Source organism: Durio zibethinus, chromosome 6, assembly GCF_047325235.1.
Source record: "Durio zibethinus cultivar Kanyao isolate XHJ-2024 chromosome 6, ASM4732523v1, whole genome shotgun sequence".
Taxonomy (NCBI): domain Eukaryota; kingdom Viridiplantae; phylum Streptophyta; class Magnoliopsida; order Malvales; family Malvaceae; genus Durio; species Durio zibethinus.
Window position 1 is genome coordinate 8,179,536 of NC_143167.1, and position 72,089 is coordinate 8,251,624.

Sequence of the window (72,089 nt, forward strand, 5' to 3'; positions counted from 1 at the left end):
ACATTTAATGGCTGACAATGGGTATTAATGGGCTTTAAAAAAATCTTTTATCAGATATTTTTATTAGACCATTTTGAGTTTTAACTCGAGCTAATACAACGGGTTTCACCATGGGTCCACATTGAACCTCATCTTTAAGTAGTTAAAAATAGATCGTTATTGAACCTGAAAAATTGATAATCAATATCCAATTACAGAAATAAGATCGAATTAAAAAAATATATCTCAAACAAAATTAGGTATTTACAAATTGATATGAATTAAATAAAGGCATGGCGTTATCTTTTTTTTTTTAAACAAAGATTTGAACTTTAAGTTGGCTCTTCTCCGAGCAAATCTGAACTTTCATGATATCTCTAATGTAAGATGCAACTTGATGGATGAATGAATCATTTGAGACATTACAAATCTGACTAAGAAGTTTGTTGGTGCCGAGCTCCAACCTAAAGGTATTCTTGTAAATGCAAAAAAAAAGAATGATTAAAGGTAAAAGCAAGGGGTGTTATCTGCGTTTGCACTCTGATGCATAAGTTAGTAAGAATCAGATTAAAAAAAAGTAAAAAAATAGAAAGGAGAAAAAGATATGAGTGGGATGACTTGGTTTCATGGTGCCTGAGTCTCCATATTTATAGGTAAATTAAGAAAGACAAAAAGGAGACAATTAGAATAAGGCCGAGCTAATGTGGCATTGGAGATGTCAGACTGACCTGACATATCAAGTTAGCACAAATAATCAAAATACCCCTGGTTGTTTACTAAAGACTAAAATAGAGAAAAAAACTATTATGCGCTTTTGACTATTATATGCCCCTAACACTATGCTCCTCTATCAAGTGATCTGAGTATCAAATCGTTAAATTTATTACCGATGTCTTCGATGTAGGGCAAGTGGCTATGTATTTCGTCAAACGCTGATATCGCAAAAGAAGGTCGTTCTGGACTACGACAAGCTTTAAGTTATGGTCTGACCTAATAATTATCCAATCTCATACGTATGTTTCAAGATGAGGGCATTATCTATTTAAAAGTTACCGATGTGATAATTGTTCAAGATTATTCAAGATTATTGTTAAAGTTCGCATGTCCGTAGTGAGACTTTTGTTTTCTTTCAAAAATTTAGACTTGAGCTTTTGTTTTAAACCCTGAAAATGAATCGAGCTCTTGGTTTACCCCTAAAATTATCTAGTTTGACTGATTCGATCTGAAGTTCATCCAATTAAGCTAGTTTTACAACATTAAATGAATGAAGAGATAGTTTGAGCGAGGAGATTTAAAACAAATAGGAGAAAAGACGTCTACCCACCCGTGGTTCAACATGTGACATAGATTGTGCCATTTCTCTGGGCTGAAGCGCATCTATATAAAAAGGCTGATAGGGCTTCAACTTTCTATCTTTCATTTTCTTTGCTCTTAATCCAACTTAAAATTTTTGGCCTCCATAACTTTTTTACCTTCAAAGTTTTTGTTTACCTTACTTTGGTATATATTTTTAACTATGTCTTATAGTATAAGTTTTGTAGATGTTAAAAGCTATAGGGTAGAACCAAGGGAAGGTCAGTAAAAGTAGCAAGATGACAACTTGATTCCTTTATTATTAGAGGCTATAACTATATAAAGATGGCTTATTAGTTCAATATAATGTTTGAAGAAGGGTAACAACGTAATGTAAAGAATGCTTGGGCAAAAAGCGAACGAGTTTTGAGCACTAAAGAGTTGTGTGCTCATATCGATTTTGAACTTTAAAATCCACCTACTTTCTTTATCTCTGAGGTTAATCCATTTTTTATGATTGATCTTTCTTCCTCTTCAGGTGTTTTTTCTTTTAGGGTTCAATCTCTTCCACTTTCTATCACTCTACTCTTCTTCCTCAATCTATTTTTTTTGACATCTCGTTTTCTCCTGAAAGGTTTTCACCTCATCATTTTTTTCTTTGGGATCGAGCTACTTTTATCCATTATTCTTCTTCAGGATCCATTTTTTACTCTAAAGTTAGATTCTTTTAACGAAGAAGGTTTTGAGGAAGAATAAGAAAAAATAATACTTCAGTCAAAAAAAGTGACGACAAGAGAAGAGTCTTACAGGGTAGGATAAACTCACCAAAGTCCTTGTATATATTCCGTATGACCTCAACGTGATCATTAAGGATGTGATAAGTGAGCTAAAGGGCAGAACGAATCTCGAAGACTGTCTCAACATATGCTCAACTGGTGCGTCAAATGTTAGTGCTAAGCTCTGACTTGAGGGTATTCCTATAAATACAAAAGGCAAAGATGGTTAGAGACAAATACAGGGGATTTTCCTTATGTTTGCACTCCGATACGCAAGTCAGTAAAGATCAAATTGAAAAAAAATGAGAAAGTAAGAAAGAGAGAAATATATGAGTGCAATGAACTTGGCTCTATGGTGCATGAGTTTTTATATTTATAGGTACTGAAGGGGATAAAAAAAAGATAATTTGGATAAGATCGAGCTGAAGTGATACTGAAGATGTCAAATCGATACTCTTTTGACCATTATATGCTCTTAACAAAGTTGTTAAAATCAAATTTTAATGAGAAGAAAAGATGAAAATTATCTAGACAGAAAGCATACAATGACAGACCATTATAACAAGTTATAGAACATCATGAAATTCTCCAAGTTAGTTGCAATTGTTTCCTATAGATTTGTTGCACTATTAGAGACATGTAAACCTTTCATCTTTTCTTTTTCAACTCAACTTTTTTTTTTTATTTTTTTGAAATAAGCTATGACCAATGACTAGATTATCTTCATACTTGTGCAAACAACAAATAGCTTACACAATAATGCCAAACAAAAAATTACAGATTAATAAGTGGTATAAAAATAATAATAAGCTTTAAATATTTGCCAACTAGCTTTTTTAAAATTCATAAATATACAAGTACCTAAAATATTAAATAGTATCTTTTAATACCATTAGAGACAAACCAAAATGGTTGTAATGCATGTATGGTACTTGAATTATATTTCATATAATTTGGTACTTGAACACAAGATTTATTTATGTGGCAACTAAACTACATTCATTTTGGTTTAGTGTGCATATTTAACTAATATGATTTCTATAGGTGCTAAGTGCTGCGTGCATACATCCTTTTTTATGCTAAATAAAATATAGTTATACATACCTCTTCTGCCTTTTCATATTGCCCACAAGTTGTATATGCATTTATAAGTGCCATAAAAATAATTACTAAACGATTACACATATTCTACGAAGTTATGAATAAAATAATTTTATCTTGAGAAAAGAATTTTACCCATGAATAACAAAGTTATTCTATACATTATTTAGTAATAATTAAGCATATTTAGAGCAACCCATAAAGTACTCCTAATCCAATATATATATTCTTTGAGGAATAACTTTAAACACTTGTAAGCATATGCAAACTATCAAAGCTATTTACCTTAAGGAGGCGTTTGATTCAGAGGAATTTATATATTTTTTCTTGGAATCTTACTATTGAATATTTGATTTCAACATTTGGTTCAAGATAATCTGATTATGAAAAAATTTGACATATTTTTAATAGTACCCAAGAAAAATATGACGTATTTTTAACAGTACCCAAAGTCTCTAAATAAAAAATTCACCTTTTCTTGTAGTATTCTAGGATTTCGAAAGAAAAAGTAGTATTATTTTTAAATTTGACCTGATTAAAAAATCATCAAATAGCCGTTACCATTTTGAAAAACATATCTGAAAATGAATACAAGTTAGTTGTAAGTTTATATTGGTAAAAAATTTGGCTTATATATGGCATTTGGCATGAAAAACGCCTTTAATAATCCCTTACAAAAAAATTGAATTGAGTTATTTAAGGTATTTTTGGTTAAAAACTCCTTAAATAATCTTTAAAAATTTTTATGAGGGGATCATTAAAGACATTTTACCTAAAAAAATGTCTTGAGTGATTTTTGATATTATAAAAAAAATGCCTCCAATAATCACTAGAGGCGCTTTACCTAAAAAAAACACCTTGAATGATTCCTGATATTATAAAAAATGTTATTTTAAGGCATTTTTTTGTCAGAAATGCCGTGAGTAATCCCATTAAATTTTTTGTAAAGGATTGTTCAAGGTATTTTTTGGGCAAAAACGCCTTGAATAATAATAAAAAAAAGAGTAGGATTATTTAAGGCATTTTTTTGAAAAAAAAAAGGCCTCGAATAATCTCAAAAAAATTAAAAGAAATTATTCAAGGTGTTTTTAGTAAAAAAAATCTTGAATAATCCTCAGAAAAAAAATTGAAGGAGATTATTAAAGGTATTTATGGCCAAAACCACTTTGAATAACCCTATTTAATTTTTTATAATGAAATATTCAAAGCATTTTCTGGTCAAAAACCCCTTGAATAATCTTTAAAAAAATAAGAGGGGATTATTCAAGGAGTTTTTTTTGCTAAAAACGCCTTGAATAATCCACTCATAAAAATTATTAAAGATTATTCAATACGTTTTCTATGAAAAAATGTCTTAAATAATCACATTATAAAATTTGGAGGGGATTATTAAATGTATTTTTTTGCTAAAAATGCCTTAAATAATTTTCTCATAAAATTTTTTGAAGATTATTCAAAGCATTTTTTACTAAAAATGTCTTGGCTAACTCTATTCAATGCGTTTTCCAAAATAATCTCTTTCAATTAAAATAAGAAGATTATTAAAGGTATTTTTACCCCAAAAACGCCTTGAATAATCTCCTTAAAAAAAATTGGAGGAGATTATTCAAGGGGTTTTTGGGGCAAAAATACCTTTAATAATCCTCTTATTTTAATTGAAAGAGATTATTTAATGCGTTTTTAGCCAGAAACGTCTTGAGTAACCCTATTTAATTTTTTTAATGGATTATTCAAAGCATTTTTTAGCAAAAAATGCCTTAAATAATCCTAAAAAAAAATGAAAAATGATTATTGAATGTGTTCTTTTTGACAAAAATGCCTTCAATAAACTCTTCATTTTAATTGAAAGGGATTATTTAAAATATTTTTAACCACAAATATCTTGAATAACCTCATTTAATATAATTATTTAGGATTTAATATATATGAATGTTCTCTAATCAAACAAGTGGATCTGAAAACGGGATGCTTTGAAAATGAAAAAAATCTCTCGTATTTTTTAAGAGATCACATTTTTTCTTTAAATCTATGAGTTCGTGAATCAAATGCTGCATAAAATTTTAGAGTAATGGATGGCATATAAAACCTACCTCAATCATGCATTAATCACTAATTTTTTATTATATATCTATTATTAATAAAAACACAAAAAAGTTTAATTTTAAGTAATAATGAATCAAAAAAAAAATTAAACATATAGATGAAGAGCCAAGAGTTTAAATTCAAAGTAATAATAAAACAAAAAAAAAAGAAAAAAAATTAAGCAGTTAGATGGAGAACCCACCTAAATCATTCTGATAGTTACTTTGATTGTGCTTTTCAGCGTAATCTTTGAATTTAAGGAGAATTAAGCTTGTGTCTTAAAAAAGAGAGAGAAAGATAATTAAACTTGTGAGCAAAAAGCCAAAACAAAGTTTCTTTTGTTTTACTTACTATTGCCGTTTTTTAAGAAAAGTATATACGTTTAAAAAAATAATAAAAAATATGACATGACATATGATGCGACTTAAAGTATTTTAATTAAGGGAAATAAGTTTAAAACAACTCTTATTAAGGAACAAAAATTTTAAATTATTCTGCTTTCGGAAAAGAAATCTATATATGGTTTGTACTTTTATATTTTATTTGTTTAAAGTGAAAAATAAAAAATAATTATAAAAAGTCAAAGAGTAATAAATTAAAAAAAAAAAACACCAATAAATGGAAACTTAAAAAGTTCGAAAAAATAAAATGATGTGTAACAAAGCCACCTGTCTTTTTTCTGAAATGCCACGACACCCGAATATGTTAGATTGCCCAAGTTTTGCTTCCAGCTCCATCGACCATGTAATCATATATAATAATTATATATATGAATAGGTAAGAAAACTTCACAAATCAAATATTGTTCAAATTTATTTTGGTTCATACACGTGGCATTATTTAGCGGATCCTTTTTTTTTAATTAAAAATACTATTATCGCTCTCTTCATGAATTCTAAGTTGCAAAAAATTAAAATCAGACGGTTAAAACTAGCAATCTGCTAATCTCAACCTAAATTGATCAATTGAAGATCCTCATATATATATTTTTTAATTTACACCAAGTCCATGCTCGACAAGGAGAGGAAGAGATTTTTTTTTTGTTAATTTGGTTTTATAGAAAATATAATGATATTTAGCTAAAATTATCCTGTTTATTTTTTATACTAATTATTTTATATGATAGTAATGAAGTTTTCAATCTCAATAAATGCACTTAGATGATTAATACATATATTATAGAAAAATGTTTTGAAAGGAAAATAAAAAGAAAGTGATGGGTAGATTTGACATTTGATTCACTTATATGTTTAAGAATTAGAAAACAATCAAACATTGATATATCACATCTCATAGAATATATTTAATTGAACTAAATTTAAAATATTGTCTAAAGAAAATGATGATGTAAGTAGGCTATTAAAGAAAATAACTAAAAAAATAAATATAGGATTAAGAAAATGACCTAACTTCCAACTGAAAACTACCTACCACCTTTCCCCGCCCTTCCCTCCCTTCTACTCCATTTTTTGCTTATTTCTAGGGCTTCACCGGTATTCTATTTAATTAAATTTAAGCAATAAAAACATTTTTTTGCCAACAAATATACATTGACAAATTGTCATACTTTTAATTTTAACAATTATGATTCGATGTTTACTAATTTTAAGTATAAAAAAATTTCTTTAAACACAACAAAATAAAAAATAAAAAATAATTAAATAATAATTAAATTAAAATATTTAAAAAATCTTTAAATTAAAATTAAATAATAAAAAATTTTCAAACATTTATTTTTATTTTTATTAAATTGAAAATTAATTAATCGTCATATTATGTCATGTCATTATTAATTTTAATTTAATTTGATAAAAATAAATATTTAAAGATTTAATTAAATAAAAATAAATATTTAAAAATTTAATTAATTAAAATAAAATTATAAATATTTGAATAATTATTTAATTTAAGTCACAAATTTTACATGTTTAAGTCAAATAATTAATTTAAGTTTCTCCCACCAAACTCAAACAAGAAAAACATTGTGAACAACTCCCTCCTTCACGTTGGGTTACCTTCTCTTCTTCTGTTCGTCTTTGGTCCAACTTCCTCTCTTTTTGGGGAAAAAAAAAGTTCTAGATTCTTTTAAACTCCCAAATTCTAGGGTTTGTGTCTCGTTTCTTTTTTCAGAAATCCCACTTCCGTATGTCTTTCTCCCTCTTTTTTTTTATTCATTCCATTTCTGTTTATTTTCTCTTTGTTTTTCTTTGGTTTCTTCTTGAATTTGTTTATTTCTGTTTGGTTGCCGAGAAACTCTTATCAAAACGAATAGGGAAAAAGAATGAGAATTTGAATGTTATGTCTGATGTTTTGATCGGAAAATTTGATGGATGGGTTCCTTTGTTTTAGTTGATGGTTTCTTTTGTTTTTTAATTCATTGAAAAGAAAAAAAAGATAGTAAATAGGAAAACGTCAGAGTTTAGAGAAAAGTTTCCTTTTGTTTTTTGTTTTTTTTTCTTAGAAGTTGAAACAGAGGTTTTGGGAATTTGAGAGGTTAGAATTCTGGTGGAAGATTTGATGTCTGGTTGTTGTGCTTGTGCCGTTTGGTTGCCTAGAAAATTTAAAGGAATGTGAACTTGTTGAAAGGCTTAATTCAACTATGATAGATATTATCTTAAATGACTAGAAGAGAACAATGTGAAAGTTCAAAGTTCAATTAAAATCCATAGTTAGATTTTATGTCGCACCCGATACTAATAGTCATAGCCTCATAGGCTCATAGCATATAATAGCTTACCTTTGTTGGGTGGGAATTTGAAATATTTTAATTTTGAAAATTTTCTTGCTTCTGAGGGTAATATTTACTCGCCAGCAATTTTTTACTCTTAGAATTAGGTAAGTCATTTCGAATTTTCTGGCTGGATCCTGGAAGACTCCAAGAGGATAATGAATTTGAACCAGAGTAGAGCTTTTTCCTTTTGGTGCAGTGCAGTTGCACTAGCCCAGGGCATTTATGAAGATGTGTGTTCAGGAAAAATGAAAAACCTTTTCTTGCAGCCTTTTGGATGTCTTCTATCTTTTTTGCTTGGAGAAGGTAGAGAAATGGAGATGCTTGCTGTTGAATGAGAAGATGAGGTCTATTAGATAGGAACTTTACATTAGCCTGTTATCAGATAAAGTATTTGATACACAATTTGGTCATAGTTCTGTGCTATAAACTATGACCTGACTTGCCTTTATATCTGAATAGACCAAATGCAATTTGTTACAACTGTGAGTTATCAGTATGTTTTCCTTTGCTGCTTGATGGACAAGAAAAAAAGCCTCACAGATTGCAACTTCAGTTAAGGAAAGAAGTTCTTTGGTTCACATTTGGGGTCATTACCTGTCAACTTGAAAGAGCTTAGCTTACCCTTGAGTGAGTCAGTTTGAAGATTCGGATCAACTTGGATTGGATGAATAGGAAATGAGAAGAGATGTGATTCAGAATGAATATATTTATCTGGTAGAATAGATAGTAGGAGTTGTAGTGCAATAATTTGGTTTTTCTGCAACAAACACGAGCTGCTGTGACAATAGCAGCAAATTCAATAGAAGTAGAAGATAATAAAACAAGATGATGTGCTGGAGAAAAAGCTGAACGCCTATGTTTTTGCAGAAGCTATACACTAGATTGAATAACATGGAGAATCCAAGTAAAGCATGGTAGCTTGGTCAAAGCTGGTTTTATTGATTTCTTTATTCTAATGCATTAAGTGCAAGACTCTCTCTTCTCATTTAAATTTTTCCAAAGAGTCAGATTGTTGTCTAAGTATTCAATTTCACTCCCCCTTTTTCTTTTCTTTTATTTAAGGAAAACTACCACTTTCTATCTTTTCTTATGCTACAAGATTTATAAAAAATTCTGTTTAAAGCTCTTGGATAATACCAAAAGAAATGGTCCAATCAAGTAGTATAAATTTTTCTACCTTTTAGTTTGTAATGTTCTGAATAAGTGAATATGTGGGATATTCCACAAAGGCTAGTTTAACTTATGGGATTTTGAAACTCTCTGTTTTGTTGCTACTCCTGTTTTGTGGTTGTTTATATCATTATTTTATTTAATTAATTCTTCCACTTGTTTGAAATTATCTGTATCCTAAACCATTGCAAAGGGATAAGTTATCTGTCCTACCCCTAACACTAAGTTTGACAGAATTTTTTTCTTACCTCTGGCTGGTTGGATAATTTCCTCTTCTTTCCAGATTATGTGACGTAAGTTTAGTGAGATGTGGGAGTTACTTTTTATTTTCATGTTTAATTTTGCTTTGACTCACAATATGGTAAGTGCAATTTGCAAGTATTTTCATATGCACTCACATTGGGTGATATGCTGAAATATTTTGAAGAATGTCATGCATCTTTTTCCCCTAAATACTGGAAATATGGAATTAAGAGCTTAGATCCTGAAATGAATCAAATGGTCCTTAATTGCTAGTAAGACCTTATTTAACTGTTGTGGCTGAGCTCTCATTTGTATTATGCTTACTTTCCAGTAATTACTTTCGGCTTTTGTTCACCATGTCGAGTTTGGAGGAGCCACTGGGTTTTGACAAGCTGCCAAGCATGAGTACTATTGATAGGATTCAGAGGTTCTCAGCTGGTGCTTGTCGGCCTAGAGGGGATGATATGGGCTTGGGAAACTGCTGGATTGATGGGAGGAGTTGCAGCACCTCTAATAGTTGCGAGTAAGTGAGATACTGTTATCTGTAGAAATGTTCCTCTAAGAGCACTCATCTAGTCTTTTTTGTTCCCCAGAAGTTAAAATTAAAATTTTGAAGTGATGGAATCAATTTTGAAACAATTTTCACTTTTCTTGATATTTAACAATTTCACACAGGAGTGAATAGTAGTTTATTGTAGTAATATGTTGTTTAACATCTGTGTTTATAACTCATAAGCAAATATGGTACTTTATTTTGCAAGTCTTGGTTGACTAAAGCTGTCCTCCCCGTTGAAGGCTAATGATGGGTCAACTTAGTTGTAGAATTTGAAAATTAACTAAATGGCCTGGCCGTTCTTTCATTGATAAAATAAGACCGAGCTTTAGATTTTTTTTTTCTTGAGCATGGCTCTAAAACATAATTGAGCTACTCAAGCTCAACTTTACTTTGGTTCGATCATCTTCAACTCAAATAAGGAGCATGAAAATTGACTCAGTCACACACTCAAGCTTGAATTCAAAACTCAAATAAAATTTCTAAATATGTGAATAAATGTTATGTTTGATTTATTTATTATCTTATATTTAAAAATATTAAAAAATTCAAAAGTTTGGTTAGGACCACTCAAGTTAAGCATTAAAATACTCAAATTTCCCTTGTGTTGTTGCTTGAACCACTTGCGTTCATACTTGGTTCAATAGTTACTGATTCATATTAATGAGCCAAGGTTGAATAGCTCATGGGTAACTTGATTCGTTTACTCCTGTGGACGTGCATGCACCTATACTGTGGATCAATCTTAACTCAATGATAATGTTTTTCTTGCCCATATTGGGTTTCTGTTGATTATATACTTAGAAAGTACTCAGAACTTTTTGGTGAAACCATCAATGGGCATCATCCAATCATTTGAAGGGCATTAGCACCTTTTTCTGTAAAAGTCAATTTTAGGATGTCGAAAGGCAAAGTTGCATGCTTTTAGTTTAGCCTTGAAATTTAGTGTATAATCTATGTGGTCAATTGTTGATGTTCCAGCTTTTGTCTCTTGCTTTTGTACCATAATCTGTGAAGGGTTAGTGTTCTCCATGTATCAGCCATCAGTTTATTGACATTACTGAAACATCTGTTTTCCAGTGAGGATTATGAAGAATATACGGGGGAGGCATTCCCATGGAGAAGACATGTGAAGGATGTGTCAGAAGGTGGAACCTTCAACCGAAGGGCTTCAAGTCTAAGCAAGAACCGCATGAAATTCGAATATGTTTGTGACTCAAGGTACTTGCCAGATCATCAGTATAGCTGCAAGTGCAATGACAGAGGCATACATGGCATAACAAATAAGGTAATTAAATAACCTGAAGAGAACTCTAATTTTTCATTTCTAGGAATTTTTGTAATATTCATTTCCCAGATTATTAAAATACCTTGAGCTTTCCTTTCTTGCGTGGTCAGAATGTTATGTCTGTATGTGTGGAATGTGGTTTGTCCAGTGGTTCATTATCTAATATTTCTTAGCGTAGATACTGTTTCTTTTTCTTGTTAATATCAATGTGTTTGATACCAAATTAACACTTGAGCTGCTTTATCTAAAAACTTTTACTCATGTGAAGCAGTTTTTAAAAGGTATACCAAAGTTTGTGAAGATAGTAGAAGTTGGTCCAAGGGATGGATTACAAAATGAGAAGAATATTGTACCTACATCTATAAAGGTTGAATTGATTCGGAGATTGGTGTCTTCAGGGTTGCCTGTTGTTGAAGCTACAAGTTTTGTGTCTCCTAAATGGGTTCCTCAGGTATCATGACTTGCTTGTTTTAGATTGAGATGGTACCTTCAGTTTTTTTTTTTTTCTATGGTTTCAATTTCATTTAAATGAAAAAAATATTATATTTATAGCCTCTAGAGGATGCGTATGATGTTCGCTAGTTAACCCTTAAATTGCCTGTGTCTCAATTTGGAATTTTGGATGCACTTTTTGTGTTGGTTTTCAGACCAAGTCCATCAAAAATTAAAGTGGACTTTATAACCATGAGCAATGTTGGCAGTGATTTTGGGTTTAATTCCAGATTTTCCCTTGGCTTGCAAGGGAATGACTACTGATTTTGCTTCTTTAGCAGAATGCAGTTCATGATTTCTGGTCCTCAGTTTGAGTAGTTATTTTCACTAACATCTATTTGTGTCTGCATTTATTTGTCTCACTTGTTTTCATATATCTGATGTTACTTCCATTGACTATGGCCGTCAACAGCCTAGTTATCTTTACTGTTTACTCCACCAAATACTTCCTTTAAAAGTTCTACTAAAACCTATCATCCTGCCCCTTTTTTTACAGTATGGGAACATACCATGCTAAGGCCAAATTGCCTTCCTTTTAGCCTTCTTTGGCCTGTTTGAAATTTTTAATTATTTTGTAAAACAATTAGTACTGATTTAGTATACATGCAAATAAAGAATAAAATTATGCACAAATAAGAAATCTTTAGTAAAGTTCATACCTCAATAATAATCTTTGTATGAAGGTCCTCTTTTACTCTCTTGTGCTATAATTTTTCTGTCTCTAGCAAATTAAGGATTATGGCTGAAACATTGGATGAGTTTGACAACATTTAACGTGTTTGTTAGCCAGTCAAAATTCTTGTAGATGGTGGTTATTGATTCCTCAAATCTTTTTGAAGATACTCTAATAATGAATATTTCAAGTCGATAACTAATTATTCTTTTATTAGTCTTGTGCAACCTTGTTAATTTTTCTTGAGGGCTCCTCTTGCATACAAGTGTTAATCCAATCTAGAATTGAACTGAATTTGTTACCTTTGTTTGTTGTTTAACAGCGACCTTGATTAACCTTTTTTTCCAATCCATTCAGGCTATAGTTGTTTGCCCCTTAAAGTCTGGTTGACTGGTATGATTTGATGGATATTGATGAGCAAGCATAAAATGCTGTAAGGTGATGATGATATGGGCTATGTCCAGGAGAAAATCTTGAGTCAAGGTTCTTAAATGCTAAAATCTGCTTGGAAATGTGTGAATCACCACTGTGGAAACAGAAACATCAAGCTGTATTTTTCTGATAAAAGTTTTTCTAATTGATTCGTATTTTCTGTTCAGACCTAAGGATGAAACTGAGGGAAAATATTAATAAAAGTATCTATCATCAAAGTTGAATGGTATGATGCAGCGTTTTCTTTGCATAGCAGCTTTATGTAGTCTTGCTGCCATAGGTTCTATTTTGGATTATCATCAAAGTTAAATTGTTTTTTCTCTCTTTTGTGCTATGTCTTTGTTGCAATGTGCACATGCAGTACCTACTAAATATAAGTTTATATCTTGTTTTGTGTATTTTAATTAACAACCTTGCATTCTTACAAACTTATTCCATGGGAAACGATTATTGTTGGATGCAAGTGAGATACTCGTTTATCTCTTGCTGATATTTGAAATAACTTGCTTTTGATTCATTCTTTACCTTTTTATATAGTTAGCAGATGCAACAGATGTAATGAAAGCAGTTTGTGACTTGGAGAATGCCAGATTGCCAGTTCTCACTCCTAATATAAAGGTTGGTAATTTTCTCTTGAAAAGAAAATGAGGTATCAAACCATGGCCTGGTGGTGTCATAGAAATTTCCTAATCTGTCTTAGCAAATTCTTCTAGGGCTTTGAAGCAGCTGTTGCAGCAGGTGCAAAAGAAATAGCAGTCTTTGCATCTGCTTCCGAGTGCTTTTCAAAGTCAAACATTAATTGTAGCATCGAAGAAAGCCTTGTCCGCTACCATGCTGTTTGTCATGCTGCTAAGGAGCTTTCAGTTCCCATACGTGGGTATGTCTTCTACAACCTTATTGTCACTATATTCATGGCCGATAGCTACTACTGCTGTTTTCTTCTCTGTATTTAGGTAAAGAAACAGAATTTTGTTCCCTGAGCAATATCTCCAAGGTTTAATTCTCCTGTTTTTAGTTTAGTTGAATGATATACTTGCTTATTGGTATTAAATGACTGGAATACAGTACCAAATGTTTGCAGATTTTCAGATGTGCACAGTTTGTACATTGGAAAATTCTGCTTGAGTTGTGCATGTAGTTATTCCCTTTGTCTTAGTATTGATGTCTGCCGTACAGAATCATTGGAAATGTGAAATTTGCAAAATTTCAGCCATCTTAAGACTTTTTGAGCTTTATCCCTCTGTCTATCTTTTCTTATCTATTTCAAATTATTTCCAGGAGAAGGCTTGATAATGAGCTAAGCATGCTTTGCTGGTATAAAAGTTATTTTTATAATTTGTTAACTGACGTTTGGTGTTTGGTTTGTAGTTAAATATATTTTAACTATCATTTCTGCTGTTCTAATTCTGATATTTGGTTCTATAACAAGTCAAATGCAATATAATTTTAGTTTTAGTATTTATTTGTACTTTATTCATTTGGACTGGTATGCGGGTTCTAACTGCGTGGTGCTAAAATTTTACAGGTATGTATCATGTGTAGTTGGATGTCCAGTGGAAGGAGCAATTCCTCCGTCCAAAGTGGCCTACGTGGCAAAGGAACTTTACAGAATGGGTTGTTTTGAAATTTCCCTTGGTGATACAATTGGAGTTGGCACTCCTGGTAATGCTGTAGAGTCTAGACTGTCGCTTTTTAGAAACAAAAGTTTGTGGGTTCTTTGTAATTCCACTGCAAGAAGCATGTAGGAATTATCTGAAATCCTGTTCTTCTCTTGGATTTATATATGGGGTTCAAACATTGTTCCTCTGAATTCTTTGCCGTTTCTCTTTGGTACAGGTACTGTAGTTGCCATGCTTGAAGCAGTAATGGCCGTTGTTCCTGCTGAAAAGCTTGCTGTCCACTTCCATGACACTTATGGACAATCTCTTCCAAATATTTTAGTATCTCTCCAAGTAAGCCTTAGAACAAACACAGCCAAGCCATATATAAAATCATAGTTCCTTTACTGCAGTATGAATTACACAGTTCAAAACCCATGACGGATGTGCCTAATACAAGCTTTACTTGAAAGTTGAATAATGAGACAGGGTTCCTCTAAATACTTACTGTTTCACAGCAAAACATGCCACTGGTTCGGGACCCCTCTACCACTAACTAAACAGCCTAAGCTGTCAATGCATAATTGCCCTGAAGGAAAAAATATTGATTGCAGAGCATTGCCAGCTAGTATTCTTTTTCATCTGTCTTATCGACAGTTAGAACTGTTGTAACGTGATAGTGATTTTAGAATCTTCTTATGTTCTCTCAACAGATGGGGATTAGCACAGTGGATTCATCGGTAGCTGGCTTGGGTGGTTGTCCATATGCCAAGGGAGCTTCAGGGAATGTTGCTACTGAAGATGTGGTCTATATGCTTAATGGCCTTGGTGTCAAAACAAACGTAGATCTACCAAAGCTCATGTCTGCTGGGGATTTCATCAGCGAGCATCTGGGTCGCCAATCTGGTTCGAAGACTGCTGTTGCATTGAGCCGGGTAACAGCTGATGCCTCTAAGATATAAAGAGATAAAATACCTATAATTATAATTCTATCCACTTGAATTCTAGCACAATGGGGAACATTCATACCACGTTTTGTTCCTCTAATTGTATAATGTATTGCTATAGAAAATATACTCTGCTGTAATTGTTGTTTTGGCAATGGGAGATATTTATTATGTTAATTATTGAAGAAAATATCTGCTGCTTTTCTGTTTTGTACAAAGAAAATATCATCTTTTGCCTTGACCGTTCATGGTAAAGTTGTAGTCCAGAACAAAGGTTTGTTAACTTAATTAGGTCGGCTAATGATAATGCAACCAGTCTGCAAAATGATTAGACTAAAAAGCATTAACATTACATTTTATAACAATTAAGTGCTTTTTGATTCTGATTAGATTTGTTAATTTTAAATATGTTAGGAAAACGATATTAAAAATATACAAAAGTAACACGATTTAAAATTTTAACAAAAATCATAAATAGATTTGATAAAAATAAATAAATATATTTCTTGTTTGATGTATTAATATGAATTATGATATAATAATTTTCGTATTTTATATATATATTTGATATAAAATAGATACATCATAAATATATAAATTGTCATTTTTAATCATGATATTTATAAACTCTCATAAGATGATTAAGGAAATACAATCATGCTTGGAGGTGTTCATGTTGGGGGCATAAGAATGGCAGAATAATTAAACCATGTTCTACGCGGATTACCCTATCAGTTCTAAGCATTCTTTTGCGTTTTGGGATAATTTTCTCCTACCTTAACTTTATAGACTCCATTTAAATGTCTCAACTTTTAATGTTGAGGTGTTTTCCGGAAGACCCGAGGAAAAAAAATCAAGGTTTGTTAGGTGTCGTAGCTAATGATAGTTATGGAGATATGGAAATGATGGTAGAGCACCATGGGTTTTGACCAGTAAAAGAGAACACAACAAAAGAGAGAACAAAAAGGTGAAAAATAATTAAAGAGATGAGACCCTGTTTCTCATTGCTTGCCCAGCAATTTATATATTTCTAAGCCTTAATGATGGCTAATGAAGTAATAACCAGATTGTCTGATATCTTTTCTTTCTCCTGCAGGTGCAAACTCAAAAATGTCAGTCAGCATTCATTCTCAGCTCTTTCCAATACCCTCAAATTAAGCACTATCAAGAGTGGTGGGTGTGGCATTATTAAAATTAAAAATATGGCTCTGATTATCTCAGCCAATATTTTTACATTAATTTGTTCCAATGCATGGTCTGCAAGAAGAGAGAAAGCATGACCAATTGAAACATCGAGGAGAGATGAATGGTAGGAACCGAAAGTTTCCAAAACAACTCTTCTGCTCTTCTCCAAACCAAAAACAAAAAATAAAGTTCTTATAACAACCAGTCTAAACACATAGCTGCAAAAGCTGAGGATTTGTATTGCCCTCTGTAGTTCAGCATACTTTTCAGCAGTGCCCCAAGAACCAATTAACAGTTGTTTATATGAAAGAGCTAGCAATGATGATTTGCTTTCTCTAACCCCAAACATGCATAATATATGTGATAATTCTCCCAAAATATTAGTGTTGACTTTGCCACAGTACATGAAACGGAATTGTTTTAAGCGTGTTAATCCCTTACATTAAATCTTTAGTAATTTCAATTATGCGCCTTGACCTTATCATGACTTTTTGAAAACTTGAAATTCTTTAAATTTCAAATATTCATTTACTTAATCTTTCTTATTCATTTTTTGCCTTAATTTTCTTGTCCAACTTGTTTATTACAAGCCTTCTACCCTTAAGACAAGAGTAATGTCTTTCCCTCTCAGTTTTTTGGGTTGTTATATGTTAAAGGTTAATTTTTTTCACCCGTAATTGTCTTACATGTGAATGTGAAAAGGGGTTATTAAAAAGAAAATACTTTTTATTAAAAAACTATCAACTCGAATCTCCTTGACAATAAATGTTAATACAAAGAATTTTACCATTGGACTGAACTCACTTTTATAATATTATGGGATGTATAATTATATAAATTTGTGAAAAATAAAATAATACTCACACAGAATCCAATTGTTTTGCCTCTATTTGCTATACAACTTAACTAGCATTACTCCTTTTGATTTATTCAAGAAATATATAACATGCAAAGAAAATTATTATTGTTATTATTGTTATACAATATATTTTTTTAAATTACTATTATAATAAAATATTACATACATATAATTAACTAAATAATCAATTATTATATTATAATCATATTACGATCACTGAACAGTCAATTAACAAACTAAAACCTAATTATATAGTAACACTTAAATATAATACCTAAGAGTGTTAAATAGATAGAAATAAGAATCGCTATTAACATATAAACATACAACGTTGAATTTAAGAATTAAAATATTAACAAAATTAACAAAAAAATTGAAAAACACAAAATATTAAATATAAATATAATCCGTTGTAGCAGTTCTAATAATAATTACAATTAAATCATAAATAAAATTAAGTAGTTAAAACTATGAAGTACAATTTTGTTTCAAATTATTATTAATATTAATATATAAATTAGATTAGAATTTAGCTAGTTAAAACTAGCAACCAGTAAAATTATTAGTTAATTATAATTCTAATTTTTTTATAAATATTAAATTAAAAGTAATTTAAAATGACAAATACCAATTGCTCATTTTTGTAATTTCAAAAAAAAAAAAATGTTACACCCATATTTTAAAAAATATAGAGAGAAAGGATTAAGTTAGACAATGTAAAAGTAATTACATCCTTTTATAATTTCATGTATAATTAATATTTTAATAAATTAAATCTAGAATTTAATAATATTATGTAAAATTTTAAATCAATTCGAAAATATACATGTATAATGTCTCTGGAAGCTGTTAAATAATGGCAAAAACCATGTTGGAGGTTGAAAAGAAATGGGGTAGATAAAAGGGGGCAATCTTTAAAGAAGATTTTCAATACATTATACCTAGTTTTTCAGGTCATCGGGCCCTCCTGAGTGACAATCGATTAACCATGATTGACTTTCATGTTTTTGGCTTTATTTTCTTCTCTGAATTATATATTTGAAAAGTGAATGAAGACAGCATCATGTTTTCCCTGGAAAAAAGTTCCACTCTTTGGCCCATCTGTCAATTCCTACCTGTTTGACTCCTCGGAAATGATTTCTTCTTCGTTAAACCTGTGGTTAAAATAAAAAACACATACAATAAACAATAGATGCAGATGAATATATGTTCATACTCCCATACTTTTTTTCTTGATCTTAGGCGATTTGGTTGGTTGGGTTATTTCATTTTTCTTTCCTTTTGTTTCATTTTTCAATAGGTGAAAGATAAATTATTACATCATTCTGATGCAAAGCTGTTATATATTCTCAATATAATTACTTGGGTTTAACATATATAGTTATGTTGTTCTACAATTCGTAAAATTAATAATAGTATATTTGATTCAAGTTTGATTTATCAATAGGTACATGTACATTCGACCTGAGAGAACAAAAAATGAAAACTAAATTTTGGTGGTCTTGAAGGTTTATGGTATTAGAAAATGATCATGGAAGTTAAATTTAATCGGTTTTGAGAATGGAAAGACCAGATTTTAGAGATAGTGATTGATTTGAAGGATTAAAAACCATTGATATATATACAGATAAAGACAAAATAAAAAAAAAAAAAAACACAAAATTTAGATTAAGAAAAAGAAAATACATGTATATTACCGATAATAATCAAGCTTAATTTAGAGCGTGATCATAGTTGTTAAAAATTAACTTGAAATCTTGGAGATAGATCTCATGTTCTCACTTTCAGAGTACTTCTTTAAAGACATTTTCCTCTTTTTTTTTTTTTTTTAAAAAAAAGAAAGTCATTTGCCCTTTTCTCCTTTGCTCATTTTAGATTTTTTTTTTCTTTCCTAGTTCCAACCAACCATAAAACATACAAAGTACTCAAATAATACTAAAACTTTTAACCATATGCCTAGATGGTAGAAAAAGTGAGATGCATGCAGTAGATATAATATATCCAACAAAATCACAAAGAAAAATCACCGAATGCTCCAACACCAAAGAGCAACACATCTTTTCTCTCTGCAGGTAGATACAGATTTCCCATGTAAAACTATGGCCTCAGCCTCTCATGATCATATCAGACTTCAAATTCCAATCCCAAACTCCTCCTTCACCCATTTTATTGCAGTATCAGGCACCAAAACCTATGTATTTTGACTCTATCCTCCTAATATAGTTAGCTGTTTCATATTCAGAGCTCAAACTCCAAGGTTTTCTCATCAGGAAAAAACCAAAAACCTTCAACAAGTTCAGAAAACCACATCCTAAAAAACAAAAGAAATAAAGCCACTAAGAGGCTGTCGTTTCGACCAGTTTCAATCAGGGAGCCTTTGGGTATTAGATTTGAAAGAGAAAGTTTATTTGTTTGGTTTGGTTTTGCTATCTAGGTTTTTGGGCTAAAAAGGATTAACCCCATGCATGTTTTGTATAATTCTGAAGAAATATGAAGCAGCAGATGGGTTTAAGCAAAAAGTTTACTTGCTTTTATCTCCTCCTCCTCCTACTTTTGTTGTTGCTGTTTCAGTTAGAATCTTCATCTTCAACTTCAACTTCAACCCATGATCATGGATCTGCTAGGCGTGGAAGCTTCAAACCTGTTCCAGCTTCTTCTCAACAGGTTAGGCCCGTTCAATCCTATGGTGGCTTTGAAGCTGGAAATCATGATCATAAAGTTAAACATGGTGATGATGATGAAGTTTTTGGTGATGAAAAGAGAAAAGTTCATACAGGTCCAAATCCTTTACATAATCGATGATTTAGAAATAAAATACAATAAATCTTGAATATTTTAATTCCACTTCTTTCCTTAAAGCTGTGAATTTTTTTCTCTTTTATTCTTTTTTTTTTTTTTTACTAATGATATTGGATGGATATGAGATTTTGCTGTTTTGTTCATAGGAATTTTAATTAATGTAATATGAAGACAAGCAACTTTAAAGTTGCATAAGAAGAGCTTTTTTTTTTTTGTGAATTTTTTACAATTGAGATTTTGGTATAAAGGAAAAATTATAAGAATATAAACAAAGGCATGAGAATAAAAGGATAATCAATGTTTGTTGCTATTGATGGAGTTGTTGGTGTAATGACTATGACTATGAGAGGAAATGTTTGTTATGTTAGGTGGATGTTTTATCATTTATTTTTTTGGTTGTAAATTTTTTGTATTAGAAATTATTGAGAACCCTAATTATTAAAATTAAGAATTAAATCTTCTATTAACAGATTATGTGATTTGTTGGTTTAGTTGTAAATTAACTAGTTATTAATTATGACAATTAAGATGTCATTTTTCTTCTTCAATAATGATGGATTTGTTCATCAATAATTCCTAATTATAGCAAGTTTGTCCAATATAAATTAATTAAAAAAAATAATGCGGTCAAATTATTTGATATTACTGTAATTTTTCCTATGATATAATATTACAAGCTCTTTATCTAATTAAGTACTATGTTGTATTTTTGTCCCTTTTGATATGAAAGAAAAGAAATAGTACTACTATTATTTCTCCTACTTGGAATTGGATTGCCATTTTTTCTTTTTTTTTTTTTTTTTAAATAAGATGAAGCATAAATTAATTAAGTTGAATATTGGAATGGAGGAAAGATCAACTTCCTCCAGTGTAAAACTAAAATATTTTATTTCATTTTAATCATTAATTTTAATATATTCAAGAAATGAGAGAGATAAATGTAAAAAAAAAAAAAGTGCTTCAACTCATCCATTAAATTTATTGAAATCAATTGTTAGAAAAAGACATAAAAACTTTTTTTTTTATATATAAGTTAACCCCTCCCTTATTGGAATATATATTTTAGAATAAATAAATTAAGAAGTTCTCCTTGTCATATTTTAGAATAAATAAATAAATTAAGTTGAACATTGGAATACTTAAAAATGTGAAAAAAAAAAAGTAAAAATTTGCCATTATACTACATTTTTATTGAATTTTGTCATTGTATTTTCATTTTTGTTATTTTCAAAAAAGAAGTCTAATGGAATTGAAATATTTCATGAAATATTCCATTAATGCAAATGATAAAATTTGTTACTGTATTTTTTATTTTTGAAAAAAAGTAATTAATTAATTGAAATATTTTACAAGCTATTCTATATATTCATGCAAATAATAAATTTAATTGATAATGATAACTTTTGTATTTTCATGCATATATTAGTAAAAATTCAAGCCTTAATGCCTCTTTCCTTCAATTATCTGAAGCAAGTTCTACCTATAGAAAATTTTTTTGACACATATTAAAAAGCTCAAAGAGAGAACTCAAACCCTTAAATTTGTATTTTTTTTCTCAAAATTTTACTTTTTCTCTTGACTAAACAAGTAACATTAAAAAATTAAAAATATATAAAATGGTGTATTTCAGATCGATGTCTTCCTACAATTGCTGTAATATGAACAATTTAGAACTTGCTTTAAAAGTATAATATATAGTTTTTTTTTTCCTTTTACGAAATATATTTTTTATTGTTAGATTTTGATATTTTTTTCAATTAAGTTAAAAATATTGTGTTAAATTACATTCAATCAAATATAGATGGCATAAATTTGATGGGTTAGGCTTCTGTCTATTAGTATTTTTTGTCCATTACTTTGTAATATATTCATCACTATTAATATTTACATCCACTCATGAATTTGTGATTAAAGTTGTATTGGAATTGATGAAAATGTAATGGAAGAGAGTATGACCCAAATTTGATTCATTATTTTAGATGGAATGATAATTTAAACATTATTCTTTTTTCTAATTATGTAACTTATTGCAACTCTTTTTATTTTATTTTTACAAAAGTAGATGAAGACCAAGGTTTAGAGGGAATTAGGGAGGAAAATTTTGCGCGAAAATTCATTTTTTTAAAAAAATAAGTGAATCATTTTAATTAAATTTTTTGCATCTTTTTAATTTTTAGTTTTGAAAATTTTTTATTTAAAGTATAAATGCTAAAATTGGACCAATTGAAAGACAATTAGTAAAATTGCTATTTTCATTTTCATTAAATTATTTTGAATTTAATTAAAAATTATAAGTAGAATATTCATTTTTAAATTATTTAAATTTGTATTTATTCTTTTTGAATCCAAAATATATTTCAAATATAATTCTAAATGGGTAAATTACATCAAATCACTTTATGATTTAAAGTTGATTTAAAACAGTTTTTAGAATTTAAAATGTAACACTTAAATATCTTATGATTTGTTTTATTATTATTTTTTGTTCAAAATCATTATTATTTCGTTATTTCCAAATATTTTTTTCTTTTTTTTCCCTAACTTTCTCTCTCAACATCAAACTCTCTCACTTCTTTTTAGTTTTCCTGCTTCACTGTTCAATTTGACTGAAATTTAATATGTTGCTCCTCTCTCCATGCTCTTCCTCCTCGTGGTTTCAAATCTCCCAAAAGGTCATCGACCATCATTTACCACCGTCGCTCTGCCACTAACACAATGGATGTTGCTATCGGTTCCAATCTTAACTCCTTTTCAATTAGTTTTCTCAAAGAATTCCTAAATCTTTTTAAATTTAAATCCAAAGCCACGATTCAAACCAAACAGCTCGTCTCCTCTGCCATCCAAACACCCGGAATCACTTAAAAATAAAAGGTTTTCTCAAAGAATTCCTGTTAACTACTGCTGGTTTGAATGGTTGTATTGAGGGTGTTAAGTTCTGAGTAAGCGATGGTAATGTGATGAACGTATGTTTTTTCTTTACTGGTTGTTTCTTTGTTGTTGTGATTGTTGTATATTTGATGATTGCTAAATAGGGTTTGCTAGTGGTTATTGATTGTGCAGTGTTTCCGTGGATTTTCTTTGTTTGAACTATGATTGATTCCTTGTTTATGTATTGCTGGCAATTGTGTAATCAATGTTGGCAAAGTAACTGAAAATGATGGTTTTTATTGCTTTGCGTGTTTCTTGCCTTTGAGTTTCTTCTCAATGCTATTGGGAATTTCTGATTGTTGGAGTGTGGTTGCGATTTAGGTAGAGGCCAAGTTGAATGATCGGTGGTGGATGAGGTAGGCTATAATGGTGAATTGGCAATGATGTATAAATGGCAATGTTGACTATGATTTTCATAGGTAATGCTTCAAGGATGTTGGTAAGCTTGAAATTGGTCATTGATTATATATTGAGTTTTACTCGATTGTTTTCCCTAATCGTTATTGGGTTTTACTTATATTAAGATGGAGAACTTCGTTTGTTTGATTTTAAAAAGAGAATGAATTGATGATGAAAAAGAAAAAAAAATAAAAAATAAAAAAATAACGATTTTGGATAAAAATTTATAAAATAAATTATAAAATAGTTAAATATTATATTTTAAATCTCAAAAAATCACTTTAAATTCATTTCAAACCACAAATTGATTTTATGTAATTTGCTCATTTTAAATTAAAGCACAATACTAACAGTATTCATATATATAAACTTGTTAGTTTACTCTCGCCTATTTTTTTTTTTTTTACTTTGTCAACCATTATTTCAATTTTACCGTCTCTCGTAATATCAAGTTTGGCGACCGAAATAGGGAAATTTGTTAATAGTTAAAAGCAAAAAATTAAAATAAAAAATATTTTTAGGGTGTTACAATAACAATATGGAAATTTACATGGAAACATATGTAATTTGACCCCAAGTATCGAAAAACGTTTTCTTTAGCCGCCAGAACTAAGCCCAGCTCGGTGCTCGCCTCCTCCTTCCCCAACTCTTTTTACTTTCCTTTCACTGCCTCTTTGAAATAGCTGGCATTCTTCGAATCAAACACCGTCTCTCTTGGTTTAGAGTTCAGGTAAGGTGTTCCTTTCTCATTTAACATAGGTTCTATTAGCAGAAATTGATTATTAGGGAGCTTTCGTATACTTTTTTTTTTTTATATAACTGAGGTTACCAGGATTCTTGATTACTGAAACTGAGACTTCAACACTTTACCAACAACTACGCGGCGGTTGGCATCGTATACTGTTTTCCCTATAAATATACAAGTTGTTTTTTTAAGTTGAGGGCAAAGTTTAGTCATCTATTGCTCTGTGTATTGCTAAAAATGTTAACTTTCACATTGGCTTTTTTTTTTTTTTTTGTTGGAACTGAAAAAAATGAGTTTTTCTCTATGGAACCTCTCTTTAAGACAAGGCATTTGAGGTTCTTGATCCAAAAACTAAAGACCCATTTTTTCCTTTTTAAGAATGCCTTAAAAACTCATATTAAGGACTTCCTTGCTGTTGTCACTGATGGGTATAAGTTGTTTTTAAGGTTTCTCGTTAGAATTGTTAATGATTTGATTGCTTAATTTGGGGTTATTAAGGATATGATTGATGTTTCTGCAGTAGGAAGTGGTGGTTTTTTTGTGGGTTTATTGAGGCAAATTGGTGGTGTTGTTGATTTTAGTGATAAGGAAACACTTGTTGTACTTTGAGTTAGGGAGTCTTTATTAATCAAAAGGGAATGTTTATTAGAAGAAAAACCACTGGTTTTGACAAGCGTTTTGCACGTAGATTTTTTTGGCCAAGTTCTATGTATACTTTTGAGTTATGTATCTTTCAACTTTAAAAATTTTAAAGCTTTGGGTTGATTTTCATGTCAAAATGTTGTTGGAGAAGTTTTGCTTCTGTTTTGATGCTTAGAAGAATTGGTTTGACAATTTATAACTACAAGTTGTTATACCTTTTTAAACTTTAAGGTGAAGTATGTTATAGTATGAAAATTTTGAGTGTGACAATGAAACTGATAGATCAGTGAATCACTTGTAATAAATCATCTATGACATATGCATAAACCATTTTAATGTACAATAATACCAATGTTAATAGTTTGATTCTTATCCTCTTTCTTTTTTTTCCCTTTTGCCCACTAATCCAGGTTAGCAGACAGAGATGTTATATATTATAGGTCTTGGATTGGGGAATGAGAGAGATATCACTTTAAGAGGTTTAGATGCAGTGAAAAATGTGAGAAGGTGTACATTGAGTCCTATACGTCTCTTCTATCATTTGGTCTTTCTACAGATGGCCTTTCCACTTGGGTACTACAAATATTCTTTCTATTCTTGATAACTTTGATATCTTTCAATTCTAGGAATTTTTAGTTTTCTAGATTTTTTAAAAATGTCAGGAGAAATTATATGGGAAACCAATTATAATTGCAGATAGAGAAGTGGTTGAAGAAAAGTAGGCAATATTCTGTCAGAAGCTTATGGGTCTGATGTTGCTTTCCTTGTTTTTGGTGATCCTTTTGGTTATTACCAGACTTTCGTTTTTCTTTTTATTATAAAATAATCATATTTGCTCTCATTGATTTTAGTTTTCCTTTTTGCGAATTTCTTTTTATATTCTATTTACATATACATGGGATTACTTTTATTTATTCATAAAATGCTTCTTTCTTTCATCAAATACCTATGGTTTCTAGGCAGTTTAAATATGAAGTTATTTTTGTTAGGTTGTCTTTCTAGGAAGCCTGCAAATTTGGTGTTACAATATCTCTTGCATGCAGCCCAGTATGTAAATAGAAGTAGGAGTGCCTGACTACCTTTATCGGAATTTTCATTCTAAATGGGACCATTTTGTATATCAGTTCCTATTCTCATTTAGTGTCATGAGCTATTCAAATCTGTTGGCCAGCCTTTCTTTTCAGAACATATTAAATGTCATTCTTCTATATTCCCTTTCCTCTCTCTCTAGTTATCCTATTTGGGATGAAGTCTTAATATTTGAAACACCGCTGCTTAATAACTCAGTTAAGGCTTGGAATCTGGATGAAGCTATATTTAATTGAAGAATAAGGATTGAATCTTGTTGAACCTGGTTTATGGGAATAGAATCGTGGTACTTTTCTTTCCTTGGATATTCTATGCGTGCTGAGCATCAATTAGATTGATTCTTTATTCACCTGAAAATCTTTTTTCTAAGTTGCTTCTGTAACTCATTAGTCATTTTGCTGGGAAAAATTGCAGAGCAACAGCACACACTGATTTTGTTGTTCGAGCAAAGACATTGAGGGTTGATGTCAAGGTAGTGCACAAAGCATCCGTGATGAATGCAATTGGAATTTGTGGATTGCAATTCTACCGTTATGGGGAGACAGTATCAATACCTTTTTTTAACCTAAACATGGAGGCCTTATAGCTTTTATGAGAAAACTCAAAGAAATCAAAATCTTGGATTGCACACACTCTGCCTGTTAGGTGATGATGTACATAATTCAGTGATTAAAGTTTTTAATTGCTTTTTCTCTTCTTCTTTTTTTTTTTTCTATAATTATGTGTTACTTGAACATGCACTAGTTATGGAAGCTGAGTGTGCTTCTGTTTAATTAAATCTGCAAATATCCTCATAAAATGAGATGATTAGGTAGTGAAGAGAGGAAGAGTGATCTTATTTTTCTTATTTATGAGTATTTAGGACTGGTTACTGGTAAAATAGCAGCTAACTGTAGCTAACTGATGATAAACTCAAACATTTTCCAGAGTGTAGCTTGAGGATGCACATCTTATTTTCATGTCTCTATGGAGCAGAGTATTTCTCCAGTTATCCCCTAGAGACTCAAATAGTAGGCTTCTTAAAACCAGTATAGTTTATGGTGTGAATTTATGGGTTATTGTTGTGTGTTCTGCCTGATTCAGGAATCTTAAATCAATTTGTTCCCTTTCTCAATACAGATATTCGTGTAAAGGAACCAACATTGGAATCTTTGTGCAGGTATGTTTCAGAAGTTTTAGTTTGTACTGCCTTTTTTGCTACATACAATTCAACTGTTCTGCCATTGCTTGTGCTGATTATTTATCTTGGTTCTCCCTTGAATATATTTAGGGGAATAAAGCAGCATGAACTACCTAGTTACATGACAATAAACAATGCCATTGAGCAGCTCTTGGAGGTTGAACAAAAGCATGGTGAATCTGGTGAGGTTCAACAGCTTTTACTATCTTGAAGCTTTCAGATATTTCTGTGTTGTCTATGCTTTTTCCAGATTTTGAGTCTACGAGGATACAGGACTTAATGTACGTAACCCACTTTAAGGACTTAATGTACGTAACCCGCTTTAAGATGTCTAGTCAATTACAATGAATCGTGTAAAATAAAATCTCTTACCAATTGGTGCGGTCCTGGTACTATTGCTGGAGTAGGCTAGTTAAGGGGAATATAGAAAGGTAGCCTTTTTCCTACTGTCAAGATGTGTGTGTGTGCACGCGTGTGTATGTGTATTATACTAGTTTTTTGATTAGTGTGGAAGCCTTTTCACCTCTTGGCCCTTAGTCTACCCAATAGAAGGTAGCCATTTCTTAGGTTTATTAATGGTCAGTCTAATCATTCCTTCTTTCTCCAAACTGTGGAGCAAGCGACAATGGATGAAACTCGAAAACTATATGAACTTAATGCAATGCTTGGCGCGGATGAGTCTTTTATAAGACAGAAATTTCGGGTCCTATGATTGAAAAATGAAGATAGAAAGATGAACTATATGAGTTGCCTTATCCAAAAGAAGAGCTTGAAAGACTTTGCGTTCCATTAAAGATGATAACAGCCACATGGCTAATGGGGAGAAACGCATCAAGGCTGCTGTAGTTTCTTATTTCCAAAATATTTTGAGACAGATCAAATCTTGCAATATGAACAGCAATTTTCAGTTTCTTAGAGTATTTACTGAGGATTAGTAGCTAGGATTAATTCTACAGGTCACGACGAATGAAATCAAGAAGGTTGTGCTCAGTTTTCACTCAGATAAAGCCCTCGGTCTGGATGGATTCAATGCCTACTTTTTTTAGGTTTGTTGGGGAATCACCAATCATGATGTGTGCAAAGCTGTATCAAACTTCTTTCAAAGTGGAAAGCTATTAAAACAGGTCAACTTTACTTTCCTTGAGCTGATCCCTAAGATGGATAACTTGGAGGTCTTTGAGAAGTTCAGACCTATTTCATCGTGCAACGTGCTTGTAAAAAAAATCTGACAAATTTTGGCAAATTGGCTTAGGGAAATGCTTAATGAGTTGGTGGGTCCCTCTATACTAGGAAAGGACTCAGATTGATTATAGCCTCTTATTTTGTTCTAGATTTCAAATAGAAACAGCATACACTTGCTTTAGAAAATCTTTAGTTCAGTTCTTTTGAACTTTTATAAGGAATTCCTAGAGATAGCTTATGATACTAGTGTTTTAGTAGAGATGTAAGAAGGGGGAGGTAAGGAACTTTCATATCTTTACCTCCCACTCACGGAATAGAGAACTTAAAGCCACAGAACGAAGGTTATTCTTCATTTTACTTCACCTTTTGGGTACTAGATTGGTAAGCTTTAAGCTAAACGATAAAGACTGAGATTCTTCTCTCATCAATGGAAAAAAGGAGAGAGGGGGCTATGGTGAATATAGCACCTGAACAATGTAGAGGAAGAGTTAGCAGCAAGTGGGCTATTGGGTTATAGCACATGAGTGGTGAGCGTTGTTAGAGGAAGGAGAAAGTGGACCTTAGGTAAGGTACATTCTCGAGTAAAGGTTGGAGGTTGTCTTCTCTTTCTTCCCATACTACCAAAAAGAGAGGGAAGGAAGGGAGATAAGATAGCCAAAAACCTTGTCTTAAGTGAGTGAGAGGGCCATAGCAAGTATGGCACTCAAACAATTTTCCTTTTTTTATTCTCGTTTCTCATTGACAACAAACCATAAATTAACATTTAGTTTAGCTTTCCTAACTAGTAATGCACCCAGTATAGAGCCAATGTCGGTCGTTAATGCATGAGAAGTGCTATTAGGTCATTTAAAGGGGTCACCACACCCTCCTCTAATAGCACTTCTTAAGCTTAAAAGAGTTTATCCTTTTATTACTCAACTAGTCCCTCTTAGTTTGATAGTAGCTAGTAGCTTGGTAGCTATTAGCTAAGATGAGATCACGAGTCAATCTAATGATAGTATGATCAACAAGGTTAGCTTTTTTCGCTACTACCAGTTTCACTAGTCACTTATGAGATTTCTGTAACTAGCAATCTCTAGAGTTAGCATGTTAACTATATGCTTTACGATCAATTAAGGGATTGATTCTAGACTCAAGAAAGAGGAGTGAGGAGGCCATTGGAGTATGGTATCCGAACAAGGGAGTTTGTCTTGTCCTAAATGATTGGTTTTCCTCTAGTCTGTTTTTGGATATCAGTATTGAAAGCTAGTATCGGTTATTGATGACACCATGTCCATCAATTATTCAACTTGGTTTGTGTTTCACATTTGAACTGAAAGTGCCTAGGATGTGGGTGCAATCCAAAGTCCTATTATGTTCTAGTTGGATTAGAAAGCATTGACTCATGAACATTTCTACTATTGTGCTTAATCTGCAATTGCAATTAATCATTTATAAAAGGTTGAGTTTCTAGTAGTACATTATCATGCCTATTTTTATTAACTCTTCTGTAACGTCACAACATGGTTTGCACCTGCAAAATCATTTATGATTTCTGGTTATATCTTAAGACTTGTTTCAGTTCAAAGAAAGATATCACTATCATTCAATTGAAAGAAGTGTCAATTGAAAAAATTATCGGAGTACTACAGATGTCTCGAAAATAAGGAGAGTTGTACAGAGAGAAGATTGAGAAGCCTATTGAAAACCCTTGAAAAACTTACTAGGGTATGTTCCTTGGGTAAGGTTTCTAGTTCAATTAAAATTTATGGTTTTCATGGATTAAATATTTTGGTTAAGTTTATTATGAGTTCTTAGGTCATTGACTCAGAAGCCACAGGTCATATGATATATTTTTCACAAAAGTTTAATACATATATTCTATGTCTTAGTAATAAAAAATTTGTTGTTACAGATGATTCACTTACTATAGTGGTAAGATTAAGAGATGTTCAAATTAATTTTTCGTTTGTTTTTAAAAATATTTTTCATGTTCTCGGATTGTCTACTAATCTAATATCTATATAAAAACTTACTAGAGATATGAATTGCAAAGTGAATTTTTATCCCTCTTATTGTGAATTTTAGGATCAGAGTTTGAAAAAAAAGATTGGATTATACTATCTTGAGACATCAAACAATACAAGTAATATAAAGAATAGTTTACCTTTGTCATTTCTTTTTGAAAAATTTCCTAATAAAGATAAATTTTGGTTTTATCATTTTCATCTTGGACATCTTTCTTTTGAACCTTTGAAAAACATTTTTCTTTTTTGTTCAAAGGATTAAATGTCAAAAATTTTGATTGTGATGTTTGTGAACTTGCAAAGCATAGATGTGTCTTTCTCGGTTAACAATAAAAAAAGTTCTATTTTTTTTGCTTGATTCATAGTAACATATAGAATCTTTCTATAATTCTTAATATTTTGTGTGCAAGGTGGTTTGTTTTTTTTCATAGATGATTGTACTAAGGTTTCTTCGATATTTTTACTTAAAGTCAAATCATATGTGAATAGTATGTTTTTACGTTTCCAAAACATGATCCAGAATGAATTTGGAGTGAAAATCAAGAGATTTAGGTCTGATAATGCAAAAGACGATTTCAATAAGAGTTTATCTATTTATTTCTAAAATAAGAGGATTATCCATGAGTCATCTTGTGTTATACTTCACAGTAGAATGGAATGACAGAGAGGAAAAATAATCATTTATTAACCATAACTCGAGCTTTGTTTTTTCAAGCAAACGTACCTAAATTTTATGTAGAGAAGCCATTCTCATTGCTACACATATTATAAATAGGTTACCTTCAAGAGTTTTGGGATTAAAAACTCTTATGAAATTACTTTCACAATTTTATTCTAACTTTAATACCACAAACAATCTTATACCTAGGATATTTGGTTGTACATCATTTGTTCATGTTCATAGTCATAATATGGATAAGTTAGATCTTAAAACAATTAAGTACATTTTTATGAGATATTCATCAACTTAGAAAGGATATAAGTGTTATCATCTTTTAACCAAAAAATTCTGGCTGTAGATGTTACTTTTGAAAAAAGTAAACTATTTTTTATTTAACTTTGTCTTCAGGGGGAGACTTCATTCATAGAAGATAAGGATAGAGATTTTTTTTGCTTGATTTGTCTTCTTTTTCAACATTTTCACCTATTAATTCCTCTGAGTCAAAATCTATTTTTGCTTAACCTAAGTCAAACACTGAATTTGAGTGTGAACTTATTTCAAACACAGAAGATGTGACAAAGGATAATATTGTTCTTGATTTTATGAAAGAATTACAAGTGTACTCAAGAAGAAAAGTTTCAGATCCTGAATTAGCGCTAGTCCAAGAACCTAATCTCAACCCTAAAAATGGGGTAACTACAGTTTTTGACTCTATTTCTCAAAATGAGCATGACTCTCTTAAAACTATAACTAGTGATTATGATTTACCTATTGTCATTAAGAAAGGAACCAGAGAATGTACTAAGCATCCACTATACTCAATCTTTAATTTTGTGTCATTTGAAAAATTTTCACTATCTCATAAAAATTTTCTTGTGAGCCTAAACACTATTTTTGATCCAATTATATTATCCGATGCATTATCCAGTGAGAAATGGAGGCAAGCTATGAAAATAAAAATGGAGGCCTTAGAGAAAAATAAGATATAGGAACTGGTAGAGTTGTTTAAAGAAAAAAATTTAGTGGGGTGTAAATTAGTTTTTACTGTAAAATACAAGGTTGATGGTATTGTTAAAAGGTATAAAGTCAGGTTAGTGGCTAAGGGCTAAACTCAAACCTATGGAGTGAATTATCAGAAAACTTTTGCTCAAATTGTCAAGATGAATACAGTTAAGATTTTATTATCATTGACTGCAAATTACAATTGGTAACTTTAACAATTTGATGTAAAGAATTTTTTCTACATAGTGATTTGAAAGAAAAAATATATATAAAGGTTCCACCAAGATTTGGAGGGCATTTAGAAGCAAACAAAGTATGCAAGCTAAAAAAGACTTTATATGACCTTAAACAGTCTCTTAGGGCTTGGTTCAGGAGATTTACCAAAGTGATGCTAGCAATGGGATATAAATGAGTCAAAGAGATCACACATTGTTTATCAAGCACTCTAACTTAGGGAAAGTCACAATTCTATTAGTGTATATTAATGATATAATTGTAATTAGAGATGATGAAAAAGAGAGAGAATTTTTAAAACAGTGTTTGGCTAGAGAATTTGAGATAAAAAAGCTAGAGAGATTGAAGTACTTCCTAAGAATTGAAGTAGTTCAATCATGGCATGGTATTTTCATCTCACAATAGATATATGTGATGGATCTTCTGAAAGAAACTAGAAAGCTCACTTGTAAACCTGTAAATACCCTTACAGATCCTAATCATAAAATTGAAGAAGCTAATGAAGATGCTGCTATAGATAGAGAGAGGTACTAAAGGTTAGTTGGAAGGCTCATTTATCTTTCACATACTAGTCCTGATATAGTATATGTTGTGAGTGTGATAAGTCAATTTATGCATAGTCATAAAGAAGTGCACCTATAGGCTGTCTATCGTGTATTGCACTATTTGAATGCCAATCTTGAAAGAGGTTTCTTATTCAAAAAAATTTGGGAGTAGTTCTAGAAGCATATACAAATGCTAATTATGTAGGTTCAGTAACTGATAGAGGATCCATCTCAAGCTATTGCACTTTCTTAAGTGGTAATCTTGTGACTTGAGGAGTAAAACACAGAATGTGATGGCAAGATCAAGTGTTAAAGTAGAGTTCAGAGTAATGGCTCAGGGAATTTGTGAACTACTATATTTAAAGATTATCCTAGAAGATTTGAAGATCAAGTGGGATAAACCAATGAAACTTTGCTGTGATCACAAGTCTGCAATAAGTATTGCACATAATTTTGTGCAACATGATAGAACAAAACACATTGAAGTAGACTGACATTTCATAAAGGAAAAATTAGACAGTGTGTTGATTTATACATCGTATGTATCAACCAAGGGTCAATTTACAGATGTGTTGACTAAAGGTCTCAGTAGTGCAACATTTCAAGAAATTATTTTCAATTTGAAAATGAAAAACACCTATTCACCAGCTTGTGGGGAGGTATAAGAAAACATTTATTTATAGTTAGTTGTAATCTTGTAATCTGTATATTTATAATTGTATCTCTAGAATTAAATATTTGTATCCTTAAAATTAAAGACAAAAAATTAGGATAGACAATCCCTCAGTTATAGGATCAATTTTTAAGAAGATTTAGTTTTCTAGTTTGACCCCTAGTTAGTTATATATAAATCTAAGGTGCTTATATAATTATTAATGAGCAGTTTTTCAATATACATTCAGTTTTTATTCTTAGTTTTCACACAGTTTTATTTTTTAGTTTTTTCACAATATCTATATATTTTCTCCAGTAGGAAAGATATATTTGATCCTCTCTCTCTTTTTTTTTTTAAATTTTTTTAACTTCTCTTTCAAAGTGGGCTTTTTGTTTGGCCCTATCAATTTTGTGCATCAGTTTCGACTATGAATGATTTAATATGTCTTGAGATTTATGTTCTCAAAATGCTTGAAAAGATGCTAGTTTTGTTTTCCCTCTGCTTATATTGAGGGAAACGCAAAGAGTTGTATGAAGGACGATTATTCTAAGCATATTTTATTTATGCATTGCCTTGTAGCATATGATGAGGACACTGATTGTTTGGGGTTTGCCTTGCTGGGAAGTGAGGATCAGTTGGTAGTTGTAGGCACAATGAGATAACTCAAAGTGGTTGATTTTGGCAAACCTCTGTGTTGCCTTATCGTAGTAGGCAAAACTCTTCCAGCAGAAGAAGAAATGTTGGAGTTGTACAAGATTGGAAGTGAGAATTTAGAACAAAAAAGGCAACGAAATTGCATGATTGAACGTATTCTCTTAACAGAAAAGTTTCTTCCTCATGGTTTACGTGTGCAGGTTATTGTTTCTTTTCAATATTATACTAAGCATGCTTTTATTTGCTTCTGAAACCAAATTTGCAGCTCTCAGCTCTTAAGACCAATATGGCTTGGTCTACATCTACTTTATGCTGTCTGGAAGGGAAAATCAAACTCATTCAATCTGTATAGCTTATTATTTCTTTTGCCATTTTTATTTTCTAAGATGTAAAAACAGACTACTCTTGAAGAATTAAAGAAGTGATAGCAATGGATTCTTAGAAGCCAGTTATAGTAGCACTGCAGACAAGAAAATGGTTAAATATAAAAATGATTTTTGTATTGTATATTTTTTGTTAGTTTGGTGTTTAAAAATAATTAAATTATCAGTTTTGTATTCGATTTTCGTTTTGGTATTCACTTTAATATTTCGAATTAACATTATTAGTCAATTTGTGATATGAATATCTCATAAGATATTCATATGTTTAAAAAAAGTTTGGTTAGTACATCATCAATTGTTATATTAACATTTAAAATTTTTAAAACTATTTAAAAATTAAAAAATTGAAATATTTTAAAAAATTATAAAAAATTAAAAAAATCTAAAATATTTTTAAAATTATAAAAATTAAAAATTATTAAAACTTAAAAATTTTAAAAAACTCAATTTTTTAAAAAATTAAAAATAAAAAAATTTGGAAAATTTTTTTTAAAAAAATTTTAATAAAAATAAAAATCATTTGAAATATTAAAAAATTCACCAAAATATAAAATTGAAAATATAAAATATAAAATTTTTTTTTAAAAAAAATTGAAAACAAAAAATATCTACAATTTTTTTAAAAATTTGAAATATATAAAAATTCTAAAATTTTCTAAAAAAAATTAAAAAATAAAAAATCTAAAATATTCACAAAAAATAAAAAATTAAAAAAATCTATTTTTTTTTAAATTTTGAAAATATATAAAAATTCTAAAAAATTAAAAAATTGCAAAAATCTAAAATTATATAAAAATTTAAATTTGTAAGATTTAAAAAATGAAAAGTTTTCATAATCTTTTAAATAGTATTTTACAATTTTTTAAAAAATTTTTAGAAGTTTTTCGAAAAAGTTCAGATTTTTTATTTTCAATTGTTTTAAGTTTTTGTGAATTTTTTTTAGTTTTAAGAAATTTTTATTTTTATTAAAATTTTCTTTTTTTTTGAATTTTTTGAATTTTCCTTTGAATTTTTGGGGTTTTTATTAAATTTGGAGATTTTTTAATTTTTTAAATATTTTAGTTTCTAATTTTTTAAATATTTTTAATTAAAAAATTTTTTAACATATTTTTAAAATTTTTTTCAAATTTTTGTGAAATTTTGAGAATTAAAAAAATTTTCTTTTAATGTGGACATAGTAATTGATGATATGGTATTGATTAGACGTTTTGTTATAAATCAATGTCTTATTAGATATTCATATTATGTTAGTAAATTGAGTGATGATATTACTTTCGAATATAAAAATGGATGAGAGAATAAAAGTTAAGGTACCAAACTAACATAATATGTATAGTATAGTGGTTATTTTTATATTTAACCAAAAAAACATAGATATTTTACTTCATAATATATGTATAGTAGATATACGGGTCCAAAAAGAATTAACAACCTCTGTACCAATTTTTAGATATGATAATTTCAAACGTGATTTGGTGATATGAAATTAAAACGATATAAAAAAAAGTATTATGATTTAAAATTTTAATAAAAATAATATATAATCCATAAGATATATTTTATGAATGTACGAAGCACAAGACTTTCCATTAGGAGTGTCATGTGGTAACTTCATGGTTTACCTTTTTGTTTAGTTTTCTTTTTCTTTTTAAAAATATTTGAGAAAAAGAGAGGAGTAATTTATTGATTTAACCAAAAAAGAGAATGAGGAAGGAGTAAGTGAAAAGTTTTTGATATGAACAACTGACATAGATCACGTTTTGACATAAAATACATAGTTGAAAAGCTAACAAAGATCATAATTTTTGTTTTTGATACGTAGTTTTTGAATATAATCCAAAAACCATGTTTCTTATATAGAAACATGGTCTTTGTAAAGCCAAAGCTAGCTTTCACCCATATGTATTTGTCAATCCTCACTTTTAAAATGATATTGCTTTCATGAGCTTTGAGAGTAAAAGGAATAAATGTATAGCTTTCATGAGTTCTCACTCATTAATTAATTTTTTTTTTTTTTTGAGAAAGTAAAAGAAGAAGATTTGGTGGGATTTTGGTGCACAAGAACTACATTTCTTACATAAGAAAGATAGTTTTTATAGTTTTTTATTGTAAACAAAATTCTTAGAAAAGTAAAAGGAGAAAATTTTGTGAGATTTTGGTACACAAAGATTACCTTTCTTACATAAGAAAAGTAGTCTTTATAGTTTTTTATTGTAAAAAAAAAAAAATTCTTAAGAAAGTAATAGAGAAGATTTTGTGAGATTCATTAACTTACTTACCTTTTCCTTTATCACTTTGCTTTGGTGCACAAAGACTACATCTCTTACATAAGAAATGTAGTTTTTGTAGCTTTTTGTTATGAAAAAAAAAATCTAGAAAAAGCAGAAAGAGAAGATTTGGTGAGATTTTAGTGTATAAATACTACCATTCTTACATAAAAAGGTAATCTTTGTAATTTTTTGTTGTACTAAAAATTAATGGGAAAGTAAAAGGAGAACATTTGGTGAGATTAGTTTAGTTACATTTTCTTTTTATCACTTTTGCTTTTTTAAGACTATTAATTAATATGTGAAATGATAAAATATTTATTGGGAAAGTAGGATGAAAAGAGTTGATGGGAACCAAACAACCTTTACCTAAAAGTATAAATGTAGTCATTAATTAAAAAAATATATCAAAAACTATGTTTTCAAAATTAAAAGTGAAATCTTTAGTTGATGTTTATAAAAACAATATTTTACAAAGATTACATTTCTAAAAGTATAAACGTAGTCATTAATTAAAAAATTCACAAAAAACTACATTTCCTAAATTAAAAATAATGTTTATAAAAAAGTATTTTACAAAGATTACGTTTCTAAAAATATAAACATAATCATTAATTAAAGACATTCACAAAAAACTACGTTTTCTAATTAGAAATGTTGTGTTTAGTTGATGTTACAAATACTAATTACTACATTTCTAAAATTATAAAGTAATCTTTAGAGTAAAATCCATAACATGAATTTTGTGGAGATTTGAAAGCAATAGGGGTATCTATGTGGCACCTTTTTTTTTAAAAACTTTTTTTTAAAAATGTTCTTGCTTTCTTTCTATTTTGTTTGGTTTTTACTTTATTTTTTTAGATTTTTGCGTTTTTAAAGCCTTTAACTTTTATTTTCTTATTTAATTTAATTTAATTTTTTTTTACTTTTTAAAGATAAATCATGTAAAAAAAAGTCAATGATATAAGGATAACAAAACAGTTCATATCTAATAGATTTTTTTTTTTTTACTTTTTTAAGATAAATTATGTAACAAAAAAGTTAATAAATATAAGAGAGGATGTCCACGGAACATCGCATTTTTTCTTCAAAATTTTATTTTTTTTCATATTTATTTATTTGATATTATTTTTTATTAGATAAATTTTGTAAAGAAAAAATTAACAAAGGTAAGGATGATAAAACAATTTATATCCAATTAATTTTGATTTGTCTCAATCCCAATATAAATGTATTTTTAAAAAAAAATCATAATTGAATCAAGTTTTTTTTGGAAAATCGAAATCGAATTGGAGTTGAATTTAAGGTGTTTCATTTGTACAATAGAAATGTTGCATTTTTTTTTTTTTTTTATGTTGATGGTGTTCAGCTCAGATTTCTTCAATTATTTCACTTTTTTTTCTAATAAAATGATTGACATGATGGTATAAAAAATGATTAAGATGATGGTAGTAAGTGAAGGGTAACGTGATTCTAATTAGATAATTGAGATTTGAGGTAATGGTGGTAAGTGATGAGTAGGTGAATCACAGGCATGTCTCTTTTATAAAAAAATTATTTTATATCTTTTCTTTCATTTTCTCTTTTATCTTTTGCCCTTCAAATTTTCTCACCTCTTCACTTTCTCACAATCCTTTAAGAGGAAAACCGGTAGCCTTTCTTTTATCGTTCATCCACCGTTGATTGTTGTTTACTAGCAATGGATTTTCATAAAAAAATACTTTCAATATTCTTTGGATTTTCTATTCACATTTATCGAGTTAGAATTTTCAAAATCAACTAAGAAAAGTCTAGATCTAAATCTAAAACTCATGACTTTAATTTTGTAAAAACTCCATTTCTAATAATTGAAATAGTTTGAAATTTGACTATGTTACTCTCCTCCTTTTGCTCTTTGTTTTCACTAGTTTAGATTTTCCAACACATTTTATCGTCAACATTCACCATTATTATTGTCATCATTCATTTCTTGTATTTGATCAATGCTAGGCAAATTGATCAGCATATTTATGACTTTGTATATTTTTAAATCTTAATTTTTTTTTCTTAAGATTTTTGTTAAATATAACATTTATTACCTTAATTTTTTTTGTTGTGATATTTTTACAAGAGTACACATTATTTTTACTAGTGTAGACATGAGTTTCATTATTTTTTAGGGTACTTTCAATATCTTTTTCTTATTTTTATTTACAATTTCATGATATTTTTATTTACTTAATACCTTTTTTTTATTGTTTTATTACATTTAATAGATACCTATAAGCTTTTCATGTAAGTTCTTCTAAGTTGTTGTATCCTTTGTTATTTTATTAAATTATATTTTTTTGCTGCAAATCACATATAATTGGCTATGTTGCTATGCTAATGGTTCATCTAGTATTTAAATTTCTTTTACATATTATGGTATAAAAAAGATAGAAAAAAAATGGAAAGGTGAAAAAAAGAAACCAAAAGAAAAAAAAAAAGAGATCAAGATGCATGTAATTGTAAACTAATTAGAATATTACAATAAGTTTTTCATTTTGATGTTGTAGATAAACTCAAAGTTTTAAGTTATTTCAAATTATAATCTTACAATGCATTAGAGTATTTATGATTTTTATCATGTATTTTTTAATAAAAAAAATGATCTTTTAGAGCTTAAATCAGTTAGTTTTCTATAATGTATATATTGTTGGAATTAATTATGAAGTATAATATGTTTGTTCTCTAACTTTAGCTTTTTCCTTTTTTATATTTTAAAAAATTATTTGTCTGTATATTATATTATATTTTTTAATTGATTTTCATAATGCTTATTTAAAGATCATTATATTGCAAGGGTTTTAGTTGTTCGCAAGATAGATGATAAATGCATAAGGTTGTTGCCTTGCTTTGTTTAATGAGGTTATATCTTTGGGGTTGGTGTTTTAACTTCTATGCTTATGGTTGAATACAAGCAAAATATTGAATGATTTTGAATCAAATCCCTCAATCCTAATTATTTGCAAACTCTTATTTTTTAAAATTTTATTATTTTTTTTATAAAGGTGGTATTTCCATTTAGGTGAATTTTTGAGCCTAATATCAAATGTATTTTTGGTTGTATATATAGACGCTTTCATAATTTATTGATAGAATTATATGCTTTTGGGTTGATTCATTTATTTGCTTATTTGCAATATGATAGCAAAATATGTCATCTTAATTCTTTATTATCATTATCTCATTATTAATAGATTGATTTGATGAAATTTAAAATTTTTGTTAGTTTATATTTTGTTTAGGAAATGTTTTGGTTTAATGTATTCGGGTAAATATATTTCAATGGATTAATATTTTGAAGAAGTTTCATGTTACTTCATAGGGAAAAATTTGAAAGTCTTAAAAGTTTAAATGTTTTTATTTTAAGTAAATTTATTTATATATATATATATATTGCATGTAATCAATGAATTCATTATGTTGGATATACTTATTTAAAATTTTTTTGTTTCACATTCTTATTGAAAATAGCTTTTTCTAGCGTTGAATACATTTTTTATGACATTTAATGCATTTTTTCTTCTTTTGCTATTTAGTATTGGTAATTAACTTTGAATTCAATTAGAAATTTAGGATTCATATTTTAGTTGTTGTTTTGCTCTAATGGTTGTATGAAAATTTTGGATAATTAATAGAATGCAGGTTGCAAATATTGTATAGTCTGATTTCTCTTTTCAGTGTAGGCATTCATTGCTCTGAACTACAATTTAAAGGAATAAAATGATTCCAATTTTGCCTACTTGAAATTTTGGTTAATTGAGGCAACAATTTAAAGTTAGCAACACTTTTTGTTATTGATGATATTGCACACTTTCTGTTATTTAAATGTTTCCCATTTTATTATATATATATTTCAATGCTTCAAGTATTGGAAGAATTTTTTTTCACTATAGTTTTTATCAATTAGTTCAAATTTCTTTCCTCTAAAAATTTTCTTCATCTTTGTAGGGTGGCAATGTAGCCTTGGTAAGGTCAAAATCAAACTTAGATTTTGTAATGTTAATGATTTTTTCATAATCTTTTGTCGCATGATTTTATCTATCTATTTAGCTGCCTTTAAAAGAAACAAAAGATAACATTTTTTTAATATTCATTTCTTTTAGTATAAACCTATACTTCAGATGAAAACAAAAGAATAGATATCATTATATTGTTTTTAGTCATTCTTAACATGATTACCTTGGACACTTTCTTTTGTTATGAAAATATGGATTGAAGGTAAGCAAATTGTTAGCCTTAAATTGATCAATATATTATGAAATGACAAAACAAAAATTTGCTAAATTTGAATTAAATTGGTTTGAACTCAAGTTGAACATTTTTTCAGTATTTATGAAGTGAAAAATATGTTTAAAACAAGAGCAACCTTTTTTTCCTTGTTTCAAAAAGATTTTGGGCTTAAAAGGAAGGAAAAGATCGATATTTTAAGGGATAGACTCTTTCTTTAGGCAATTGATTTGTTTTTTTGGCCAGAAAGGTGTCTCATGCAAATTTTGTGAAAAAAAATTGATTTTTTCCTTGTAAAGATTGATTAGTTGAGGTTTCGTAGTGACTCGATCGATCCCTCATTGAAGAGATTGATCTATTTTTCATCTAGAACCAAAATGTGTTTACAAAGAAAGATTGATCGATTACCTTACATAAAGTGATCAATCACCTGGGTTTAAGGGATCGATCAGATGCCTTACTTGATCAATTGGTCTTGGTTTTCATGTGAAAATGACTTTGTTTTTACATGACCCAATTGATCCCCTTCAAGAAAATATTGATCTGGTCTTGCCTAGAAAGCACCCAACAACTATTTTGTCTGAAGTTTTGCAGAGGGTCCAAACATTTAATGTAACCAACAACTATCTTTCACTCTCTACACATAAAATGAGGTTTTCCACCACATTACAAGCTATTACGAGCCAATAAAAACTTATTGTTTCCCTCTATCATCTTCTCTAAGCATTAAAGAGCATATGTTGTGTGAAAAGTGCAAAAATTTCATCTTGTATTTATTTCTCTTTTGATATCTTTCATAATTTTGATTTGTACTTCAAGTTAGCAAACACCTAATTTTAGAGAGGTTTTTTGTATATGCAAAACACTTCAAAACTTGTATTGTGAGGTTGTGAGCTTAAGGGAGAGGATAACCTTTAAAAGATTGTATTATTGATTATATAAAGTTTTAAAGAGTTAGGTTGTAAAATTCAACACATAGTAGATTGGATTCCTTGGCAAGTGAGGCTAAGGGAGAAGAGTTAGATGCTTAAAGGAAAGATCGAACCTCTATAAATTTTAATGTTTGATTCTTTATCTCTATCTTTATCTCTATACTTTCAAGATTATTATTGTGCTTATATTTGTTGTATTTATTTTCTTAGAAATATTGATTTGTAAATTTTGTGGTCATTGGATATTAAATAGCAAAAATTCATAATCAACCAATTCACTCCCTTTTTGATTTAATTTAAGTCTTTGAGCTAACACAAATGAATCTTGAATAATTAAATCTGCATCAATATTTTTTCAACTACATTTAAACTTGAGAAGGTTTAAAGTGGATTTTATTGATACTTTTTTAAAGTACTAAAACAAATACATATATCTTTATTAATACATTTTCATTTTAAATTGATCTGTAATGTGATTAGAAGTTTTTAGATTTTGATTACATTTATAGTAAAGAATTATGTAGCCATGTTGTTATTATGAAAATATGGAGAAAAAGAGAGCTGGCAAGATGGCATTAGTAACATGATGGTACTATAATTTTCTTAAAAGAAAAAAACAAAATTTTTGGTTTGCTGTTTTTTCTAAATCATTTGAGAAATGATATATAGAGCTTTAATCTTGATTAGATTGATTTTTATTGGTCTTGATTTGTCAAGTTTGCTTGATATTAGTGTGGAGTTGTGTTATTGTTTTGTTGTGAATCGTTGATTATTGATATATGCATGTCAAAATTAATTTAATTTTTTTAAATACAAAATTTGTATATATTTATATGCAAACAATAATTAGATGAAGATAAATAAAAAAAATTAATGACTGACCGTTATTATATAAATGTGAGGAATAGTTTTATTTTACATTGATATTGATGTATATTAAATTATGTAAAAAATAATTTTTAAAAAAAAGAAATAGACAATTTTTTTTAACATATATGAAAGCATGTATAAAAAACTAAAATTTTTTTAAAACATTAAAATAAAAAAAAACTCGCACAACAACATGCGGGTAAATTTCTAATTTTAATAAAAATTAAAAAAATTACACGTGTATAGCATAAAATAGTTTAACACATATACCCGAATTGATACTGCATGTAATCCAATGGCCGTTGCATCATGAGAAGGTGACATCTGGGCTAGAGCTTAGATACCTGTTTATTATCGTTCTCAATTTTTTGTGTTCAGTTCAATTCAACAAAGCGATATAGTAGTTAACTAAGTATGATTCAAGGCTTAGTTTATGATCAAACCACAAATTTGTTGAATTAATCCTTCTCAATCTTTGATTAATTTAACAAATGCTCCAATATTTATTGTCTCAAACAAAGAACTTCCATTGAATTCTCAACCTGGTAACTCCTTTTCCAAGAATTGCTGTTACAATTGTATTGGCAAATGTACCTCCTTTGGAACATTCCAAATTTCAACCATTCCAATTTTCAAAGGACAAGAAATATTAGTAATGAAACTAGTAAATAATACTGTTATGAAATCCCATTTGCTCAGAACACTTCATTTCTCCATATTTATTTCTAAAATAGTGACATTAACTTGCTTGGTCACTATAAAATGAATAGAAGCAGTGAAATTACAGCAGCCAGAGAGAAGCAAAAATGGCTACAATTATTTCACCAAAGCAATTTTCTTCTGTTGAAGATGCTGAAAAAATCAAGGCGGCTTGTCAAGGTTTGAAATCTAATATTTTTTTTTCAAGACATAATTATGTCTGCCTTCGTTTTGATCTCTCTTTATCTGGGACAAATTTTTCAGGATGGGGAACGGATGAGAATGCCATAGTTTCTATACTAGGACATCGAAATCTATTTCAGAGGAAGCTTGTTAGACTAGCTTTTGAAGAGATTTATCATGAAGATCTCCTTCAGCAGCTTAAATGCGAGCTGTCTGGAGACTTTGAGGTTTATGTTTCATTGCGGAAAATCATCATTTCCACATCTATTTTCCCATTGATGAAAGTGCTAACAAAAACAAATTCTTTTTTTTTTCTTTAAATTGTCGTGCAATATAAGGAGCAGTAAGTCTATGGATTCTCGATCCTGCTGACCGAGATGCTTTCTTAGCTAATGAAGCCTTGCAGAAGACTATTCCTGATTATAGAGTAATTGTTGAAATAGCATATGTCAGATCCCCTGGAGATCTCCTGGCAGTGAAAAGTCCTTATAAATTTCGCTACAAGCGTTCCCTAGAAGAAGACCTGGCTTCTTTCACCACTGGTGATATCCGAAAAGTATGTTCTCAAGGCCGTGTTTCCTTTATCTTGAGCAGATCAGGGTTTTCTTCTGTTTGAGTACTGGTAATTTGATTTTGTGGGCTGTCATAGCAGCTTCTGGTTGCACTGACAAGTGCTTATAGTTTTGATGGTGATGAGTTTGATGAGACATTGGCACATTCTGAAGCAAGCTTCCTCCATGAAGAATCCATGGAAAGGCTTTTAACCATGAGGAAGTGATCAGAATCTTGAGTACTGGGAGCAACGCGCAACTGAATGCAACATTCAACCTCTACAAAGAAATCCATGGTCGTTCCATCATAAGGGTAGAAAAGCCTAATCTGAAGATTTTCAAGGATAAAACCGGTAATATAATTCGACGTGCTTGAATTGTTCTTTAACTCTAATTTTGTATGTTTCCTATTTATGCATTGAACTTGTATTTTTGCCATGTTTTGAAGGGCTTGTCGGATTGTCCAAGTGATGATTATTTTTCTACATTGGGTACTGTGATCCGCTGCATTAGAGACCCTAAAAAATATTTTGCAAAGTACCAAAAAAAACTTCCTCATCAAAGGTATCAGCATACAGTTGTTTTAGCTTCAAACATCAAACAAAAAAAGTCACTCGGAATTCACTGTCTTCGTCATGTAGGTGTCGAGAACTGCCATGAATATGCCAGGCACAGATGAGGATGCTTTGAGTCGTGTGATCATCACTCGTGCAAAGAAGGACTTGAAGGAGATAAAGGAGCTGTACATAAAGAGAAACAATGATTCTCTTGATGAAGCAGTTGCTAGAGACATTTCCGGAGACTACAAGGCCTTTCTTCTGGCCTTACTAGGGGATGAGGAAAATTGACCTCTGGCTTTTAGTTATCCTTTGGTCTCGAGATTAGAGTTATTCTGGTTAGTAGTAGCTTCTATTAGGCTTATTATTCTTGAAATCTGGTAGCTTATATAGACTCTGTCTTGCATTGGTAAGCAGTACTCCAAGAAAAAGATAGAAATCCGCAATAAATGTTGGCTGAAATTTTTACTAATAATACTTTGCATTATGCCATTATCTTATGCTGTTTTCTAGCTTTGTCTGTCAAGTTTTTCCTTTTCAATCCAATGTGACTTGAGATATTCAGGGCCGAATCAATGGAGCAATGCATTCTGACAATGGAATCCATTGCCAATCACCAGGAACCACGTGGCATTCTTTTGGATCAATTAAATTGTGCAGAGCTAAAGATGTTTGTAAGTTTTTTCTTATTAAAAGAATCATAAAGAATAATTGTAGAATTTAACTTGTCTTCGAGTTTAGATCAATATTGCCCTTCTGATCTTTCGTAAATGAACAAATGCTTTGAATAAAGTATTAACTATTCTTAATCTAGGAAATTCACATCATACATTGAGCATCAAATCATTTGGTCATGTCTCCATCTTTAAGAATGTAGTGAAGCGGGACTAAGTTTAATTTTAAAATTTACAATCTTTTCATTTTTAAAAAGACGTCTTCTCTTGCATCAAAAAACAAAAAGAAATTCATCACCATCAAATCACACTAATAAAAAATTTATACTGCATATGTTATTAGTATTAAGTAAAGGTAATAATTCAATTGGTAAGATCATTTTGGATCAGATCATCTAAGGTTAAAAGAAATTCAAGTTATTTTATCTCGAGATTTAAATTTGACACTTACATTATTTGAATTTTAATAATTAATTTAATTCATTTCGAATTAAAATTATTAAATTTTAAAATTAAAACAAATAAAATCAAATTTGAGTTAAATGAGTTTAAATTATTTATATTTTCTAATTAAATTGAATTAAATTTATTTCATATTTCAACTATTAAAGCAAATTTTTTGAATTTCACTTAACTTTGTTAATTCTACAAAACGGAGCTCTATATTTTTCAAATTATCAAAATTTGGTGCAATTATCAATATACATATTTTTGATCCAAGGGATTTAAGGAATAGGGATGATTGGGATCGAATTTATGCTTTGTAAATCTTTTTTAAGCTTTTTAATCACTAGATCAAGAAGTTCGAAAGTTGCAATTATCAATATTTAGCTTGGTGATAAGCATGGAAAAATGATTTCAAATAACTGCATTGAACAAAAATTCAAAATATAATATGCAATTAAAAAATGATTTTATGTATTTTATCTAAATATAATTTGGAAAAAATTAAAATGTTAAAATATTAAACTATTAAAATATGAATTTTTGATAGAAAATATTAGAAATATATAACATACAATTATTGCACTATAAGTAATCAATTACAATTTAAAATTATTTTAAATTTATCAAAATTTTATATTAAATTGACACTCATAAGCGATAAACCTTTATATAATTATTTTATTATGATTGAATAATTATATGATTAATAATTAAAACAAATTTAGATGAAATTCTATGGAATATATTAACATATTTAATAAAGTCCAAATCTAAGGACCGCCTAGGCTTAACTCTGAAAAGGTTAGTCCCGATCGAGCCTCGTTCGGCCCCGACCATAAGCTAAGCACCTAAGTTCTAGCCCAATAGTTTGTATGAAAAGTATTAGGAGGGGTTGAAAAGAATTAAGAGAGGGACTATTTACACCCTTAATTCCTCTCTTCACGTCCTATTATTATTAATACCTTTTTTTTTTTTTTCTTTTTACACTTCAAACTAAAATATTAATTTTTTAAAAAATAAAAAATCTCACGCTTCATCTCTTCTACCTCTCTTAAACTCTAAACCTTTTAAGGATTCAGCTTAAATTAAGTTTCAATCTTGATTTTGATGTTAAATAATTTAAAATCATAAATAAATTATTTTTTTGTTTGACTTTATGTTTATTTTTTTAAAATTTAAGATTTAAAATTTAAAGGTGCGGTTTTGAGGTGATGAATCGAGTTTTTTGAAAATAAAATTTTGAAATACATTAAAAGTTTTCGAAAATGAATGTTTGAAACTTTTTTAACTTAATTGAAATTCATTTCTGAAATTTCTTAAAAGTTTTTTGATATCTATTTTTAAAAATTTTTAAAATTTTTTGAAAGTGTATTTTCGAAATTTTTTCATAGTTTTCGAACATTTGTTTTTGAAATCTTTCAAAATTTTTGAATATGGATTTTTTTATACACAATAACCTTTTAACACCAATAAAGATCAAATAATTTTTTAGTACATAAGAATTGACCTTATTATATTATTAGTAGACTGATAAATTCATCAATAAAAATCTATAATCTTTTGACCACCAAATACTGTCTGGTTACTAATATTTATAACATTTTTCAATTTTGACAAATGTGCATTTGAAATGAATCTTTAAATGTGAGAAGTCGTTTGTGTAAATTGACTGTTGCATCAAGTGTGATGAAACGTGATTGCTTCATCACACATTATAAATAATGATTCTTTTCAAATGTATTTTTATTAGAATTAATAAATGTTTCGATTGTTATTAACTAGATAATACTTGGTTAAAAGATTTAAAGTTTTTACAGTTAGATTTAAATATCACATATTTCGAGTAAATCATTATAAATTCATTTGAAGATTATAGCAAAAGATATTTGATGTTATTATAGTAAACATTGATCAAGAGATCATCATAAAAAAATTGAAGTAAAAATTTACTTTTGAAAATATATTTAAAAATAATTGCAATGCTTTTTAAAAATACATTTAAAAATAATTGTAATACTTTTTAGAAATAAATTTCTAATATAGTTAATAAATTTTCTGGAATGAATTTTCGTGAAAAAATTTTCAAAAATTCAGTTCGAAAGCTGTAAAGGACAAAAAAAAAAACTAATTAATATTTAAATAAATGTTTTATTAGTTATTTTTTGGATGTATTAAGAGTTTGTTTTTTTTTTTTTTTTTGGATGCAAATAGTCCAACGCAAGAATTAAAACCTAATCAGCTTAAACGTTTCGACAACACACTCCGGAATTTTGAGTCAGAAATTAAGAAATCTACATATTTTAAAAGTTTATATAAGGAGAAGAAAAGCATTTTGGGGATCACGTGATGGCGAGCGCTGAGGAGGCCGTGGATTACGAGCCGGAGGACGACGACCTCATGGATGAGGACGCCGCCGGCGACACCTCCCCTCAAGCCCCAATGCCTAAGCTCAAATCCGCCATCACTGGCGGCGCTTCCACCTCTCTTTCTGGTCCTAAGAAGACCAAGGGCCGTGGCTTCCGCGATGACGACGCCGACCGTCACTCCCGTCTAGCCTCCCGAGACTTCGAGTCTCTCGGCGCTGACGGCGGCCCTGGTCCCCAGAGATGTTAGTCCCTCCACTAAACCATAATTTTTCTCTCTATCCGTTTATGTATGTGGATTCCTTTTGTTTTTTTCTAGGGTTCTTTTTTTATTATTTTTGTTCCCTATGCGATAGATAATTACGAATTGACCTAATTTTTGCTCTATCAAATTCGCTTAATGATTTTAGAACGAAATTCGGTTGAAATTAGATGGGAATATCGGTAATTTTGGTTTAATGATGAGGCTTGATTACGTTTCTGAGGTCTTTTTTTTTTTTTTTGGGTAATATTGAATATCTTTACTCTCAGAATGTAGTGTTAATTTTTCTTAAGTTCTTTATTTGCTAACAGTTGCAAGTAAAACTTATTCATAAATAAATAATTTTTTATATTGGCAAACATAAGTAAATAGTTCAAAACACTAATCTTAGTGATAAGAAATTTCTCAAGAGAAAATATCTTGCTCTTCGTTTCAGGCTATAACAGGTTATTCAAGGATTAGATTTCAAAATGAGTTGTTTTTTGGACTGTTGGAACTTTGTAACCTTTTAATTGTTGGATTCCTAGAAGCAACTTCCTTAACTTCGTCACTCATTATTATGGATATTTTCTAACTATTGTACTTTGTAGAAACCCTTGATTTAGAACTGCTTTATTACCTTTCTCATTAGAGATTTTGAGTGAGGAGATGTAACATGTTCAGGTCATCTATGAGACTAGAACAAGTCTAATGGCAGATGCTTCATGACTTTTCTGGTTCACATTGTATAAGCATCCCAGAAATGGTACGATGTAATATCATTTTGGTCTCAAGCCTATCTTTTTGCACTTGTCTGTCAGTTGGGGATAGTTAATATTTTTAAAGTGGGATAGAAGAGAGGCAATTTTGAGGTTTTGGGTTTGGACATAGTCAACTTGTAATAAGTTTGAGGCAGAAAATTAAGTCATTTATTGAGGACTATGTATTCTCTTCTAGGTAGGACTTAAAATTGGTAATTCAGTTTTCAAGTTGAGAAAGAAAGAGATAATGCTTAGGAAATGAAATGAGAAGTTTGCTAAATAGTATTCCAAAGTACAAGAGGAAAGTATTAGGAATTAGTGGAAATTCCTGACAATAGTTGCCTTTTTCTGCTCTTATAGAAACTAGTTTTTTAAACCTGTGTATACACAAGACACAAAATTCAATAAAAAATATTTAACATCTTATAGAAATTTCCTCTTAATTTCAGAGGAATTTCTGTTGATATTAAGTGGACATACATTCTTGGCTGTTTGTTGAGGTTCACTTTGTTCCATTATGAAAAGTATGCGATAGGGATTGTTCCTGTTTTCTTGTTTTCAGAATTTGGTTGGGTCATGATGTGGGGGATAAATGAAATTCTCTTATATAAAGGATAATAAACCCAACCAAAGAAAAGGAAAAAGATTCCAATTTTCATTGTTGATGAGGTTTAAAGCCGAATGCGCTTCTTTAAGGACTGCTATTACCTGTTTGTCCATGTTTCAACCACACAATTGAGTGCATTAAACGTTTTATATTATATTGGTAGGCCATGTTTGGTGTATAGGATGATGGATAGGATATAACAATAATCATCTTTTATCATGTTTGGTTTGTGTCTAAAGAAGGGATAGGATTGCAAGGAGGATTAGTCATCTTCTTGGCATAAGATGATTTAATCCTCTCAAAGTGGAGAGGATTGTTTTTAATCTATGAGATTGAACTTATATGTCCTATTATACCCTTAAAGATTATATTAATAATTTAAATTATATAAATTTTGGGGAAGGATAATTTTGACCAATAAATAAAATTATCCTATCCTAATGCTTATACACATCAAGCACAAGATAAGATGATATTTTTTAATCTAATCCTATTCATAATATCATCTTATCCTATCTTATCATGGTCTTATGCACCAAACACACCCTTAGAACCTAACCTTCAATCTATCCAGCTATTTTAAAGGTTTGCGACCTTTTCGTGGACACCCCTTGTTTTCCTACATAATGTTGATATAACTCAAGTCATAGAGCACAGTACATAAAAGCAATTGTGTGCAATGATGAAATAAGATTTTCCTTTATGTTTGTAAACACTTTTTCTCAATAGTAATATTTTCTTGTATTTCTCATTAATGAATGTGCAGCTATTGAAGGATGGATTATTTTGGTCATTGGTGTACATGAGGAAGCACAAGAGGATGACTTGCACAACGCATTTGGTGAATTTGGTGAGATAAAGAATTTGCATTTAAATCTTGATCGTCGCACTGGTTTTGTCAAGGTAGGCAACATAGTAAATTGGTGTAGGTATCTTTATGACTATTGCTTTGTGCAATGGTGTGCTGTTAAGTTTTTATTTTTGTGGTGAAACTCTTCACATTGCATAATTTTTATGTATTCATGTGTGTTTGAAATGTTTTGGCTACCTATTGCTGCTTGTTAAACATTTTTTGTGTGTTTTCTACATGTCTTAGAGAACGTGGATTCGTTTATATCCTTAGATATCAAGCGGTTTAGTGTTTCTAACCATTTTATGTTGTTACTTAATGCTAGTTTGACTCATTTCAATCTTTTGTTTCATTGTATTTATTGAACATGACAAAATGAAGGACAAGTCTTTTTGGCAGACTTTTTTCATCATTTACAGTATTTTTTTAGTATTATACATTTTTGTTCGAGTAAAATTAATGTGATTTTTGCCACTTAGGGATATGCACTGATTGAGTATGAAAAGTTTGAAGAAGCAAAGAATGCTATCTCTGCAATGGATGGTGCAGAACTTCTTACTCAGACTATGAATGTTGATTGGGCCTTTAGCAATGGACCTAGTACTGGAGCCTTCAAAAGAAAAAATATGAGGTTTGTCTCTATTAATATGCTTTTGAATTTTGATTTATCTGTTAAATACATCTATTATAAGTAGTGAAAAGATGATCCATTCATTCAACCCGACTGAACTTAAGTTAAATTTAAAACATTTTAAGACTTGACTGAAGCACTCCAAATTTGAATAACTTGAGCCTAAGATGACCTGAAACTTGAAACGACCTCAGCATAACCCTGCTTAACTTGCATGCCAAGTGCCAACCTTGCCCAAATCTTGAAACTTAGCTCTGTTGTTTGAAAGTTTAAACTTTTAGCTGGATGGAACCTGTCAGTTTTATCTGTTCTCTCCCTGTGTAGGTGCAAAATAAGTGCAGTACTTGGACCTAACAATACCCTTTACCTTATAAATTTTGCAGATCAGGACGGACACATCGCTCCAGGAGTCCTAGGAGAAGATACTGACTTTTTGTGCTCTATTTTGAGGGTGGATTTATAACAAGAGATTTCGAGATTTGGTACTTCAAATTTACTGAAATTGTGGATTTGTATTTGCTTGCCTGATGCCCCATCCTATTTTTCTTGTATGGTGTCTCAAGTGGTGCTTGTGCTTAGTTTTCAAATGCGGCTTTTTGGCTTTATATTTAACAGCCTGGAGTATTGCTTCTTGCTATTGTGATCATCTTTTTATTTCTGAGATATTAGTGAGACATCTGTTTATTAGAAACAAGTCTTTCAAAAGCATTATTATGATAAGAAAGTAAGGCTTACTGTCTTTATTTTCAATTGATAAAATCGTCTTCCACGACCTCCTCCATTCTTTTGCAAGACCGAGAATAAGACAACCGAGAAACATTCTTTTAAAATTCCCACCATTAAAATATTATACAACAACAATAAATTAAATCTTATAATATATAAATTAAGTCTTATATTTCATAATTTGAGAGTCAATTGATGTAAATACCGTACAATGCCGAAACGAAACATAATACTACAGAAACTTCACAAATGACAGAGCAACAAAAATGTGACTTTTGCATCGACAGCAGCTATATTTTGGGACATTCTTCTGAATTATTATTATTAATTACACAGCCCAACCTCAAAGCAGTTTCAGCAACCAAAATCAAATTAGTAAGCTCAAGCACATTCTATATGATAAGAAATTCAATAACATAAATGATATCATCAATTACTTCAAAAAGTTAAAAGAGCACCATTGTGAGAAGCAAAATAATCAAAGTCTGAGAGTGATAAACCTAACCACGATTTTCTTCCTGGTCCAGATGGTTATAGCCAGGAAAACCACTAACTCAGAATGATCCTTCTCTAGTGATGGAAATCCAAAAAACCAGAAATGAGGAATTCTGAACAAAGATATTTTGACATTGTTGATAGTGTTTTTAGATGTCTTAACTGGAAAGAAGGAAGTGAGGTGGAAGGAAAAGATAGTGGTGACCTAAAACCAAAAAACATGGTCAGGGAGCGCTAGAATTGTTACTCTGGGTCACGCTCCGATATTGAAGTCAGTATGGTACTTGAGGTGAGGTTAAGAAGTAAGGAAGAGGATAAATATGGTGAAATGTGTGTGAGAAACTTCAAAAGAGAGAAAATTTAGGAAGTTTTAAGTCTAGTTTTGTGTTACCTTGAGTATATGGTTTTTCACCTATCTTTTGCATGTGATCAAGTGTAATGATTCGACTGAGATAGTTGACAATTGATAGGATATTTGTATAGTGCTTGAGAAGGCTTTATGTGAGTGGATGGGAATTGCATTTAATGATCTCAGGCAAGCATGGGTCGCATTTAACGATCTCATGCAAATTGGGTGTTGATGAGTTAGTTGATATGATTGTTTTGACAAGTTATTGGTGGGACCTTAGGCGAACTTTCCTTTGGTGAAGGGCAAGTGATGTGGCTATTTAGATGCGTTTTGTTTGGGTGACCTGAAGGCCTAACTATGTTGATCAAGCTTTAATCATTGACCAGTTGACTTAGTAACAATTGCCTTTCAAGTCTGAAGGGGTTATAAAGTGATCACCTTTAGACCGTTGTCTAAACCTTGAAAAAAGAGAAAAAAAAAAGGGAAAGGTACCAATGCTTTGGTGATGAGTATTTTTAACTTAAAAAGCTTGGTGTGATGATGTGTTCTGTTGAAGGTATGTTGAGCATCTTTGGTGAGTAGTTATGCTAAGAAGTAGTGGCTATCTTTGGGTGAGCTAGAAAGTTGGTAAAGTCACAGGGATTATTTGGTGAGGACTTAAAAAAATTTTTCTTGTAAAAATTTTATACTTATTTATGGGGTGCACAAGGTTAAAATGCATAAAGTGGGGTAGTGTGATGCATGTGCCCATGCCTTTGAGAGAAGTAGCTAGATAGGTTATGTATTACGCTTTCTGTGGGAAGCTATCAAATATATTTAATTGGTACATTTTTTTCAAAATGCACCACTTTTAGGAGGGATTGAATTTTTGCGTATTTTCAAATAGATGGCTGAGAAAGCTTTTAAAGTGGTGGTTGAGGAGGAATTAAGAGGAATTAATGTTTTATTCCATTTATGAACTAATGGAAACAATATAAAAGTGTGCTGTTTCATATCCTTCCTTTGGTTTGAGTATAAATAGGAGATGGAAGATTCCTAAATTTGCACTCTTGCTTGCTACCTCTAAAATAGAATTTTTGTTTCTGTATTTTTATCTTACCTTGGCGTGAGATTGTGTGAGAGAGAAAAAAACCCTAAAAGAAGTGTTGTTGTTAGGAGTTTTGATGAGGAGAATGAGTTTAAAATTCTAGGCACTAACACTGGTAACCCAAATAAAGAGAAAAAACTGAAGTGGACTAGGAGAGTGGTTGGCCACAGGATAACAATCCATTGTTTCACTTGATCTTGGTCACTTCCATTGCTAAAGTCAACCAAATTGTGCTAAACACGATTTTTTAGGCTTGTTGAGGTTTCAGGAGTTTGCGTTATGTATTTCAATGAAAAGTATTTTACTTATGGAAATCCTGTAAGGAAGAATTGGTGAGGCAAATATCCCTGCTATCTTATAAGGCTTTCATTCTTGAGTTGTAATCTTGCCTTTTGTAATAATATGTACGTATTTTTCAGGTATAAATGAAATGAATTTCTTATTAGTTTTTTATCCCATCTGATTGTACTGTTTTTGGTCATTGTAATACTAACTAATAATATAATTGAAAGACCATTGTTAACAGGACTTGGCTATCTGTTTGCTTGCAAAAATGATTAAGATCAAGGTAACGGGACACCGAGTTGTTCAAACGAATTGTTTAGCCATAACTTAGCATAATAATCTAGCTAAGTTCAAACCTTGTTAAATATACTGGTATTGTAGGTACTAGTTTTTGGTAGAGAATAAGTTAGTAAAGTAAACATTAAGCAGTAAGGTTATACTTCTAGAGTTCATGCAAGTTAAACCATAGTGTATGATTAGTATTTTGTAATTCACATATGATGAGTCAGGTTATTTCATAGAATATAACAAAGTAATGTAAATTAATACTGTAAACTAAATTTTTCTTCATCAAGAAGATGGGACTTTAGACTTAATGGTGTAGCCTATTGGCTAACTTTAAATATTGTAGGAAGAATAAATCAATATAGATTAGCGCCGCTTTAGAGATGTTAAAATATTTAGGTGCAATAATAGAGATAAAATAACTTGTTAAAAATAATAGGCAAATGTACCTTATTGTAAGGCAGTTGAGTTATTATGTAAATTTTGGTGTGTCAACCTTATTTTAGCCAGATTAGTATGGTATCGATCCTGACCAGATAAAATAATAATGGAAAGCCTTAACGTAAGAGATAGAGGTGCCAAGGGCACATTGGGTGTGTTGGCTCAAAGCTTTCACGCAAAAGATAAAGGTGCTATGGGCATGTTGAACGTGTTGGTGCTGGGCCTTAATGCAAAAGATAGAGGTGTTAGGGGCACATTGAGTGTGTTGACAGGAAGTAGGATTTATGTTAGCCTATATGCTTTAACGCCATAAAAAATAACGCGTGAGGTGTGTTGAATGCGTCAACAAGAAATGGGATCTATATTAGTCTATATGCCTTGATGTGATAAAAGATGATGTGGAGGCATGTTGAGTGTGTTAGTAAGAAGTGGGATCTATACTAACCCATATATCTAAACACAATAAAAGATGATGTACAAGGCTTATTGTAAAATAAAGTTTTAAGAAAGGAGATAGAACACCATCCATCTTCATTAAAACATTTCTTGTATAAGTTTAATTACAAGAAAAGGTAGTTAAATCCGAATAGAAAGCTTAAAAATATACATATATTGAAAAGTAAGTACAGAACTTCAGAAATATTAAGCAAAAGTAAAATACCAAGTTGTACATAATATTTTTTTTAAGTAAGCAGCATTTTAAGTTCTTGAAATTGGGTTGCCTTCCATGTCTTTCAGCCTATATGTTTCAAACCTGATGGCTGAGACTCTGTATAGTCCTTCCTAGTTGGTGATAATTTTTTCCTCTAACTCATTGGTTTACTAGTTTTGTAATTTCTGAATACTAGATTGCCAACCTAGAAATGCTTGTGCTTAACTCTAGAGTTATAATATTTGGTGACTTATTGAGCTTTTGTTGCCATTTTAACTTTATCTAAGTCCTTAGTTTCTTGTAACAAATCTAAGTTAGCCCTTAAAGCTTCTTCATTCTGGCTAGGGTCAAAATGCACAATCCTAAGCGTATTACACCCATTTTAGCAGGTATAATTGCTTCTATCCAATATGTCAATGTGAAGGGCTTTTCTCCAATGGTTGAATGGTCTGTGGTCCTAATCGACCAAAGTATACCTGAGGTTTCCTCTACCCATGCCTTTTTTGCTTCATCCAACTTATTCTTGAAGGCAGTTAGAATTTTTTTTTATTCCACTTATCCATTTATTTAGGGATGGGCCATTAAATTGTGTACTAGGGCCATTTAAAATTTTAGCAGAATTTTAAATTTTCATCTTGAAATTGTGTTCCATTATCTGCCACAATGGTGTGAGGAAAATCGAAATTATACACAAGATATTTTTAGACGAAATCTTTTACTATTTTTACCGTGATAGTGGCAACTGGTTTTTGCCTTTACCCATTTGGTGAAATAGTCTAAGCCACTATCATGAATTTTTTTTGGGTGATTGCTATAAGAAATGGTTTTAGAATATCAATACCCTGATCTACGAATGGCCATAGACTAAAAATCTGACTTAGAGCTTCTGTTGACTGTTTAGGGACATTGGTGAACTTTTGGTATTTATCAAAATTTTTAACTAGCTTTACTACCTCTTTTTTCATCGTGGGCCAATAATAACCCTGTCGTAGTGCTTTATGTGCTAGGGTTCACCTACCTACATGATGACTGTGCACCTTTTCATGAATTTTCTTTAAAACATGTTCTACTTCAGATAATGAGACATATTTAAGGAAAGAGGGCTAAAAAAGGCTTTCTTGTATAAACTATCTCTCACTAATGCAAATCATGTTACTATTTTCTATACCTTCTTACATGCTGCGAGATTAGAAGGGAACTCCCACTTAAAGTACATCTTAATAGAGGTCATCCAACTATCTTCTTCTTTTATACACAAGATAAGTGGGGTTTTTATATATTTGGGTGTGGACAAATACTCTAACAAGATTTTTTCATGCTTCTTACATGCTGCGAGATTAGAAGGGAACTTTCATTTAAATGACATCTTAATAGAGGTCATCCAACTATCTTCTTCTTTTATGCACAAGATAGGTGGGGTTTTTATATATTTGGGTGTGGGTAAATACTCCAACAAGATTTTTTCATGCTTTTTGATCTCAATAATGCTACCAATTTGGACAAAGAGTCAACCCTGATGTTGTTAGCATGATGAACTTGCTATAGGATTATTAAGGTGAAAGATTAACTCAGTTGGTATATGATTGTATGGTATTTGACGAATGTGAAGTCTTTGACTTCATACTCGCCATTTACTTGACAAGTAACTAATTGTGAATCTGTATAGATGATTAAGTTTTTGACATTCAGATTTGTTACTAATTCCAATCTTGCAGCTAAGGCTTTGTATTTAGTTGTATTATTAGAGATAGAGAAACCAAAATATAATCTATACTGCCACTTTTGTCCTTGTCTAATTAATAACAAAATTCCTGTGCTAGTGTCATCCTTTTTTAACTAACCATCCATATATAATAGCCATGCATACTCTGACAAAAAACTTGTCACTGAGGATGTTAGATAATCTAAAAGGGCATCTTGAAAGGCTCAGCTAGGTCATTTACCTCCACTATTTTTTGTAGTTTTGATTAGGTTTATTCATTTTGAGGTTTTGGATTTATAGGCAAGGATTGAGTTTGAGATTAGGGAGATTTCAAAATGTTCTATTGTTGGGTTTCTACCTCAAATATGAAAGAACACTTGATGAGAAAATTTGTTAAAACCTATGCCTTGATGGCCTTCTTTGGCTTATACTCAATGTGGAATTCACTAAGTTTGAAACTTTATTTCATCATTCTTCCTAAGCTATCTATCTTGTACAGGACATTCTTGAATGGTTAGCCTATTAGCATAATTATGATGTGTACTTGGAAATACTGTCTCAATCAGTGAACTGCCATAACTAGCATAAAAACTATCTTTTTTACCTTGTGTAATTAACCTCCCCATTTTGTAAGGTGCTACTAGCATAATACACTGGTGCTTGGTTCCCATTAGCTTCTTTTACCAACATTACTACCATTGTTTCATTAAAAACTGTCAAGTATACATACAAAGGCTCATTAAGAACAAGGTTGGTGAGCAAAAGTGACGAATGAAGATACTACTTAAGTTCTTAAAAGGCTCTTTAACATTGTTTTTCCCACTTAAATTTCATTGCATTTTGAATAACCTTGAAGAACGACAAACATTTATCTACCAATTGGGACATAAATTTATTAAAGGTTGCCATTTGCCCTATTAATCTTTACATTTCCTTAGTATTTCTTGGAGGGCTCATGTCTAAGATAGCTGTCACATTTTTTAGGTTTGTTTCTATACCGCTATTAGAAACCATGAAGCCTAGAAACTTTTCTGTCTCCATACCAAATGTATACTTGGCAGGATTCAACTTCATGTTGTACTTTTTCAAAATTACAAAGGTTTTTGCTAAGTTTTGAACATGCTATTCCAACGAGAGACTCTTAATTAGCATATTATCCATGTATACCTCTAAAAATCAAACAGTCTATTCCTTAAAAATTTTATTCACTAGTCTTTGGTAGGTGGCCCCTGCTTTTTAACCCGAAAGGCATATTATGTAGCAAAATAAATCATCCTCGATGATGAAAGATATTGTTTTCCTAATTTGCCCTTGCTAACTTAATCTGATTGTACTCAGAGAATGCATCCATGAAACTTAAGTATTGTGGCCCACAAAAGAGTCCACTAACTTGTCCACTAAAGGCAAAAAAAAACTATCCTTTGGGCACACCTTATTTAGATCGCTGAAGTCTACATCCATTCTCTATTTACCATTGGTGTTTTTTACAATAACCATATTGGCAAGACAATTAGGATACCAAACTTCTTTTATATACTTAGTTGCCAGTAAGTTATCAATTTTTTCCTCACTGCTTGGCATTTAGGGTTTTATTTCGATTTTGATGTTGGTTAGATTGTGTTTAGGAATTTTTCTTGTTATTGTTGTTGCTATGCCACTCTTTTCTTCCTTGTTAGCTATAACTTGATGGTTATCATGAAATCACTGGCTCGATGCATTAATTTGCTTGTTCTCTCTTCATAGACATTCCTAGCATTGCTCATGTCACTCGATTTTGTCAACGGTTCTAATTTCTTTAGCTTCAACAAACTTCTAGGCCATTTTATACAGCTAGTATAGCTATTCAGATTTATTTTTCATTAATAATATCTCAAATGGTCATACCTTACCTTAGAGGTAAAGGCCTAATGGCTTATTAAATGTTCAAAGCTTGATCTCCAAAGTAGTTATTTTAAACCTTTTCGAGTATTACCATAAAGTTTCTTCATGCTTCTGCTTTACGGCCAATAAGCTTATAAAAGAGTGTACAACAACTTGGTTACTAAAAAAAATGCCAAAACTGTTTACTAAAGGTATCAAAACTATTTATAGTGGTGACACCATAGAATATAACCATGTCCTAGCTTTTCCACATAAGGTGATGGGAAAAGCCCTGTATTTCACTACATTAGAAACATTATGCAAGACCATAAATGTTCTAAAGTGGTCCCAATGGTCTTCTAGGTCATTAATTCCATTGTATGTGTCTTTTAGTAGTTTAAGAGAATATGAGATATCAGTTTGTCAGATAGTAAAGGTAAGAAGGTTATGATCATTCTCGAGCCATTAGAGATTCCTATTTTTCTCTTTTTTCAAGTCAGCTAGCTCTTCATCTAGAGTAGCAACTTATACTACTAGCTCATTTTTTTAGTTAGAGTTTGCATGTGTTTGGTTAGTGTTGAAGTTTTTGTAGTATGGTCGTGATGGTCAGTGTTATCATGTGCAATTTATGCATAAATTTTTTCAGGGTGGGTTAAGTTTAGTGTTAGTGGTGGTTCCTTGAAAGAAAAAGCTAAACTTTTTCGAGGGTAGGGTCTTTCTTAGGGGGGTTGTTGCGTAGCTTGTTAGTACTATTGGAGTAGTCTTTGCTTAATGGCCATTTGAGTATTTAACAATTGTATTTGAGCCATGAGGGCTTGGTAAAAGTCTAAGAGAGTTTGCATGGCATGTTGATTTGTTAGGATCTTTGGTACTGAGAGTAAGATATGTATAATGAAAGTTACATGGGGAATGTTTGGCCACAACTAGCAATAATGGGTTGCAATGAGGGGGTTGGTGTTATAGGTAGTTGAGGGATAGGGTTTGAAGGTCCAAGTGTTATGATGTGGACCAATAGTGGTGTTAATGCTATATTTGGAGATTAAATTCCCATTAAATTATGATAAAAGCCTAGGGGCTGTATTACTTAGGCATTTAATGAAAGTAGATTGTTGGAGAATGAAGAATTCCAAATAGGTAAATTTGGTGATGAAATTTGATAAGAAATTGGTAAAAAAGTTGTTATCTTAGTAGTAGCTATAGGTTGAGTAGAAACATTAATGGTGGGAGTTAGAGTCCTAAAAAAATATGGTTGGTGAGACATGGCTATTATTTCCTACAGACAGCGCTAATCGTTGATGGTGTTTTTGGATATTTTAGCTGAAAGGAAGGAAGTGAGGTAGAAGGGAAAGATAATAGTGACGTGCAGCCATAAAACACGATTGGAGGGCATCAGAGTCGTTACTCTGAGGCACATTCTGACACTTAAGTGAGTATGGTGCTTGATATGAGGTTAAGAAGTAAATAAGAGGACCAAAATAGTGAAGTTTGTGTGAGAAGCTTTAATGGAGAAAAAGTTCAGAGAGTCTTAGGTTTAGTTTTATTTTACTTTGAGTATCTGGTTCTCCACCTACCTCTTGATTGAGATCAAGAGTGTGACCTGATTGAGATAATTGACAACTGATATGATGTTTGTGTGAACTCAAGAAGGGCCCATGTGAGTGAATACGAATTGCATTTAATGATCACAGTTAGGCATAGGTCGCATTTAATGATTTCAAATAAGTTGGGTGCTAATGGGTCAGTTCTGATGTGATTACCTTGACAAGTTATTGGTAGGACCTTAGGTGAGTCCTTCCTTTGTTGAAGGGGATGTCATCTCCTTAGGACAAGTGACAAGGTCATTTAGGCATGCTTTGCTTAGGCAACCCAAGGGCCTAACTATGTTGACCAAGCTCTGATTGTTGATTAGTTGACTTAGGTGTAACAAACATCCTAGTGATATTCATGAATTCTTAACCTCCATTCACTTTATTACTTTTTCAAACTAATTCTTCTTGAATTAATCAATCTTTAAAGTAGTTCATCTTATTTTTTAATATAATCTTTACTTCTTCAAAAATAAAACCTTAGCTTCATATCTTGACTTAACCATCTTAGAAATTGATTTTCATTCACATTCACTTGATAACATTACTTCAAGATTTGTTCCATCATCTTTTAATCATCTTGCTTTTTCCAAAACAAAAAATCTTGATTTAAGGCATCTTAATAATCATTCTCTTTCATATTTAACTATGGACTTTACTTAAAGATTAACTCTACTTAAAGATTAACTCCATCATCATTGCACTTTAAAATAATTCTTGAAGAACATATTGCATAATCCAATTGCTTTTAGAATTTCCTATGGATTGCCATTTTGTATTTTCATTCCAAATTCTTTTTATTTATTAGATTAGCTTTTTTTAATCCTTATTCAACTTTAAACCTCTAAGAACTTATCTTAAATAATTAATAACAAATGGTTAAGTCTAAAATACTAAAACAAACTCATTAAACAACAACAATAAACGGGTTTGATATCAATAGAACACTACAAAAGAATTAAATTTTAAGGGTAAAATTTTATTGACGGTTTAAAGAACTGTTGGAATTTATTGATTTTCTTTTGCTTTTTATGATCAAAATAAACCCACCACTAATGATTAATGTTTCACTTTTTACCTTTGATAATGAAAAAAGAAGCTATTTTCTCACATATCTTTCTCCCAATAATTTTTTCTCTTTCTCCCTCCTTGTTTGCTTTTTTCTTCGTTTTCTAGAACGATTCATGTTTTTGCTCTTTTAAAATCAAAATCCTATTAAAATCAAAATCTTTTTCTTCAATCAAAATCATAATCAGAATCTTTTTATTAAATTAGAGTTTACTTTTTCAATTTTTCCTAATTTTAAAAACAAATTACCCTAAATTTTCCTATTCCATTCTCATGATCATCATTTTCATCGTCATCTCTGTTACCACCATTTGTCATTGTCATCCTTGTTTCTTCTACCAAGTATTCTTCTCTTCTAAATACTCTTTAAATTTGAATTTTGATTTTTTAGTTTTGATTTCTAATGACCAAATGGCTAATGGTCACTTTTTGTTTCACTCGAGCTCACATTTGAATTCTCATTGGTATGTGTAGTTATTTATTTTCTAATAATTACATCAAAATTATTTAAGAAAATGATGGGATTTTGTGTAATAAAATTTGTTATATAAAGTTCTAAGTTTGTCATATAAGACTATGAAATGTATAAAACTGCTTTTATTTGGGTTAAATCCAATTGCCTTGATTACATATATGTAATTCCATATTTGATTGTATATATTTGCTTGTTCACATGTTAATGCAAGTGCCACTAATAAGCCTCCAGAATTGGATGATGTTGTTTTTAAAAGATTGGTTAGTATTTTGTTACATGGCCTTGCTTCAACTTGATTTCTTTAAAAGATGTCATTTCAATTAGATTTCTTTAAAAGACACAACAATATGTTTTTACCATTCAAAATATATCCAACTAGAACCGATTTTCTTTACTACTCTCTTAGCTTTTGTTTTCAAAGATCAGCTAATCATGTCAATAGGTGTCTACATTTAATGATAATTAATACTTCATCTTAATTGAATATCTTGCCTTCTATATTGAGATGTGACAAATTCACTTTTTCTATATTTGCAATTGATTCACATATTCTAATACTTTTTTTTCCACAAAGCCATAAAATCTTAATATTAAAGTGAATTATTAAAATTTCAATGCAAAAACCTAAAAGTCAAATGTTTCTCTTAAAATCTATTTCTAGTGAAAGTAATATTATTGTTATGAATTTTATCAAAGGTATCTTCACTATTATAGGAAGAAAAGCAAGAGGAAAAGATTTTGAGCTCTCTATTTGTTTGTTATTCATCTATAAATGCTTAAACTGAAAAATGTTACTGAAAGCAGCTGCTGCAATGTCTAACTTATGGTTTTTTGAAGCTGAGATAAATGGAGATGCTTTCCAACTTCTTGAAATGAGTGAGATAGGAATGTTCCTAGCCATCCTTGTTTTTAAGTAAGTTAGTTATTTTATTTTGCTTCCTTAATTTGTTTAGATTTTTGAGTACTTATAGTTAGAGAATGGTGCTTGGGTCCTTGTAAACAAATTAATTACCTCAATGCCAATGCCCAAATTGATTATTTTGCTTAACCTTACAGGGAAGTAACTAATGCTTTACTTATGATTAAAATTGATTGAAAACATTTAATTAGATATTTTCTCAAGCTTTTACAAGAGCCTACATTATAACTTTGCCATGGAAGTTTCATTTCAACTTTGAACTCCTTTTTCATCATTGCTCTAGCATATGGTTTTATAAAATGTCTATGCTTTTTAAAATTCATTTTGTCAGTCAAAGTATGGGACACCAACAATTAGCATAAAGTGCTTTGCCATCGGAGTTATTTTCTTGTCTTTGATAAGTTTTCAAGAGATCTTGGAATTTTTGAATTTCCCATATTCAATTTGAATACTTCTTAAATTTTTTGCTTTTATAAAATTGAGAATAAAAACCTAGGTCTACATAGGCTTGATTAATCAATTGCATGGTTTTTTACTCTTTCTCACTGAAAACACTCTCTATTTAGTTTTCATTGTAGAGATCTATAGAGGATAGAAAGAGATGGAAGAATAATTGTTGAGAACAACTTGAATGGAAAAAGGTTACAAGAACAAAATATTTGCTTTTTAAAGATGACTGGAAGAGAAAGATTATCAGCCAAATGTAGTGCCAAATATTGGGTATTCTTCTTTTAAATCTTTAGTTGTCTATATTTATAGTTTAGCATTTATCTTATTAAATGTGTCCTCTGTTTTACCTTTCTTGCTTTGTAATTAGCTAGGGCTAGTATGCTTTTTACTCTTGGATAGCTACCTTTCTTACTCTATTTTGGATCTTTATGTAATTTTCATATATGATTTTCATATTATTAGTAAATTTTACATTAAATTATTGAAGGAAAAAAGAAGATTGTAGTTTATGATATAAAAACCTTACCTTTTTTCTATAATTGAAAAAAAAAAGACATTAAAACTTTTAATGGGGGTTAAAATTGTAATACTCTATCCCAAATGATAATTGGGCTAGACTATTACTAAAGTCCATTAATTTATTTAAGAGGTTACTTACTAAAGAAAAAGTGATTGAAGTGTTTAACCAGAGAAAACTTAGCTATCGTGAAACATAAAAGAAAATGAAAGTTCTTCTTCCCATCTTCCTTAAGGTTAAAAAGCATGAAAAATCAAGTTGAGAATCCTAAATCGGAGACTAAAATCAAGTTAATCTCCTAAATGTCAGTATATGTCATCTTTTTATTTAAGAAAAATACCATGTTAGTAGCTATTATTTGGAGTTGAAGTTTTGAGAGAAAAACTAAGAAAAATGATAAAATCTTTCATTAATCTTCATGAACTATTTGGGTAAATTATTGGGCTTTATTTACATTATGTTATTAAGAATTAGTGATGATTACTAAATGGATTTTAAAGGTTGATAATAGGGATTTGAGTTTTTAAAGATAGAAAGAGAAATTTTATTTTTGGATGAGATACTATGATCTACAACAGTGAATTAAAATGAAATCTCATATTAATGGGTAAATTATTTCCATAAGTATATATATTATTGGAAAGCTTATTGAATCTACTTTCCAACTAAACAAAAGGTCGTCAATTCTGAATTTTTCATGAAAAGTTGTCTAATTTTTACTTAAGGATGTACAGGTTGCATGGTAGCAGTATTAATGATGAATTATGAAAATTGTCATAAATTTTATACAATGAATTACAAATTGAATATTATATGTTTGGAAAACTTATTAAGACTATTTTCCAACAAAATAAGCAAAACAGAATTCCAAGTCTCCTATGAATAAATATTTAATTTTTACTAGAAAGTATACATGCTGTTTGTTAGCAGCATATGATGTGGATTGTAAAAATTTTTACAAATAATCTACAAGGAATGAAGAGGTGGGATATATATAGTTAGAAAGCTTATCGAGTCTAGTTTCTAACACATTAAAAATATCTTAATTCCAAGTTGGATATCTTAAGATATGATTGTTTTAGTAAAATGAGCTTAGGCTATCAGTATTAATTAGTTGAATTAACCCTTGTATAACTTAGTTGTTTTTAGCACAAATGGTCTCAAAATGGGTTGATTAATTTGTTATGTTGAAATGATCTTAAATAGGCCATTAATTATTTTGAAAAAAAAAATAAGTGATAGAATTGAAAGGAGGTAAATAGAATCTCACACACTTTGTTGTTTTTGAATTTATGTATATATGTATATTTCTAAATGAATTAATATTTTATTTTCTATTTTTGATATATAAAAATAGGATTAAGCATATGATTATTTTATGTTTATATTTATGAATGAATTGAGAAATTAGATTATGTTTAATTAATGATTTTAAGATAGCTATATATTTACATCATTGAGAAATGAGATCATTAATATCAGAACTAGTTTTATGGCCCTGACTAATGGGTTATAGTAGTTAGCATAGCCATGATCATACATCCTTGTTAATGAGTTACAGTAATTAGCGTAAGGTCCTAACTAGCAGGTTATAATAGTTAGTAATGATCAAGATAATGAAATTATTGATGCAGCTAATGTCATGGGTTATGGCAATGACTGTAGCTAATGATAAACTAATGATAATAATGATTTGTGATGTTGAATTTATGATTTTAAAGATTGATTCATGATTTATATTTGAAGATGAATTATGATGATTTCTAAAAATTGATTAATGGTTTGGTTTGATACGATATTCAATGATAACATATGTTATAATGATTTATGAATTGACATGTTTTTATGTTGATTTATGATTTACAAAATATTTTACATAATGATGATTTTTGAAATGTTGTGACATTATAATTTGATGAATGTTCTTAATGATAAAGGGTGTTGAAGTGAACGATCTACCTGTCCAGGATCATTTATATTCTGAGCAATGGCAAGCTTTTGATGAAGCTGTTCGACAGCTTGTGGATGAGAATAAGGTGCAAATGTCTGTCTCTTACATCCCTCGGGATATTCTGCAACAACTTTTATCAGGGACAATTAATAGGAATTAGGAAATGAACAATGATTAGACTTTAGACAATGGGAAATTGCAGTCGAATATGCTAGGATTAGTATCAATCTCCTTTCATATGAAAATCAATTGACTTCTGTCTTCACCAACATGTTAAATCAAAAGCTACACTTGGAGGTTGGTGTTGTCTAATTGGTTTGCTATATTCTTATTGAAAGTGGATATTCCTTTCTGTTTGGTCTTTGATACTGAAGCTGGTTTTTCTAAACCATCAATTTACAAAATGGCTTTTTGGATAATCAAAACATACACATGACTGGACTGCTGCCTTCTATTTCTGCTTTCTTTGTTTTGCCATTTTCTCCCTGATTGTTAGTTTGGCCAATGATATTCATTTGTCATGAAATACTGTTGGAATTTATATAATGACATTGAATTAGATCTAGGATTAGCTCAAAGATCGCCTAGGCAATGTATTGTCAAGAATAATTATCCCAACATGCAGAAGCTGTGTTTTTATTAAAGCTCTCCTATTTGTTATCCTACACCAACTTGTTTAATCAAAGACATTTTGGACTTCTAAATTCCAAGTTTTCTGCATTTGGGGATTCACTGTGCTGTTTCAGTAACTTACATGGTTTTTAAAGCTAGGTTCGAAAAATAGGGCTCTCTCAGTTTTAAATATGACATTTGTTGTTTGCAAGTTGATTTACATCTCAGAAACAACAGACTTTCTGATGTTGGAACTTTGTACTTGTGACAACTCTGTTTCAGATAATTAATGAATTCTTTTGGGTCCATTGGTCTGATCAATAATAATTGATTAATGAATCTTTTGGATGCATTTGATCAGATTCAAACAATTTTGTGTCCTTTGTTTGAATGAAGTGCATAAATATTAATTGGAACTTTGTGAAACTTGTTTAGTATTGATTGGATCTAAAAAGGGCCATTTTTTCCCAAAAATATCTACTTGACTTGGTGGACTGCTCTTTCTCTCACGCAGCCAAGTTTTATTTTATTTGCATGCTCTGCATTGTCCATTTTAGTGGTTGTAATGATCTAAGAAAACAAAACCAGAAAAAAAAATGGAGAAGGAAAGACAAAACATATTGGAAACCAAGAAGAAACCCAGAAAGCTAATAAAAAGGTAATCCAAAGAACCCAAAAAGTTTATTGGATTTTGCATTTGAGTAAGCAAGAACAATGGGTTCTAAAGGAAGAGAATAGAAAAAGAAAGAAACACAAAAAAATCCGAAATTTAGAAAGAACAAAAGAAAAAAGCAAAGAACATACAGCAACGATGTCAGAATCGCATCAGGGAAGCTGATCTGAGGCGGAGAAGAGATTAGTCACTCACTCAAAGTATTTCCCTATCTTTGCTTCCATTGTTTTTGTAAAACCGTTGGTTTCTTGCCTTGTCCTGTCCCTTTTTCTGTTTCTTTTCTTTGCAAAACCGGAAACTCTGTACACTGCTCACAAGGCAGCGTTTTGTAATCCTAATTTCAACTTTTTTTTTGTCTAATTTTTTTTTCCAGCAAGTTTTTGAATTGAGATAAACCTGATAATTTTAAACTGACAATAAAATAATATGAAAAAATGCACGAAGGTAACACAATTTAAAATATATGAACACACAAATTGACGTCTTTCAAAGTAACTACTGTGTTGGTGGGTGTAATCCTTTAATCAGGGGACGATGCCATTGGATGTTAGAACATTTTTGTAGGTGAATTGGAAAACTTCATAATATCTATATAGAAAAAAATGAAAACAGTTATTTCAAGCTTGGTTAAGAGTCAATGACAATTAATCCTTGACACTATAATTTAATTTATCCATTTGTGTTATACTCTACAAGCATTACTTTCTTCCTGTTGCCCTTCCTAATAAAAAGCACACCAAGAAATCAAACAGAAAGTCCAAAATTCCTGTAAGGTTGATGCCACACTGTCAATTTCATAGCACATATGAAGATACAATGACTCCAACTTCCCTTGCTAAAATCCAGGCCTCAGAACTTTGAGGGAACCAAATACTACCTTTAGCAGCCATATCTGCTGATTTGTTGAGTTGAAATATCACCCCCTCAAGTACCGTCAACCACCGATTCACTCAACACGCAGGTAGCCTGAGAAGCAAGCATCAACTCGTAAACTGGTACTGCACATGATGAACAAAACAAGCTGTTAAGAGTTTTCAGTCACTTTCTTGTCTGACAGGACCGAAACTCATGCTTGCATACTCATCTCTCAGCTATCCTCTTAAGGATTCTTGAAACCTGGATTTCACCTTGCACTTTGATCACACAAAAGTTAGATGTGTTTCTACTCCCAATTCACTAATTTAGCCATCTTAGTATGGTTCTTGCTTCCTCAAGCAAATTTCCTCAGGCAATAGCACATTTTCTTCGTCATGTTTTGGAGATTCACCATTACCACTGAAGAGTCCTGTAGATAATGTAGGGGATAGAGGTGCATGGCCACCTGCAATTATTTAAAATAATTGAAGATTCAGTAGAGAGACTTAACCCAAAGACAGACAAGCTAAAGATAACAAAATAAAATCTTTACGCACCTCTGAAGGACGAACCTCTATCAGAGTCTTTGGTTGAGTTTAACAAAATGGTCCCCGAAAGCACAGCAATGAAACCACATAGTTCAGATATGATGCTTCCCGTGCTTTGACCATCCCAATCCTGAAACATATATATACTATTTATGTGTTATTCGCACATTAGATTGATGATCCATGTGAAGTAGAAGATCTAAGCATGAATAATATGTTTCTATCCCTAATATTGGTTCAAAATGGAATCAAAATTGTAGTAATCTGTCCTACTAAATTCGGAACAGCTATTCCATTCCTCTTATATTCCATTCAGTGAACCAAATGTGCTGAAAGTGTTTCAGCGTTCCACAAATAGTAGGCAGGGAGTTTTCTTAATTTATCTTTAATTTGAACACAGCAAATGAGTTTTCCTTCCAAACTCTGTTTAGCCCAGCCTTAATTTACAAAGGGCTAGGACTCAAAGAGGGAGGAATGGAACACTTGGTATACTGATAAACTTTGTTAAGATTTTATCTAAACTTCTTTTTTAAGTCCATCCCTTGCAGCCCATGCATTAACTCATGACAACTGAACCTTGATCTTTCACAATGTCTGAAACTTCAAGCAAAAATGATAATTGTTTTAGAAAGATGCAATGAGTGATTGATGACACAATACCTTGAACATTATGACACTGGCGAGGATCGTAAGTGATGTGAACATGACATAATAAATAGGGGACACAACTGCAGTGTTGAATGTATCAAGTGCCTGAAAAACTCAGAATATTTTTTAGAGGAAAATAGTAGCTGAAAAATTAAAACATCAATTTCTATCCGAGAGTTGTTTAAGCCACCTTTTAAAACTAAAACATCCTGGTAAATGATATCTACTGTTAACATATATATATATATATATATATATATATATATATGAATATGATGAAACAAAAAAACTCTGTACTTGGAAAGGAAAGACTGCCATCACTGAGGCAAATTAAACTGCTAAGTGTTAGGTATCTAATAAGTTTTTCAAGAAAAAAATTTGTTTAAGAGAAAGAGCAAGAGAAAAGTTTGCAAAACTCGATACTCTAGTATCTTAACCTTTCCCCAACTAAATATCCTGGACGATTATCTCCACTAAGCATACAGATGAAGAGCATAGAAGCAATGAAAATGAGAGATAATAGAAAACTAATATTAAAATGGTTCTTTTCCTTGACAGACCAAATCCTTCAAAATCCAACAAATCAAATCTGAACCCTGGTCCTCTTTAAGTTGTATTTCCTACTTAAGCAATCAGAAGATTTGAGACACTCATTTGTTAACCAAAAGCATTTTGTAACAAAAGAAGATATAACACAAAGGCTTTATTTTCTTTCTTCTCAGTCATTTTCTCTCTCTCTCTCTCTCTCTCTCTCTCTCAATTAGTATTATTTTTGTAATATAATTATTCAGACTATTTGAGTAAATGTTAACTAAAGCAGTGCACCTTTATACTCTTTATCTCTTACCTATCATCACACCAATGACTCTAACTTTACAATTATCAAATCATTAAACTAGTAAAAACTTGGTTAATTAGTAAACTACTAAATCATTACTTTTATAACGATAACTCAGATCTACTCAACTGTAGTACGTAGTGTCCATGGTGTCCAGTTGACTCTACAAAACTACCCAGGCAAGATAACTTACCCAAACACGATAGAAGTACCTACCTTATTGAGATAATTCATTTGTGTAATGACACATGTAGCCACGATAAACATAAAAAACCATGTCTCTGGGTAGACTAACTGGTTCTTTCCCTCAAAGGTTAGTTTGAGTGCAGTTCCAAGGGCTTTAACACTCATGACCTGCATATATCACGCAGTCATAAAATGAGACATCGGGTTGATATGTGATTTTGGAAAAGAAAAAACCATAAATTACTCTGTTCCATTTTTTTAAGAAGACATTATCGAAGGAAACCAGTGAATGAGAAAAACTCGGAAGCTCATTTTGAGTTATGAACTTATGATATACAATATATCCATTGAGAGAAATTTCTCTCCAGATTATACAGGCAAGAAGGGCAGATTCATCTACAAAAACTCTTCTTTTTTCAATCACATTTCTTGCTCTTCTTTTTTCAATCACATGTCTTGAATAATCACATTAACTCACACCAACTGGAGGCTTCAAACTTGAGCAAAGAATCAAAGAATTTTGGAAGTGAAATACTTCAAGGAAATTCAAATATTTTTGACTAAACACTTCACATCAATTAAAATGTTTAAACTTAAAAAATAAAGATATGTCATCATCTTCCAATTAGATGAAATCAGGCAGCTTTTAAATAGTTTTAGTGAAACTCGTTTTATAATAAGCAACACAAGGAAAAGGTATTAATCCTATGGTTGGAAGCAAAACAAATTTCAAATCCATCAGTAGTTCAAATGGCATACCGAGAGAGATCCCATTAATGAACAAATGCCTGTGAAAACCAACACATTTGTATGTCCACATCTTGGAGCAAAATGGAAGATCAAAAGGAACACCAACACAATAACCGAGCCCAGATACAGTAAAAAAGCTGAAACAGAAAGGAAATGGTCATTCAAACATTTTAACTTTTAACACATAAATAGACAATAGAGAAAAAATGGCCGAAGGTGAAAACTAACATGGTTGTGTAGCCATATTCCATATCTCCTGGACAGAAGTTATAGGACTCTCTTGTGGTGCATGGATAACAATTACGACCGAACCTGAGATACACATAACGCATCCTAAAACCCCTAGCTGGTGTAACTTCTCCTTCAGAATGAAGTGAGCCAAGACAGCACTGAGCACACAATTCGAAGTACCACAATTGGAGGGAGGAAGAAACGAAGAAAATGAAAACTCATTATATGATCAGAGAAGAAAGTACCATCCGAACTAGGAGTAGGAGAGATTACCTGACAATAATACTTAATGCACCAAGAGGAGTAACAAGAATTGCCGGAGCAAATGCATATGCCACAAAGTTTGCAACCTCACCAACAATCACTGCATCAAAATATATACAACAAAACGTATTCTGCAAACAATCAGTTAGAGACAAAAAGCCACTATTCTGTTTCATTGGTACCTAATGCAATTTAATGACCAATTCTACATTAATGCATCAGTTACCACAACTCATTCGTCCC

At 30.4% G+C, this 72,089-nt stretch overlaps 3 protein-coding genes and 1 pseudogene across 7 annotated transcripts in view; 3 read left to right on the forward strand and 1 right to left on the reverse strand.

Annotated features, from left to right (window-relative positions):
• The first annotated feature begins 7,190 nt into the window (after positions 1 to 7,190).
• On the forward strand, positions 7,191 to 17,009 carry LOC111285991 (hydroxymethylglutaryl-CoA lyase, mitochondrial-like). Of its 3 annotated transcripts, none has more exons than XM_089762059.1 (10): positions 7,191 to 7,374; positions 9,707 to 9,898; positions 11,009 to 11,216; positions 11,488 to 11,667; positions 13,351 to 13,431; positions 13,527 to 13,690; positions 14,339 to 14,475; positions 14,650 to 14,765; positions 15,125 to 15,346; positions 16,455 to 17,009. In XM_089762059.1, exons 2-10 carry the CDS (start codon positions 9,732 to 9,734, stop codon positions 16,548 to 16,550), a joined length of 1,371 nt encoding a protein of 456 aa, XP_089618185.1. In that variant the 5' UTR covers positions 7,191 to 7,374; positions 9,707 to 9,731; the 3' UTR covers positions 16,551 to 17,009. The 3 variants fall into 3 exon arrangements, with proteins under 3 accessions (XP_089618185.1, XP_089618187.1, XP_089618186.1); XM_089762060.1 differs by having other exon boundaries at positions 7,214 to 7,336; XM_089762061.1 differs by lacking the exon at positions 16,455 to 17,009 and having other exon boundaries at positions 7,205 to 7,374; positions 15,125 to 15,535.
• A 7,040-nt stretch (positions 17,010 to 24,049) lies between these two features.
• LOC111284295 (putative diphthine methyl ester synthase) lies at positions 24,050 to 34,630 on the forward strand (annotated as a pseudogene). Its single transcript, XR_016342788.1, has 6 exons — positions 24,050 to 24,258; positions 25,326 to 25,488; positions 26,419 to 26,649; positions 27,124 to 27,163; positions 27,275 to 27,366; positions 34,049 to 34,630. The product of XR_016342788.1 is annotated as a putative diphthine methyl ester synthase (transcript).
• A 13,474-nt stretch (positions 34,631 to 48,104) lies between these two features.
• On the forward strand, positions 48,105 to 52,152 carry LOC111286300 (RNA-binding protein Y14-like). The gene is made up of 4 exons (XM_022876200.2): positions 48,105 to 48,548; positions 50,679 to 50,815; positions 51,242 to 51,393; positions 51,777 to 52,152. The coding sequence occupies exons 1-4, from the start codon at positions 48,287 to 48,289 to the stop codon at positions 51,820 to 51,822; spliced, it is 597 nt and encodes a 198-aa protein (XP_022731935.1). The 5' UTR covers positions 48,105 to 48,286; the 3' UTR covers positions 51,823 to 52,152.
• Positions 52,153 to 68,119: 15,967 nt separating this feature from the next.
• Positions 68,120 to 72,089, reverse strand: part of LOC111286259 (putative magnesium transporter NIPA6) — a 4,693-nt gene continuing 723 nt past the window's right edge. Inside the window, exons 3-9 of one of the 2 annotated variants that reach the window (XM_022876143.2) lie at positions 71,856 to 71,946; positions 71,580 to 71,740; positions 71,361 to 71,488; positions 70,632 to 70,769; positions 69,590 to 69,682; positions 68,939 to 69,059; positions 68,120 to 68,847 (exon numbers count right to left, since the gene is read on the reverse strand). In XM_022876143.2, coding sequence (XP_022731878.1) covers positions 68,717 to 68,847; positions 68,939 to 69,059; positions 69,590 to 69,682; positions 70,632 to 70,769; positions 71,361 to 71,488; positions 71,580 to 71,740; positions 71,856 to 71,946 — 863 coding nt within the window. In that variant the 3' untranslated portion in view covers positions 68,120 to 68,716. The remainder of the gene's footprint in view (positions 68,848 to 68,938; positions 69,060 to 69,589; positions 69,683 to 70,631; positions 70,770 to 71,360; positions 71,489 to 71,579; positions 71,741 to 71,855; positions 71,947 to 72,089) is intronic. The other variant, XM_022876144.2, reaches the window with a different exon arrangement.

What these genes read in the sequence shown, in the direction of transcription:
- LOC111285991 (XM_089762059.1), top strand. Translation starts at nt 9,732, where the DNA reads ATGTCGAGTTTGGAGGAGCCACTGGGTTTTGACAAGCTGCCAAGCATG. An exon ending in AGCACCTCTAATAGTTGCGA is followed by an intron (nt 9,899 to 11,008) that starts GTAAGTGAGATA and finishes TCTGTTTTCCAG; the next exon opens with TGAGGATTATGAAGAATATA. An exon ending in TACATGGCATAACAAATAAG is followed by an intron (nt 11,217 to 11,487) that starts GTAATTAAATAA and finishes CATGTGAAGCAG; the next exon opens with TTTTTAAAAGGTATACCAAA.
- LOC111286300 (XM_022876200.2), top strand. Translation starts at nt 48,287, where the DNA reads ATGGCGAGCGCTGAGGAGGCCGTGGATTACGAGCCGGAGGACGACGAC. An exon ending in CGGCCCTGGTCCCCAGAGAT is followed by an intron (nt 48,549 to 50,678) that starts GTTAGTCCCTCC and finishes ATGAATGTGCAG; the next exon opens with CTATTGAAGGATGGATTATT. An exon ending in GTCGCACTGGTTTTGTCAAG is followed by an intron (nt 50,816 to 51,241) that starts GTAGGCAACATA and finishes TTTGCCACTTAG; the next exon opens with GGATATGCACTGATTGAGTA.